The 72,089-nt window shown below is 38.8% G+C and overlaps 1 protein-coding gene across 1 annotated transcript; it reads right to left on the reverse strand.

Annotated features, from left to right (window-relative positions):
• Nucleotides 1-7,964: 7,964 nt before the first annotated feature.
• On the reverse strand, nt 7,965-59,772 carry gal3st3 (galactose-3-O-sulfotransferase 3). Its single transcript, XM_079840580.1, has 3 exons — nt 59,557-59,772; nt 13,056-13,153; nt 7,965-11,933 (listed from the first exon to the last, which is right to left on the reverse strand). Exons 2-3 carry the CDS (start codon nt 13,136-13,138, stop codon nt 10,670-10,672), a joined length of 1,347 nt encoding a protein of 448 aa, XP_079696706.1. The 5' UTR covers nt 13,139-13,153; nt 59,557-59,772; the 3' UTR covers nt 7,965-10,669.
• Nucleotides 59,773-72,089: the final 12,317 nt, after the last annotated feature.

The raw sequence follows: 72,089 nt of genomic DNA on the forward strand, positions 1-72,089 counted from the left end.
ACACACACACACACACATGTTGGGTTTTCATGTTTTATGGGGACTTTCCATAGGCGTAATTTTATACTGTATAAACTGTATATTCTATCCCCCTACACTGCCCCTGCCCCTAAACCTACCCATCACACACACACACACACACACACACACACACACACACACACACACACTGCCCCTGCCCCTAAACCTACCCATCACAGGAGACATTCTGCATTTTTACATTTTCAAAAAACATCACTGAGTCTGATTTATAAGATGTTTTCCTCATTGGGACCTAAAAATGTCCCCACAAGGATGAAGATTTCGGATATTGCCATCTTTGTGGGGACATTTTGTCCACATAACGTAGGGATTACCAGTACACACACACACACACACACACACACACACACACACACACACACACACACACACACACACACACACACACACACACACACACACACACACACACACACACACACACACACACACTTATTATTCCATCACAGTCAGGACTTTCCATTGACTTTTGTCTTTATACTGAGCTTCTTAATGATTTTAAGTCTCTAATCCCACACTTAACATTCACAGTAACATTTCTGCATTTTCAGTAACACATTTACTATTTAAAGTCCTCCTGTAGTCAATAATTTAATCCCTTAAAACTTATATTTTTATCACCAAAAGGACATATTTAAAAGTTTTTTTGATTATAATGATTATATATAGTGGTCCATGCCATCTAAGGGTCCTATCATACACCTTAAATAGTGACGCGCAATGCAACGAAAGTGTTTTTGCTACGTTGTTTAAATAGCAAATGCACTCGTGTTTTCTGTTCGCCCATGGGTGTGCTGGTCTGAAAACCAGGTGTGTTCAGGAGCATTGTTGGTGTGTTGAGGAACTGAAAACTACTGCGCAATTGACCAACACAAACCTGCTCTAAAGTCAATAGTGCAGTATTTTTGTGTTATTTAAAGGGTGTGTTAGTAATATGAGCCTTAAGGAGGGTGCATAACGCGTATAGGCCTACACACACAGGGATGCGCAGCAGCACACACACATGCCAAATATTACAAATAAAAGGATCCGTCATCCGTAGTGAATCCATCATGGCGCGAGCGCAACTGGCTTTTAAAGGGAAAGGGAGAGGAGACTCTGATTGGTTTATTGCACGTTACGCCCAAAACACCCCCATAACTCATTAAGAGACGAGGTACTACCCTTTTGGACCATGCGACCGTTTTTCCCGTCGTTAAACTAGCAAAAGTGGATTCGGACACGCCCTAAGTGCACCTGCGCCATGCGCTTCGGACCATGTGCTCAGATCGTTAAAATAGGGCCTTGAAAGATTGAAAACCGCTGATTTAGTATACGCAGCTTCATGAATATGCAAATGATCCCCACCCCCACTCACTTGCACAAGCTCAGAAATACAGTCGGCCAACTTACTGAGGTAAACGCTGGTATCGCTCTTTACAACGTCGGACACGTAACAGTAATTAAATTATCCTTTAGCTTGACTACAGCTAATATGTTGCTAATGTTACACAAACCATGTTCCCGTTCGCCATCTCAGTCTGCCTTCAGTATCAGTCAGCATCCTTAGAAACGCTTTGAACAGCATAGACCGTCAGTGGAGAAAGGCATATAATTCATCATAACATACATCATATACATAATTCCCCCGCTATATTGGTAAACCTATTTTACATATCAACCTGCTTCCAAGAGAATAGTTAATGATATGCTAAAGCCCGCCCCCCTCATGACGTGATTGGTTTTTAAAGGTAGTTTGTGACGCAAGAAACACCAGCGATTCCAAACCGGTCTTCGGTTCACTGCAGTTTTAAAGAGAAAATACTCAACAGTGGTGTTGACTGATGAATTTGCACATGCTTGTCTTATTAAAAGCCCCACATACAGCATTAAGAACTTGAAGCCGTTTTCCTCAAAGTAGCCGTTTACTGAAGGAAACACACACACACACATTCAGCACATTCCTCTGGCCACTGGTCTCGTTGATTCTCGAGTGATGAGTTGGTCTCTATTGGCTGCAGGGTCTGTAAGAGTCTTAAATTATTCACCTTCCAGCATCATAAATATTTAGTCTGTTGCTGAAAGATCAGCTGTGTGTCGTGGACCGTTCCAGAGACTAAACTGCCAGTGTGTGTGTGTGTGTGTGTGTTTGAGGGGAGGCACTGAAGGGCTTTAAATCTTTACTGCTTAGTGTTAAAATCTCCCATCATCCTTCCTCTGGCTCCCTGTTTTTTATCTACTCATCTGTTTTTTCCTCTGTAGGGTCGTCTGCGCCCACTCTCTCGCTAACTCGCTCGCTCTCTCTCTCCCACTCACACACACACACACATCTCCATCTCCACATTATTCTGCTCTCCGGGTCTGTTTGCTGGAGATTTCCTCTCAACACATCGCTTTTCCCCCCCCTTCATTGGTTAATCTAAGAATCTTGTGCATTGTACAGTTAAATTCAATTTGTTCAAGATTTTAAATATTCTATCAGACAAATAATGTGTTTAAGGGTTAATCATTTGCATAATTTGTCTAATTACACTCTTAAAAATAAAGGTTATTTTGTGTCATTGATGCTTCTTCTATGGCATCTTTCCAAAACTCCCCTTTTGGATCCTTTATTTTTAAGAGTGCATGCATTCAGAAAGTAAAAAACTGTTCAATTTACAGTAAAAGTGGCAATGTCTCTGGTTTTATGGGATGGTATATTGTATATATGGGACTGTATTTACTCCTTATAACCATATATTTAATTAATGATATAATGTTAATAGATCAATAAATGGACAACTAAAATCAGCTTTTTACCTTTAAGAGCACAGGATAACTAAAATAATGCAACAAACATTAAACAACATCAAATGTAACAAAACACCCTCATTTATATAAACAGCGATGTGATGCATATATAGATATACACACATAATAATAATTGACGACGGGCCGTTGAATTATTGAAAAATAATGCACACCTGAGGTGGTAATGCGGTCACGACATGAAGCGGAGTAATGAACACCTCAGGTGTGCATTATTTTTCAATAATTCAACGGCCCGGAGTCAATTAATCCACTTATACTACGGTTACCACACATCATTGTTCAGATGTCGTATTTTAAGACATTTGTCAGGTTTTTGTCCTTAAAACGCTCGTGTGCAGGACTTATTGTGCATCTAAACCCAAGCCTCCATCGCTCATTCCAAAAACATAATTTTAGAGCTAATGCAGTTATTAATGCAGTGAGTTATTAGAGAGAGAGAGAGAGCGTATGTGAATTACCCGAGTCTGTGCGTCTCTCTCAACAGTGTTCGGCAGCGGCGTCTACTAATACACAACTGTAAGAACAGCAGCGTTATTACCTCACTGAGAAATGTCATGTAGCTTTTAAGTTGCTAAACTATTTTACTGATATAATCATCAGAGCAGCGCTGACAACACGTTTCTGTGCGAGTGTGTGTCCGTACCAAGTGTGCCACACACGTCCTGAAAAGTGAAGCCGACACGCGTCTCGATCGCCCCCAGGTGGCTCGTCCCAGTATAGCTCATAAACCCCGCCCTCTCCATGTATTCTAATGGGACGCAACGCAAGACACTTCAAATACATTTTTTCCAAAAATGGATTCTGTCATTTTATGCCGTTTTTAATCACACTGATGTAAGTTCAAGTGTTTGGTTTTTAAATAAGTTTGTTTTTTGTGAGTTATTCAGTGCTATAAAAACAGGGGTGTGAAGTGAAGAAGTAGTCACGGAGGCATCAACTAACTTTTACGGGAGGAGATTGGAGATTTAGCTTTAATTTCTACATCTCCATAAGTGTTTATTTCACACCGACATGAGTTGTTCTGCAGCTAACAGATACTGCCGGACTGAGGGCGGGGTTTCTACTTCCTGCTCAGACTCAGGTCCCAATGTCAGCGCCATATTCAGACATTCGGATATTCTTCACTTTTCTACAACGGAAGATAATGAAGGGGTGTCGTCCATCTTTTTTACAGTCTATGGTCCGTATGGTATGCGTGTGTGTTTGAGTGGGGGAGCAGATCGAGCGAGTGAAAAAGAGTGTGCTTTCTGTACATAATAAAACGTAATTTTGTGTCAAAAAACATGGAAATAATGTGTCGCTTTTTATCGTATTGTTAAGTATATTTTGTTTGGCGTGCTCAGTTGGGGACACTAAATTTTTCAACTAAACATCGAAATAAATCTAATTAATAAACTAAATTAACCATTTAAACTAAATTACTGATCGAATTATTGATCTAAAGCCCACACTGTCACTGTATGATAATTGAAATGAACTGATGACATCAGCGTTTTTTCCAGAATGGCTATACAGCTGAATAAAATTATGCTGCATTATTTTCCTGTTTAACACTGTAAAGCTGCTTTGAAACAATCTACATTGAATAATATAAATAAAGTCGACTTGACTTGACTATATTTATTTGCTAGGTCAGTGTCGCTGTGAGTTTTGGTTCTTTTGCATTTGTCGGCTATAAGGGACTTTTGAAATAACTGAAATCATCTGGTGGAGTGATATGGAACTGTAATGCGGTCAAAACCTGCCTGGAACTACTTTAGCCATGAGTTTCCCTGAAAATAATGGCACACCTACCTTAGAACGTTCATCAGCCAATCAGATTCAAGCATTCAACAGCCCTGTAGGGTATATATATATATATATATAAAATATACACTTGATTTATTATGTCATCAATAATTAAATGTCATTAAATCAACTAAAAGATTTAAATTGACTGACCATCCTAATGTTAACATGGTAAAAGCTCAAATGGACTTTTCATTGTTAAAGCTGTATTTTTTTATACATGTGTTACACGTACATGAGGGACACAACTGGCACCTGTTGTCATCATCCATGGGATTTCGGTCTTATGTGTTTCTCCTTTTGCTCTTGTATGAAGTGATTTGTTTGGATAGAGAAAGGACACACACACACACACATTTACTTCACTCTGTAAAGCCGCAGGGCAGCTGCCTACAGAATGGCAACGAACACACACACATAAACACGGCACTGATGCATCATAACGCTACAGGAGCAGAGCGGTCGGTGTGTGTGGGTGTGTGTGTGTGTGTGTGTGTGTGTGTGTGTGTGTGTGTGTGTGTGTGTGTGTGTCTGCCTGTGCCCATTTGATTTGACCAGGATTCTGCTTGCTTTCAATACAGCGAGCAAGTTACTTACACCCACAGAGAACATGTTTAGCAGGAGACTAGAAGCTTTATGTTACATTTTCTGAAGGGAGATTGGGAAAATAAAAGTTCTTTACAGGCATTGATGGTTCCAGAAAGAACTCCCATGGAATCTTTCCACTGCACAAAACGCTCTCTATAGTGGAAATGGTTCTTTAGAGGAGTAAAATGTTTGTCATATTAAGAATAATGGTTCTTTTAAGAACGGTTTACTGAAAGTGGAACCAAACTTGGTTCTTAATGCATCACTTCAGACCCCCCTTTTTGGATTGTTAATTTTTAAGAGTGTAGGTTGATCTGAGAGGGGTTTAGTGTTGCTATGCGGTTCCCAAGATGTTCTGAGAGGTTTATTACTGCACCAAGTCAACCTTCAATCTGTGTTATTATATGTTTGCTAGATTTGGTATTTCCCATCCTAAATATGAGCCAACCTGCTGGATGAACTACTATGAATAAATGCTGACAAAAGCATAGTCCATGTCTTAAATATCAGGCGCAGAGGTTCTCACAACAGTATTATTCTCCAAGAGCACTTGACATTCTGGTAATTAATCAAAAATGTACTTTTGTGTATAATATAACCAAGACTGTAATTTATCTAACGCTTCAAGTTGAATTATCATCTTCGTCAGCCAAGCTTTTATTATTATATGTATGTGGTTTTATGCGGTTTCAATGGCAACAACATAAACAAACGTTACTGCGCATGCGCGCTTTTGTGGCCCAAACGTAACTTCCGGTAGGCGTCCGCAAAGAATCAATAGACCCTATTGATAGACAATACAAAAGTATTAGTGTTATAAATGTACATAATAAAAAAATAAATAAAATGCACAAAACTTGGCAGGATTTATGATACTGATGACCGTTAAAAGGAGTCATCTCAGTCTGTGAAAAGGGTCAATAACAACAGAGGCTGCGTTATCTTTCTTATGCGTTATCATCTTTCATTTTAATTGTGCAACATTATCTTAAATGTAGGCCAATATATTTTTTATTGTTTCCGCAATTATAAATAATCTCCCATTTCTGTCTACAATATAGGGTAGAGTGGGGGAAAACATGTAATATGTTTTAAAGGTCCCCTTCTTCGCGATTCCATTTTTCAAACTTTAGTTAGTGTGTAATGTTGCTGTTAGAGCATAAATAATACCTGTAAAATTATAAAGCTCAAAGTTCAATGCCAAGCGAGATATTTTATTTAACAGAAGTTCCCTTTCAAAGCCTACAGCGAACGGCTGGCTTGGACTACATCCTGGTACTTCCTGCTTTAATTACGTCAGTAGAGCAGTAGAACAGACTAACCTCCGCCCACAAAGAAACGCGAAAAAGGGGGCGCGGTCTTGTTGCTGTCCCACGTGGAGAAGCGGACGGTCGCGTGGAGAAAAGGAACTGTTGCGTTGAGTGTGTTTATCGCCATGTCATCGAGACGCTGTTATTTTCATCCAGGAGTCAAATCACCTTTGTTTGGCTTTCCCAGGGACGCTGTAGAGATTATTGAACGCATACATCTCTCTGTTAAGAGGCGTGACCTTTCCAATGTGCGCTAAGCTGCTGTCAAATTACAACACAGGAACCGCTTTCACGTGCGATAAGCTGTGGTCGAATCACAGCACAGGAACCGCTTGCACAATCAGAACTCGTCACGTGTTTCTGAAGGAGGGACTTTATAGAACAAGGAAATCACCAGCCGTTTTGAGGACAGTGGAAACAGCAGTATACAGATAAGTAAATAGTGTGAAAAATACTGTGTTTTTTTACACGCGAAACATGAACACGTTATATTGCACACTGTAAACACAATCAAAGCTTCAAAAAAACACGAAGAACGGGACCTTTAATAAAATAACAATCAAATTTCTTTGTTTCATCATAGGAATAATGTTGGGAAACTTAAACTGGTAGATTTAGTAGCTAATATGCAAGTCTTTCTGAGCTAGTTCCTCTGTATGTATAATTGTCTTTGTATGTTATTTTGTTTTGATATTTATATTGTTTACAAAAACTTGTACAGCACAATGGTCAGCGACTGTCGTTTTATTGTACTATAAAAATACTAAACTAAATAGCCTACTTGAGACTGATTGTAGGCTACATGAATATCACAAAAATCCCATGCTCTGGGCATTGCCATTGATAGAGGATAAAGCGAAAGTTGTTTTACGTGATACGGCGATCGCATGTTTATGCCAAGTGTAACAGCCAGAAGTCCCTCTAAAGTAGATTATTTCTGATGACAAGCAAATTACATTAGACATAACGCGGCACTCGTAGTCAGACTGGCAGTTTATGACGCTTTCAAGGCTTTTTGGTGAGTCACACACACTATTTTTGCACTGGTGTCAGTTAATATTTATATCATGTTATCCAAGAATAGTACGTCATAAATGTGTTTCTACGGAGTAGTGCGCCATACTAACCACTAGCCAGACCGATAAACAAGCACAGATCGGAAGTTAACTACGGGCCAGGCACGTAACCGTGGCAACGCTTCCGATGAAACCGTCTATCATACATAAATACATTTTAAATACCCCCTGTAAAATCTGCATGATGATAATTTTATTACACATGAGATGAATTGGAAAATGTATAGCTGATATTTCACAGCACTCCCCTTTCCCTTCCTACTCAATAGTAAGCCCTTTGTAAGTCAAACAATTTGAAATATTAACAGACAGAAAGATAGAAAACTAGACGATTGGAATGAAGCACACGAGTCTGAAGGATGTTTTTTTTCCCAGCTTTAATGGTCAATGTTTTCACATCTTTCATTACACAGCTTCAGAAGCAAACCTCTGATTGTCAGAAGCATCTTATTTAAAGCCCCTAAAAAAGTCCTTGAAAATGTTGCAGTTAAATAAATAGAGTATGAAAGAATGATTTTGACAGAACAGCATCTATTGTCATCTTACCACCAGCACAAAAAAAAAAAAAAAGAAGCATGAAAATGTCTTGACGTCTTCATGAAAAGGTCTTCCGGTTGCAATTGCACAACAGGTTCTTTGTATACAGTACATTGTGATAAAATCACTCCATGCTTTACTTCTAATTTCTCTTACCATACATCAGAGATGACAAAAGACCATTGAAGCGTCTCCAGTGTTATCTACCGAGAGGTTTTCGAACCCAAACAAGAATGACGAATGAGTTGCGCGTTTTGAGAACAAATTGCGTTGTTTGTGTACAACAGAAAGCACATTATATACAAAGAGCACTTTCTACATCTCTAATGTCTTGACAGTCTTTGCGGACTGAGATGCTTCCACTAACAGCAGTATTAATTTATCATCTGAGGTATTTCTAATTTTGAAACAAGAAGAAATGAGACTGTTTGAGATCTACGAATCCCACAGCCAACATTATCTCTATAAGTATCAACTAGGACTCCTAAAAACAGGAGCTGGTTCATGGGGGTAATTGGTTTCAAGACGCTCATTATGTTCTGATCTACATGCCTCCATTTGACGAGTTTACTTAAAGTTATGGCATACATGCCATTGCTATATTGCTCCAAATACAAGTTTCTAAATAAAAAAATACAGTACGTAAAATAAGCGAGATTTCACCAAACGAAAGATGAAAAGTAAATGCAAACCTCAGGAACCAAGGGAATTCTTACTGCGGGAAAGTTTGAGCGAGAGCAGCAAATTTAGCTTAATCAAAAACATGTTTCTACTGAACAAACCTTGCAGCAAAGGCTTTGAACGGCAAATAAACCAATATTAGAAACAACGTTCTGTAAGAGGCAGTTCTTTCAGAGGTATTCAGTTTCTATTTGGTTGCCTAAACCAATATTTCCCTCCCCTGTTCCTGTAGGCACTCCCTTATCTGACCCATCCATTTCAGGGCTTCTGAGTCTCTACTAATTAGTTGATTTACGTGTGCTTGATAAGGAAGAGTTGGAGTGCCTCCAGGAACAGGATTGGGAAACACTGGCCTAAACCAGAGGTTCCCAACTGGTTTGATGCGCCCGGTCCACAGTAATTTGGTGCAAATTTATTTCAAAGTCACTCCAATGTTGCAAAAGCAAACCAGTTGAGAAACACTGGCCTGAATGAAAGTGATGCAGTGTTGTTTTAAGTACAAAGACAGTCAACGGACTATGTTTTTACATTCCACTGGCACCATTCAATCGGTGACCGCCATTTAGTCGATCACCACCGAGTACCTTTACATCACAGTGCCTTTAAGAGAAGAGTTAGGCCAGAAACATACTCAAGTACACTCTACAAAATTCTGGATTAAAAATAACCCAAATTGGGTTGAAAATGGACTAACCCAGCGATTGGGTTGTTTTAAGCAAACATTTAACCCAACCGCTCGGTTAAAACAACCCAATTGCTGGGTTAGTCCATTTTCAACCCAACTTTAACCCAGTATTTTTTAGAGTGTATGTGAACACAGGCAATCTGTTAAAAATCAAACTCACTTAGCTGGAAGTGTTTGAGTTTACTTGCCTGTGTAGAGCATGTCTTAAACTGACAATTTGGAGCTCTATTTCCTACTCTAATTTGATTACATACAAGTTACGCATTTGCAAGTGCACTGCAGTATAAACGTTATCCCAAAAAAACACACAAATGTGGAACTACCACACTGCTCTCTCTGGCTGAGAGCGATTTTTTTCGGTCACTGACCTTGATTGTGTCCATGTAGACGAATTCTAGTCCAGCGTCTAGTCAAGGCTGAACCTTCTCTGGTCTGTTCTGTTGTGGCCTCATAAAAATGGGCTGTGTAACCCAAGCATTGCCCAAAGATTAAATATTTAAATATCCTTTGAGAAGTTTGCATCATCATCGACACATGATGCGACGTTTTTTTGACCACAACTGAAGAGTCGGTTATGGCGATGTGTGGCTCAGGAGCAGCGGTCATTATGTTGAGAAGCATGTGTAAATGTTCATGCTCAACTCAAATGTCTTAACTCCAATACAGTAAAGATATATTCTGAGACCCCTGGAAATTCAAGGTCATGCCAAGCTGGTTTGTTGCAGGTTTTGCTGCGTGTCTATCAAGGTGGTCTACCAGCCCCAACCAACTTTTACCAAGATGAGGTCAACCATCTAGACCAGCTATGACCATAGCTTTAACAAGCTAGAAACCACATGAAACCAAGTTCCATCTGAAGCTGATGGCTTAAATACAAACAGTGAGTGATGGTATATATGGAGAGATCGTCCTTGAGAGATTGAGACATTCCAGATGTCAGGCTTTTAGACTTCAATATATCATTTTCCATCACTTTTTTACATGTAATTTTTTTTTTACAACACAATGGTGTTTCTAACTTACAGAACAAAAGTTGTGAGCATACGTTTGGTTGTGCTCACGTCCAATAAAAAGGAGGTATGACCTCAATTTTTCAAGTAATTCCAACAACTCATGGACATTTAGCTGCAATCCCAATCATGGAGCAGGGAATAAAAGGTTAAGAAGTTTGATCATTGGGAAAGCCGTAGCGCTCCTTTGGTGCTCCGGGCCATAGTTTCTGATGGTCGTGGGATCAAACTCGGAGCTGGGGACTCTCTTTGTGCCCGAACTTGTCCCACGGATCGGGAAGTCTGCTGGGAGCTCCGTAACGGAAACCGCTTCCGATAACGTAGAGACTCGGAGCGCAACAACAGCCGTGTGTACTGCACTTCTGGCATTATCATCTTTAGACACTCGTCTCGCGGAGGGATGTGGCCTTTTTTTGTTACATTAACTGGTAAATCGTACCCAACAATTGCCACTTTGGCACTTGGCTGCCAAGGCCGTAACTCTTTATTTGTGATCTGTGCAGCAGAGCGAAGAGGTGGCAAGTTTCCCCCGAAGCAGCTACGGACAAGTCGGTCACGAGATTGACGCAACAGCTGGACTTCTCGCTCAACACACGCTAGTCCCACTGCCCTCAGCTGCCGCCACAGTGAAGCATTGAAGTAATCGTACAGTACGGCATCTATTGCGTTCCAGGCTCTGATTTTGGCTGTGTTTTCGCTGGAAAGGCGGCTCTTGGAGTCAGGTGTGCGCATGTTGAGACTGACATACAGAACGTCATCCAGATCCCAAGACAACAAACGGCGTAACAGCACCAATGATTCGTCAAAGTATTCCGCGATCATGACCAACGAGAACCCCCGCTCCACCTCTGCAGCGAATCGTTTTGCATACCCCGCCGCTTCCGAAGATGGCCGGTCCTTATCCCCGCCTAGGTCAAAAGTCAGCGTATTTCTCGCATACATCGAATCCTTCTCTTCTGGACGATAGTAGCTCCATGGGTGGTCCAGAAAAGTCTCTAAAGAGCCATTTGGGACACGTTTAAAGCTAAGACAGTACTGATTGAAGTAGGTAAAAAGAGACTCAAACATGGCTCCAGGTTCACGCAGTATAGTGATGTACATCGTGTTGTTGGGCATGAGGCGTCGCAGCTCAGCCCGACTGAAGCGTAAGTGGTTGGTGATTATGTCCGGTGGCGTGGTGTGCGGGTGAACAAAATGGGCACTGAACGGCCGAGGGTAGCAGAACTGGTGGTCACAGGTGGTAATGGGCAGCGCCACAGTGAGGTTGTTGCGTTCTGCAAAGCGGAAGAGGATGTTCTGCACAGTGGAGCTGGCGGTTTTATGAGTCTTCAAGAAGGCTACACTGGTGTGTTTAGCAGGTCCACTGCTGCCCTGGGAGGAGGAGACCGCGGAGGATGGACAGCCCAACCAGAATGCCTCCAACGTCCTGCAATAAGAAAGGGAGAATCAATGCACTCAGCTTCGAAAATCAGTGTGGAAAGATGGTAAATGCAAAAAAAAAAAAACATGATTTTAAAACACAAAAATGATTTTAAGCCACTACTAAGCTTAAGGTATATACTGGTTTTAGCTGGCCACCAGGTTGGTTTCTTTCGAGTCAGGTTTGCTTGTTTTAAAAAGGTATTTTGGGCATTTCTCAACTGGTCAAGTTGGGAGACCAGTTGGCCAAGAAGCTAAACCAGCAAGGTAAAGCAGGAAGCAAATGAATAGACCAAAAACAAATGGCAGAAGAGAGGAATGAGTAGTGATGCGCTGAAATTTTGGCAACCGAAAAAATTTGGCTGAAACAACAATAAAAAATTCTGATTCGGTTGAAATAGTTTTGAAGGGCCAAAATCATTGACCGAAACGGTCACTTTTAATTAGATAAACAAGAAGAAGTAAACATGTCATGTGTGTGCACACTAAACTGTGGCCTACAATTTAGTAATGTGTAAAATTGGCTAAACTTTACAAAAACTGTTTACACCAGGTATTAAGATGCGTTTTGTATCACGAGTGGACAACGCTAAATACAAGTGTAAACGGGGTCTAAAACGCTTTGAGCTTGTCCAATTTCGATCACTTCCAGAGGTAGTCGAAAACACGTTCGACCAGATTGCTTTAATAGTGTATTTTATTATGGGAAGCGCGCTAGCCAGACGGGATTCAAACTCTGTCGGCTAGAGACTCAAGTTTGGTGAAAAACGTCCCAAGCTCAATGTTCTCTTATCATTCCGGATTCCTAACACACACTCACAGCGTTCGGCTGGTCTGTGTTTTTCTGTCGTCTCCGGTTGCGTTCATATGTAAATTGTGCAAGTTTATTTTGTCCATTCGATTGAAAGATCTTAAAAAGCCCATACATTTACCTGCCCGTAGACCCTCCCCTCGAAGAAATCAGGACCGAAGTGTTTGAAAGTAGACAAAAGAGACGGATTAAAACACCAGGTGTAAATGGGAATGCGTCTCCCTCGTCTACTTGTGATCCAATCGACCAAAATGCATCTTAATACCAGCTGTAAACAGGGACTAGGAATGCAGTAAGGACAAACGGAAGTGCTCTTACAAGTTCAAGTGACCCCCATGGTGCAGAAGCAAGCTGAAAGTACTGAGTGCAATCAACACTAGGAATATCTTCTTCTGAGACATCTCCAGGTTCTTTCACTGCAAAAGAGAAGAATGGGAAAATTACAAGCGTGTACATTACTCTTACGTTTAACACGCATCCAGAGCACCAAGCATTCCCTCTTCAGCAATATAAATTCCTCAGCGCACAAATCGGTTGATCGTGCGAAAGATTGGTTTGGTTGACAGGGTCTCAATTGCAAAGCTTGTAATGGTTTGGGTCCTGAAAACACGTGTACAGAGACAAAGAAAACGAGCAAACCTTGAACAAGAACAGGACAGGTGTCACGTATTAGCATTCTAACATTGTTGCCTGTCTAGTGCTAACAAAGTCTTGGATATCGTCCATACGAGTCAGGGCCACCTCTTCCTTCGGCTTCTAATTACAGTTATCTCATCTCGCTTTCCCTTTCTCTCTCACCATATCGAATGGCACTTCTACACAACCTGCCTTTATTTCCACTGATCAAGCCGTGATACTACTGTCGTTTAATTAGCATTAGCATTACAAAAGGGATTTCGCTCCTGATGCCAATCGACAATAAAATAAGCCAAGACAATTGAATGACATGACTTCCATTTTAAGCATATCGCACAAGTAAAGCTAGTCCAAGGTTAGCAACACAAAACATTGATTAATATTAATGAAAAAACTGCTACCACCTGCTTCTAGTTTTATGATTGTATTGCAGTTGGGACATTTTGCAGAATTTGCAGCCCTTCAATGGACAATTAAATGGTTGCTACACACGAAAATCACAGTTTGGATGAAGTGGGGCACATCTTTCGCACTATTAATAAGCACAAGAAAGTAAATGCTGTTTTTAATGACCAATGTGAGTTTTACTGAACGCAACATCAGGATTAAAATGTATATGCAAACAAATATCGCAGGTCAGAGTTCAACAGCGACTGGCTGTCTGGGCTTCTTTTTCCAATGGTAATATACACCATCACCTACGACAGGAGTGCAATGTTCCTTAGAGGTCCTGTAACATAGTACAAGCGCATTAGAAAAAAGGTGCAGCAAGTCATTTTTAGTGTGGTTTGCCAAGGCATCATTATCATTCCTCATACTTGAAGTTAGGGATTTGTAGCAAACCTTTAAACCTGTTCAATTTTGGTGCCGTGGACCATGCCACTCGAGGAGAGACATGCTATTAAAACTGAAATTACTTGAAGAAGCTCTTCTTTGGCTAGTGCGAGTCTCAGTTAGATGCCGCTCTTTAACTGTGCTGACTAATAATCCAGAAAGTTATGGCAGAACATGAGACCCCCTCAGAGACATCATGGTTAAGGAAAGTTTGGTCGAGTCAGTGTGTGTGTTTTCTGTGCTGTAAGCGAAGACACGGAGGAAAATTAGAGGCAGAGGAAGACACGAATCACCCACGCAACCATCCACCTACCTACAGCACATGCACTCAAGTATGAACACCGCAGTGTGAGATAAAACACATAAAAAAATGCCCAGATGTGCTTTCAGATTTAGTCATGAACATTAAAAACATGTTCTGTGCATCCGCACCAGACTAGGGAACAAAACACATTGCTGATGAGATCAAAGGAGAATTCTGATGCATTACCAACAACAAAAACAAAACCACCACAATTCTGCCACATCTCACTCTTTAGCTGGTATCATTATAGCCCCTGTATGTGTATTGAATTTGTACTTTATATAGCAGTACTAGTCAATGAATATGGGTTGCCGCTAGGGGTGTGCGATATTGACAAAAAAAAAATCTCAACATTTTCTGGGATTTTCTCGATAACGATAAGTAGACGGCATTTTACTGCGGTGTGTGTTTGTGCTGCACCTTGGCACGTTTAGGACTGCCGTGGTCAGCTGACTCCTAAAGTGTTTGATATTTTTCAACACGTAACGTTAGTGTGTGCATGCACTCCAGTGTTTCCCACACATATACTAATTTGTGGCGGTGCGCCACAGAATCAACAGCGGCCGCCACATAGACATCATATAGGTATCTTATATGATGTCTATGGGCCGCTACATATTGCGCGTCGTTATTCTTTTCTCTCTCTTTTTTTAACGCTATTTAAAACACTGTATTCGTATATATGCAGCTGTATTCGTTCAGCTGTACTTCCTTTCCCTGCTCTCCCTCCATCTCTCTAACACTCACGCGCGTCTCTCGCTCTCAAATTGCCAAACATGCTTTTGATTTGAAACAAAGTCTAAGCTTTTAAAATTGTTAAAGTTTTAATACTAAATTCAAACAATAAATAGCGTTTTGGCACTAATGTGTAACAGTTAAGCCAGAGGCCTTGAAAAACAGAGTTGCGACAGGCTTTCATCTCGCGGCGGCGCGCGGTCACGTGGTTCATCGAGCTCTCAATAGTTCCACACAAACCCGCGCTGTCAATGCATTTGAATGGATGCGTCAACCATATTAACTGTATCATGCTATTATGGAGAGTGATGGAGATGCAACATTGTTAACATTAATGTTTTTCTTGTATTTAGCCCTCAGGTATTCCTTACTAATTGGTCACACTCACTCATTGGTGGTCAAATGTGACCATACACCTTAACAATTTTTGAATTAAATAAATGTTCTACAGTTTAGTTTAATAACATTTATTTTTATTTTGAGGAGATCTTTTGGTACTAAATAGGCCTACTATTTGTACTATAATTATGGTCCATTAATGACCATTTAATGAATTAAAATATTTCTCTTCTAATATTTTTCTTATTTATATTACAATTTGTGTAGTAATTAAGGTTAAAATAGAGAATTCCAATTCAAATAGTCAAATTAGAGTCATTATATGGCTGGAAAAATAATACATTTCATTTGTAATGCCATTACCTACTATAGGTGCCTATATGGCTCTTTAATAAATATACATGTATCTGGTCTAGTTGCTCAAAAAAGTATTGCAGATCATAACTGCTTACTTATTTTTAGGTTTTGCATTTGAATAAATATTTAGACATGATCAAACACTAGATTTCTTTAAATGTGAAATTTTAAAACGTTAAAGCTACACTGTGTAACTTTTTTAGTCTATTCTTAGCTAAAAACACTTAGTTCTTTCAAAAATATATGTGCTCATTAATGTATATTTACTTCTTTCAAGTAATAAAGTATTCTCGTAAGTTTATAATATGCCATTGAAAATACATTAGGTAATGGGATCTAACGGTGGTCGCCATGTTGCCCCTCCATCTTGAAAGTACATTAGCCAAAGAGGGACATACCCGTAAATTCAAAAAAATTCTCTGCCTCGCGCATGTGCGCGTCAACTTGTTCAGACTTGTCTGGTGCATGCGCAGAGAGTTTTCATCTCAGCAGCGTCAGTAACAGAGTTATAAGGAGTTTTCCTGGCTTGTTTATTCCTCAAAAGTCTGTTTTTCCTTGTGTGGTATTTCTGTGCGTTAATAACTCCGTAAGTAATAATAGTTATTGTCATTGTAGATGTGTTTCAGAGTGTGTCATCGCGTAAATCAGTTGATGTCACCTCAGAAGTATTTTTGTGTCAACGTAGGCTACAATAGCGTAATGCTCACCTATTTGAATAATCATTCAGTTATTTTGTTATCAACAATGTTTATTCGTTTATAGAAAATATTTGCTTGTAATGTATGTTGATGGAAATATGTATCAGGTCTGATCGGCATATTAACAATTGTTATACAGAGCGCACTGCAGTGCTAACGTTAAAGTGGCGCACACACTTTTGTAACCGGACACCGCTTGTTAGCAGCAGCAGCGGCAGCTCCTTTTAATGCAGCTGCCTTTAGCGCCTATATATGGTACAATAAGCTCTGGTTTACGGTTACATTATACAAATGTATAAGTATAGTTATACAGTTCTTAACTGTGTATGTATATTTACCATCCTTATTTGTTCTCTCACAGAAACCACATTTATGTACATATCCACGCAAACCTGTTTATGCCTTGCAATTGGATGAAAATGCATTCCAAATAATATAATACCAATACAAAAATACATATAAACAAGAAACACTATAGGCATTACATCTAAACTAAACTAAAAATAAATGAGTCATTGAGGTATTCTTAAAGCTACACTGTGTGATATTTTCCCCCATCTAGCGGTGAAAAGGTATATGACCATCCAGTGAATTTTAGTTTCTGTTCCTCTCAATTCCGATTTCGTTTCAACTCCTACGGTGGCCGATTTAGTCCAAGATTAACATGGCTTCCAGTTCGACCTCGTCCACATTCGACACGGTGCCTGTGGGATATTCTGTGCGCAGTGGGATGGTTGGAACTCAACTGGCCTAATTATTCGGCTAGAAAGAACTGCAGCTAATCCAGAGTGAACTTTGATGATAGTAATGTTTATTCAGTCATCCAATTGCAAGGCATAAACAGGTTTGTGTGGATATGTACATAAATGTGGTTTCTGTGAGAGAACAAATAAGGATGGTAAATATACATACACAGTTAAGAACTATATAACTATACTTATACATTTGTATAATGTAACCGTAAACCAGAGCTTATTGTACCATATATAGGCGCTAAAGGCAGCTGCATTAAAAGGAGCTGCCGCTGCTGCTGCTAACAAGCGGTGTCCGGTTACAAAAGTGTGTGCGCCACTTTAACGTTAGCACTGCAGTGCGCTCTGTATAACAATTGTTAATATGCCGATCAGACCTGATACATATTTCCATCAACATACATTACAAGCAAATATTTTCTATAAACGAATAAACATTGTTGATAACAAAATAACTGAATGATTATTCAAATAGGTGAGCATTACGCTATTGTAGCCTACGTTGACACAAAAATACTTCTGAGGTGACATCAACTGATTTACGCGATGACACACTCTGAAACACATCTACAATGACAATAACTATTATTACTTACGGAGTTATTAACGCACAGAAATACCACACAAGGAAAAACAGACTTTTGAGGAATAAACAAGCCAGGAAAACTCCTTATAACTCTGTTACTGACGCTGCTGAGATGAAAACTCTCTGCGCATGCACCAGACAAGTCTGAACAAGTTGACGCGCACATGCGCGAGGCAGAGAATTTTTTTGAATTTACGGGTATGTCCCTCTTTGGCTAATGTACTTTCAAGATGGAGGGGCAACATGGCGACCACCGTTAGATCCCATTACCTAATGTATTTTCAATGGCATATTATAAACTTACGAGAATACTTTATTACTTGAAAGAAGTAAATATACATTAATGAGCACATATATTTTTGAAAGAACTAAGTGTTTTTAGCTAAGAATAGACTAAAAAAGTTACACAGTGTAGCTTTAATAACTTGCATCCTAATATTTTTAATGATACTTATACAAGCACACACAAGTGAATAATATTAATGAATGCGAGCAAATATAATTTAACCCAAGAAACGTTTAAAATAGTGCTAAAAAAGGCACACTTATTTTTCCTTATGTACAGTAGGCTATAATATGAACGGATACTGAATCAAGATCGAAATCAATATTTGTGCCAATCACCGCCAATCCCAAATACCCCACCCAAATCTCACCCAACAATATATTTATATATTTTATATTTAGTTCTTGCTTTCCCTGGGAATTGAACCCATGCCCTCGGCGTTACTAGCACCACGCTCTATTGTTTGAGCTACAGGAAAGCTGCGATTTGTCTGGAAGCATATAAAAAACACCACATAGACATATAAACAACATTAAAAACTTGATTTTCACCACAGGGGGACAATAAAAGGCATGCATTGCTTAAAAAGAAGCTCTTAAAAATCCTGACATTTTAATTTTACAGAATCTTAAAACAAAAAGTCATAAAGTTTAAGAACCTCATATTTTTGTATGGCAAAACCAAGAAACAAATTCACATTTTAGCACTTCCGGTTACATTGTCATGAAGACAATGTGTTTTTTAAAATGTGTTTTTACTTAACTTACTTATTTCAGGCATTTATGTGGTTAACACAAGCTCAAGATATTTAAAAGAACACTTTTGTTGGACAGAGCTTATTTTCTTTGATCAAAAAGCCATTGTGTTTTTGTCAACGGAACCAGAGTGAACTTCCGGGTTGACATTGCAGCACTATTTAGAGAGCAGGCAGGCTGATATTTTATACACAAAACAGTTTCGTTTTGTCAAACAAAACCCGCTGAAGCCCAATGAACTAAAACAGCCACCCAAACATCAGTGCCTGACCTCATTGACAATCAAAAACAGCGGAGGCTGTTCAAGAAGCAAAGATCCATGGTTTTGAAATGAAAAGTTCAATTTGTGTGTGCGTGCCGTCACGCTTTTGGCCATGGATTGCATATTAAAAATCTGCATTGAAAGTAACAAATAATCCCTCTGCTGTGCACTATAAGACCAGTAATACCGCAACAGATTCACAATCATTCCCTGTCATTCAAGCCACACAAAGCCAGAGTCGAGGAGAAGGCAAGGAGATTAGAATCCGATCTGTGCTTTTTTGTTGGAATCAAAATGTGGCTTTTGGGGGAAATCACCAAGAGTCAAGCTGTGATCCTGCGGTGCTGAGTGGTTCTATTGAGGAACTGTGGAAAGACACTCTCTGGAGAACGTGTCGAGTTACGGTGATATAGCCAAGCTTGTGTGACCAATCCAGCAGTGACGTGAGGAGAGTCCAGACAGGCATGCATCGTTATAGATGTCTGGGACAGATGGTGGTTAAGAGGACGCTTCAGGCCAGACACACACTCCGAAACTAATGTTTTGGCTCAAGAATTATTCTTTTTGAATTATCTTCAAAACCAACAAACTACACCAAGAGGAACTTAATTTGTAGCATAAAAGCGTAATTCAGAGGTGACCCTGGAACCAATGCATCTTATCTACTTCAGTTCAAATTAACAGCTAGCATATCATACATTTAACTTGTGTAACATGTACATTTACTGAACAAGATGACACTTGTTACTGGCATTAGCGCAGTCATTGTTCAAATTGTCGCTGTTGGGCCGAAACTATCTCCATATTTTTTTTTTTTTTTCATAAATCATTACTATTGGTCACCTTTTACATCTGTCTGTGGGTTTTGCAAATATTTAACCAATGAAAAGTATTAAAAAGTGGCTAAACCTCGTAACTCCATTGGATACGCAAACAAAAAATGCTAGGTTGTTTCAACCCATGTTTGGGTCAAATATGGACAAACCCAACTGTTGGTTAAAAATGTTTAATTACATTTTTAAACCCAATTTTTGGGTTTGTCCATATTTGACCCAGAAATGGGTAGTCTGCATATTTTAGATTGTAAAACCTCATAACTAACAGAAATGGTCTTATTATTATTATTGGGAGATACGAGGGCCCATGGCCATTGGAAAAAGCATAAAGGCTAACTTCAACTGATAACCCATCACATTACAGCCTTGACCTTATTGAATTTCGATAATTTCGTCAATCCCTGTTTGCAGATACCATAGACATGAATGAGAAGTGCCGTAAACTCAATAATACCTGTTGTACAATTGTCCGTGACTTCACTTATAAAACAGCATTTTTACCAGTGTAAACTCTAAAAATAGATCAATCCAAAATGAATTTTTAAGAGCGAACGTGATGAAGATTAGCCGATGGGCTGACGATTCATTAAAGTGCCCCTATTATGGCGTTTCGACTATTCCCTTTCATGCAGTGTGTAATATCGCTGTTTGTGAATGTACACGTTCTGCAAAGTTGTCAAGTCAAAAGTGCAAGATAAAGTTATTCTCTCCCAAAAGAAAGAATCGACTCTACAAGTCATTTGTAATTAAATCGAGGTGATTGTTACTGTCTTTACAGTGTGTACAATCGCTGAGCTTTAGGAAGCCTCTGGACAGAGCTGAAGTTATGTAATGGACGTTTAGCTTCCGAAACACCAATGCGTAGACCAATCACAACAGACTGGGCCATTTGGCCAATCAGAGTAGAGTCGGCTCCCAGACAGGAGGGATTTAGAGAGACTGATCATCCGTCGAGTCGTTTGAGAATCACTGAACAAATTGGTGAGGTGCGATTAATTTTATGAGGAACTTGATGAATCACAGTTTTGCCCTTGGGGTTGATTACAGAATAGTGAATAGTGAAGTGACGTGTGACCAATACTTGGAGTTTTTGGAACTTTCTTGTCATTTAGCTGACAAAACATCTTTCCAAAAACTCCATAAACAGTTTTGAAAGTTGCCAGTTGTGAAAATGATGTGATCTAGGACCTTTATACAGTATGCTACAAATTACAGTCAGAACAAACAAATCATAACAGCAGGCCCACCCAACAGGGAAACGTAAAGAGGGATGAGAGTAGCAGGTCTTTCCCACCTAGTGCAAGAAAAACAGGAAAATACACTTGCTTTCTGTTCAACTAATTTAATGATTCCCGGGTGATCTTATACTCGTGATTGAACTTGTTAACTTTGTCCTAGAATTCCATATTTTTAAAAGGAATATTAGGTGTTAAACGTACAACTTAAGCTCAACTGAAAATATTCAATATATAAATTATACAGTATTATGACAACTGCAAAACATGCACTGTAAAAATGATAATTTAAACTGTAAAATACTGTACAAATGCTAGAGTGTAGGGTTGTGTTACAGCTTATGTTGTTAAGTTGACTGCATTATATTAGTGTGTTATTATGATGGTGTTTCGTCTGCTATACATTGTAAAAAATATTTGTGATTTTATCAGTAAAAGACTGTAAAAATTTGACGGTGAAAAACAGGTCACCGGTTAACAGAAGTTTTCTGTACTATATACGGTGAATAACTGCAATAGATCTAACCTTACCTTGCATTTACATACTGTAAATAGGGGCACTTTACATAAGCATTTACATTACCTCAGAAAAGCGGTTTATTCAGCGTGGTGAAGCCTCTCCTCCATCGACATCCGTTCAATAAAATGGCCACTTGTCTCCTTCCCCTATATTTTCTTTACAAATGTTGAGAACTAGACTAGAACTAGAACTGGTCACTGGTCTGACTTTTCTCTTTCTACTTGTCTTAAAATGTTCTGCATGTGATGATTTCTGGATGGCAGAAGGAACTTGATGACCCACATATTTGTAATGCTCATCATCCGTTTTGCCCTTGGGGTTGATCACAGAAGCAATGTGATTATACAGTTAAAACTATAGCGCCATTAATTCATTTGTGTTGACAGGGAGGAGGCTGTGAGGTGGAAGTACAGAGTGTTCAGTTCAGTAGCCTCAACAACATTCTAGTCGTTTAGCTGACAAAACATCTTTCCAAAAACTTTTGAAAGTTGCCAGTTGTGAAAATGACATGATCTAGGACCTTTAAACAGTACATATCACTGTAAAGACTGCGCGTCTATTCCTCAATCCTCACAGCCTCATTTTCACCACTGTAAAATTCAATATGGCATCAATGTGAGACACAGGACCAGAAGTCATCTCTAATTGGTCAGATACAATGGGTATAAATGATAATTCTCTTGCTCGTTCAATACACTTTCATAGCATTTCCTCAACACATACTTTTTCAAAGATGCTTGCAGAGGATAGTGCTCTACAAAACCCCAGTTAGAGTGAAAAAAAGAAAGCATTTTTTTTCATTTTCAATTCAAAGTATTGCTAAAGTGATTCAATAGATATTGCTAGGGCAGTTTTCGCTGATAAGAGCTATAACACAAAAGGAGTCTCTGTCCTGCTATAGCCAAAAACTAAATATTGCGAATGTCTCATGCAAAACAGACAATTGTTTCTTAGCAAAACAACCACACATAGTAACCTAGAACACTCTCTAACACGTGATCAAGTCCTCGTAATCAGTGAGGAACCTGGGTGTGCGCTTTCATTTGAAAGCCACATTTATATTTATAACATCTTTAAAACCACACCCAGACATATTTTTCCGACATTTGCTCTCAAGGACAAATGCTGAACAGTTTGTGCGTTCATGACCTCAAGGTTAGATTATTGTAATGCTCTACTGGGTGGTTGCCCTGCTCGCTTAATAAATAAACTCCAGCTGGTCCAAAACGCAGTAGCTCGAGTTCTTACTAGAACCAGGAAGTATGACCACATTAGCCCAGTTCTGTCAACACTGCACTGGCTGCCTATTAAACAATCGCATACATTTCTACATCTTGCTTATTACTTACAAAGCACTAAATGGTTTAGCTCCCCAGTACTTGAACAAGCTCTTAACACATTAGTCCTTTTTGTCTATTGCCATCTCACAATTCTGGCCAGTTGAGAATACCTAGAATATCAAAATTCTGGCTGTAGATCCTTTTCCTAGCACCTAAAATTTGGAATAGTCTTCCTAGCCATCTCTTTAACCTGGCATACACAGCACATGAACAATTTCTATTATTCAAATCAGTTAAATGATTGTTAGGCTGCATTAAAGGAACACTCCACTTTTTTTGAAAATAGGCTCATTTTACAAGTCCCCTAGATTTAAATAGTTGAGTTTTACCGTTTTTGAATCCATTCAGCCGATCTTTGTATCTGGCGGTAGTTTTTTTTGCATAGCTTAGCATACATCATTGATTCTGATCAGTCCATTAGCATCTCATTCAAAAAATGACCAAAGACACTTTCAATATTTTTCCTATTTAAAACTTGACTCTTCTACAGTTACATCGTGTGCTAAGACCAACTGAAAATTAAAAGTTGCGATTTTCTACACCTATATGGCTAGGAACTACTTTCTCATTCCTGCGTAATAGTGGCAGATCTTCACGGGCGTATCATGGCTGCAGCGGCGCAATGATATTACGCAGCGCCTGAAAGTAGCTCAGCTAGGTAACTTACGGCACTAAGTTCGTGTAGTTGCAGAGAAAGTTTCAGGCTTGCAGCCGACAAATTGTGTTGTGGATTTACCTGTGTGATTAGTCATGGTTCTGTGTGTTGTAAAGGGCTGTGATAGTAAGTCGAAGGTGTAAACTACCACCATGTTTCACAGAATACCAGCGAATCATTGCGCCGCTGCAGCCATGGTACGGCCGCGAAGATCCGCGACTATTACGCAGGAATGAGAACGTAGTTCCTAGCCATATAGGTGTAGAAAATCGCAACTTTTCATTTTCAGTTTGTCTTAGCACACGATGTAACTGTAGAAGAGTCAAGTTTTAAATAGGAAACATATTGAAAGTGTCTTTGGTCATTTTTTGAATGAGATGCTAATGGACTGATCAGAATCAATGATGTATGCTAAGCTATGCTAAAAGTGCTACCGCCAGATACAGAGATCGGCTGAATGGATTCAAAAGCAGTAAAACTCAACTATTTAACTCTAGGGGACTTGTAAAATGAGCCTATTTTCAAAAAAGTGGAGTGTTCCTTTAACTAGGTCAGCCGGAACCGGGAACACTTCCCATAACACCTGATGTACTTGTTACAATGTGAGAAGAATGGCATCTACGCTAATACAGTATAAGCATCTCTGTTTATCCTGAGGGTACCGTTGTCAGCCGGATCCAAGCCGGATGCAGAACAGATGATGGACCTGCGCCCAGACATGACCAAAACGCAGCCCTGAATCATATCAGTTGAGGCCGGGTCTACCACACAATCTCCTGTGAAAGCCTCATTGACATGACAGCCATCGGCTCAGATCCTCAGCAGAGACCACAAGAACCAGACAGTTCCTCCACACAGACCCTATGCCCAGCTTCAGCTCCATCCCGGCGTGATGAAGCTGATCTTCAAGCAAAAGGTAGCATGAAATATTTGAATGCTACCGATCCACAGTGTGATTTCTGACTTGTGATGCAGCCTGAATCATAATCAAACAGGGTTTTTTCGACTTGACAATTAACCTTGAACTTCCTCCCCTCAAATTTATCCAGCATGTCTCGTGTGACTAATACTTTCTAGCTTACAAAATACTGCAACGAAGACAAAAACACTCAGGTTTTTGAATCTGCAGATTAAATTTAAACATGGTAAAAAAAATAAAAAAAAAGTGTTAAACACAGCTGAGAGTACATAAAATTTGCCCAAATATTTATTGTATTAATAACTAGTATTTAAATGCATCTACATCCAAGTCCGATCACCGATGTTACTAGATATTTGCCATTTGTAAAATGTGCCACGGCATTTGTTTGGATTCCAAATGCCAGCAGTCGAGTCAACATCATAAACCGGAATACAAATCACATACTGCAGAATAGATCCTGCTTCCATTCACCACATGCCACAAATTACAGTCAGAACAAACAAATCATAACAGCAGGCCCACCCAACAGGTAAACGTAAAGAGTGATGCCAGTAGCAGGTCTTTCCCACTTAGTGCAATACAAACGGGAAAATACACTTGCCTTCTGTTCAACTGTGTGTTCCTGTGGCTCATAACTTGTAGGAACGTTCCAGGATTATGTTTACACTAATTTAACAATTCCCGCATGATCTTATACTCGTGATTGAACTTTAACTTTGATTTTAACTTTGTCCTAGAGTTCCATATTTTTAAAAGGAATATTAGGTGTTAAACATACAACTTAAGCTCAACTGAAAATATTCAATATATAAATTATACAGTATTATGACAACTGCAAAACATGCACTGTTAAAAATGATCATTTAAACTGTAAAAATACTGTACAAATGCTAGAGTGTAGGATTGTGTTACAGCTTATGTTGTTAAGTTGACTGCATTATATTAGTGTGTTATTATGATGGTGTTTCGTCTGCTATACACTGTAAAAAATTATCGTGATTTTAACGGTAAAAGACTGTAAAAATGCTACGGTGAAAAACAGGTCACCGGTTAACAGAAGGTTTCTGTAATGTATACGGTGAATAACTAACAGATCCAACCTTACCTTACATTTACAGTAAAATCCTGTTAAATTTACAGTTTTTGGAGGTGAAAAAGAACAAGTCATTGTGTAATTTACAGTGAAAAACCGTAAGTTGACATTCCCAGAATTCCCTGCGTGACACTTCACATTTGATCATTGAAATAACTGTTTCTTCTTAGCTTTTTCTAATCAGTTCTGTACATTAGGCTTTTATGTTGTCAAATTAATGTTTATTGCATTTTTTAAATGTGTGTGTTACCACGATGGTGTTTAGTGTTTGTGTGAATGAGACCTATCTATTAGTGTTGTCCTATGCTTTGATTCATCATGTGACTCATCACCACTGTGATTGTCAGTATAAATCAAAAGGTACATAACCGACATTTCAATAGGTTGGTAATTTAACATCATTTCAATTCATGAAATATGTTTTTTTTACTGTATATTTTTACAGTGTACACTTAATTATTACAATATAAACCTTCAAATCATACGGTTTTGAACTGGAAAATAGATAGTAAACTAAGTGTTGTCCCGTAAAACCTAAAATGTTGCTACCGTATTTTTTACGGTAAAGTTCTGGAAACTGCAGCAGCATGTTTTTTACCGTAAATTTTACGGGGATTTATTTTACAGTGCATTTACCTCAAATTTTGGAAAAGCTGCTTGAGAGAGACAAAACGTTGATTCTACATGCGGCGGCTCTCTCATTAACACGTGTTATTATTATGGTTGTCAGTATATTATAAAGGTTAAAAAAATATTCAGGTAATACATATTTTTTTAAATATTTTATAGCAGTTTTAGTCTGCAATGTCACAAATATTTTTTACAGAGTAAAATGAATGGTGAAGCCATATACATATAATGAAAAATACATAACATACAAATTCTATATGTGTCATTTAAAATACTGATTATTAAAATCATCTAAAGTCCCTGAATTGGATTTTAAAAGCCATTGACGATACACTTATGAATGAGGCTAAACTTGGCTGTCTATAGAGCGTATAGTTTATTAAACCCAGAATAGTGCTTCAATGGGAGGCATTAGGCACTTGTTTGAGCTCCGTTATCCACAAACACAAGGCTCGGTTCGTTTACATTTAGATTTACTTTTGTTTTCCAGGGAGGTTTTCAAAGGTCTGAGCTAATCCGGTAACCCATAAAACTGCACGGAAAACATCCGCATTTGAGTGGTCGTCTGTGGGACCTGCGACAGAAGCCATTATTTAATCTAACAGTGCGGCTCTAGACTCAAATATTATATTTATTTTTTCATATATCATACAACAAAGCATGTCTAGAATATTTCATTGCACTCACAGTTACAAAGCTCTCTCTCTCTCTCTCTCTCTCTCTCTCCTCATGCAGACTGCACATGTGGCATTATTGTCCAACCCCCCCCCCCCCCAAAAAAAATCAATCTGGGAAATGAGGCTTGAAAATGAGCATCAGCAAACGCCCAACCGTCCACATCCTCTCACACACACCCAACCTAGAAGTTAATGTTTTTTTTAATAACATTAGATATGAGCAGATATTTTACTTGCCTTGCACTATGTACATAAAAGTACATAACATGTCCTTTTCGGATTATTAAAAACACAAATAATCTTTTTATATGAAATGGATCAACTCAAACCTAAAGATCAGATTATTTATACCAAATGTCTGACGTCAGCAATTAATAAAATCATAAAACAGTTCCCACTCTGAATTCTGATTGGATGAGCCACAGCCAAAGCAGATAAATTCTATTTTAAAGGCAAGTAGCAATGTTGCTTGGCAATTTTTATCCACAACAGCCCACATGGCACTCCTGCATTTCCCATTTTATGCTCCACATTTCTCTCATGCGTATACGATATAGAAATGCTGCGAATGATAATGTAAATATATGCAATGACACATTAATCAAGAGACAGTAAAGACATTTACAATGTTACAAACGATTCGGTTTCACATCAATATCTTTCCCAGCCTTTATTAGGTACACCTTGCTAGTGCTGGGTTGGACACACTTTTGCCTTCAGAACTGTACCGGTACTTTATCAGTATTTGGGATTTGGGAAAGTGTTATTATGCACAATAAGTGATTAAAAAGAACTCAAATGCGGTGCTCGTGCTGACTGACTGAGCTGAAGCGCGGGCACAGAAAGCCGCCTCTCAGCATGCGATCGTGAATTTAGCTCTCTTTCATGTCTTGGGGCCTGTTTACACCTGCTCACTTCATGCGTTTTCTCTGATCAGATAGCTGTCAGATCGTGAAAAGACCAGGTGTAAATGCCCTCCGAAACGGATTTAAATCCAATCGCTCAAACCACTTCAGGAGGTGGTCTGGGCCACATTCAAAACTGAACAAGTCTAAATGCATCTGGCTGTTGAAACCACATATGTAATTTTTACTCCTCCCAACAATTCTAAAAAAATAAACGTGTGAGAGCGTGTTATAGGCTATAGCCAGATATGACCGCGCTACTGCAGCATGTATCGCCGCAGACCAGCAGCTGAGTATCTCTTCATCAATTATCTTAGCAGGGCTGTTGCCGCCATATATATACATAATAAAGGCTAGATGTCTTACGGCGGAGTCTCTAACGTCATCACCGGCGGCCATCTTGTCACAGGCAGGGCTCAGTGGTGCCTGATGAAAGGCGAGTGATCCGCATGAACACAAATACTCTTATCTCGCTCAAATCTTGACGGATTTACAAATGGTTTGGTTTCTTACAAACGTTATTAACGTGGCTATAATTCTGGATGCTTGAACAAATTACGAATAATTATTCATAAGTATGCAGTGTCATAGCTACATCTCTGACGTTTATAACAAACCAAACAGTTTGAAAATTGGTAGAAAATTTAGCAAGTTATGGTTATTTAAAAAGTGCATTCACCATTAAAACAATGTTACGAGTGAGCGAGCCGACTGTGACAAGATGGCCGCCAGGTGCGGACGTCGACCTCCATTGGCCAGAAACGCGGACGAGACATCTAGCTTTTATTATGTATATCTATGGTTCCCGCGCTTGCTTCTATTGCGGTCTTTGCTTGTGAAATGAGCTGATGATCAATAAAATGCAGCTCATATCTGTTGTTTTCGTTGGCGTGTACTCCATACAATCTGCATATAGTGCGGGAATTGAAGATTGGATAGACACATTTATGTGACCAAGTGTAAATGGAATCGTTTTGATAAATCAGATCTGATCGGTAAAAACGCATGAAGTGACCAGGTGTTAACAGGCCCTTATTACACTTGAATCCTTGAATACACACGCAATTATGTCAAAATGCCCATTGTGTGGAGTATTCATGTGTGAACAGCCGGTTTGTCTCAGGTGAAAGTAAACAGTTGGGTGTAAACTGGATGTGTAACAGTGCATTTGCTCTTAAAGTGACAGCAGCCTAATAAACCTACTCAATGTCATTAAAGGGATAGTTCACCCAAAAATGAAAATTCTGTTGTTTACACTAGTGCGTTTTCCTTTTAAAACACATAACTTTTGTTGCAGTTACGCCTGTCGTCTACATTACCCCGGTCTTTTCAAACCTCGAAAACGCTGCAGACCCCGCTTTAGTTTCAGTGTAAACGGACCAAAACGGACATTTTTGAAAATGCCCATATCATGCTACCTGAACACGACAATACCAGACCAGGGCTGTGTTTCCCAAAAGCATTGTACGCCTCTGTTGATCGTAGAGACCGTTGGTGGCTATTGTTACAAGGCTTTTGGGAAGCGCAGCCCAGAGTATTGTATTAAACGCGGTATTGTATAATACTGCAGCTCTCTACATGCGCAGGAGGCAACGCTTTACACTTGTACACGTATGCCCAGTGTGCATGAACGGTCATGTGACGTGTGTCGTGCAGTGTAGACGAGTATCGTTTTCATTTTAAAACAGCAGAAGTGTAAACGGGACCTCACCCTTAAGTTGCTCCAAACTTGAATTTCTGAGTTTCTTCTGCTGAACACAAAAGATGATATTTTGAAGATTATGGGGAACTAAACAGTTGGACCCCACTGACTTCCATAGAAGGGTTGGGGGGGGGGGGGGTACTATCAACTTTTCGGTTACAACATTCTTCAAAATATCTTTTGTGTTCAACAGAAGAAAGAATTTCATACAAGTTTGGAACAACTTGAGGGTGAGTAAATTAATTTGGGTGAACTGAATCAAACAGAGAAAACTGAATTACTGCTCTTGACTGAATAGCTTTAATAAGAATACATTTATATATCATTCATACAGTGAAGACTATGATTTTTTTGGATTATTAAATGTCTGTACTAATTCTAACTTCACTTTAACACTAAACAATTTTATTATTTGCCCTATTTTTTTGTAATTAGCCTTTTTTCTTATTTTATAAACACACAAAATAACTATATTGTGATGTATATTGTTATCGTGAATTATATAAGTCATATCGCCCACCCCTACCCGAGTGCCTAACTTAACCATTCTGATCTGTGAAATCAGCGAAGACCGCTTTTGACCCAGGAAAAAAAAACATTGAGTTTTTGTTTTATAGAGAGCTACACTCCATCTCTGGAATATCAAACAGACAAACTCATCTTAAGAACGACAAACTCAAAACACTTGTGCAATGTTCTAGAGAAGCAATCAGATAAGAGCTCATTTGAAAGCAAATATGCAGTATACCCCATGAACAGTCCTCAGGCGTGCCATCTGAGATGGAGACAAATGTTGCTGTGACACTTAGCTGGAAACGTATAACTATACGTACTGATTCGCTGAAACACAAACCTTAAAAGGTGCAGTGTGTACATTTTAGCAGCATCAACAGCCCAACGCTCACCTCTCCCTTTCAGAGAACATAGAGAAACTACGGTGGTCGACACAGGACAAAGATGTCGTCGTCAGAGAGAGCAGAGAGTAGCTAGTGCTCTGTAGAGAAGTTTGTCAGTTTAGGGCCACCGTAGAAACATGGCGGCACAAAATGGCGGCCCACGGTGTGTGGAGATAGAAATGGCTCATTCTAAGGTAATAAAAACATAACTCTTCATTATGTAAGGTCTTTATACTCCACTGAAAATACACAGTTATGTATATTATATTGCATTTCTGTCAAAAGACAGAATGTTACACACTGCACCTTCAAGAAGAAAAGCAAAAACAATGCACTTCGGTTATTTGTTTCCACAGCACTTGAAGACCATTAGCCCTGCTAGTGTCATCTTTCATATGAAAGCTTTGTACATCATCCCAGCATGTGGCCGAACTTGTTGTGATGCCTCATGAACAGGCCATGTCCACCCCCAATCCTGACCTCCAGAGAAAACGCCAGTTGCCCCAAATATCCCTCAGAGAAGAGCAGATTAGACGCGCAGACGTCTCTTCACCAACTACACTAATTCCCCCCTTAAGCTGGACGGTTACTGGTGTTCTTGACTTGTAGGATTTCTGTTTAAAAGGTTGCGCAAGAGTCACAGTTTGGTCCGTCTATGCAAGTCGTTTTTCAACTAATCAGCTATGCTAGATAATTGCATTGAATTTGTTTGTTGCGGCTTTATTCATGACCGGAAACAAGTGAAAAATAGAGTAAATTAATAAATAACTAAACTATTAATAAACAACAAATAAAAACAGTATTTATATATGGTTATAATAAATGTATCTTTGATAAAATATCTAAAACTAAATCTGGTCTTATGTCTTTAAAATAATCAATCAAAAAGTAAAGAGTCATACACAGTTACAATTATTTTTGAGTATTCCATAATAATATTCATATGTTTTAATGTTTTATTTAAATGGCGCCTTTTAAGAAGCCAAGGACACTTTACATAACATTGACAAATAACACAAATAATACAGATATTCAATAATGATACAACAACAACATAACAGGCAGTTCTACGGTGATCATAACATACAAGACAATAATGAAAATGAAAGTAGACCATCACTTAAGACGTATTGTAAATAAATGAGCTTGGAGTTCAGGTTTAAAGATCTGGAGTGAGGAGACGAGACCACCAACAGTAGAAAGCCTGAACTTGAGTAATACAAGCAAATCCTCAGGAACATACGGGTGTATTCATTCTGTAAGATATGGAGGTGCTAAGACATGGCAGTCCTTAAAAACTAGGACAAGTATTTTAAACTGAATGCGACAGACAATAGGGAGCCAGTGCAGTTGCTGAAGGATGGGCGTGATGTGAGCGGATTTCCTGTTGGGATGTGTTTTGAACTAGTTGCAAGCAATTAAGGGCTTTAGTGGATAGGCCACAAAACAGTTTCAATAGTCTAGACGTGACGTTATAAAAGCATGGACAACGAAGATGGATAAAACAGGATGTAACGAGCTGGCTAATATGGGGTTCAAAGCATAATTTTGAAATAAAAAGTTTGGGATGCACCGATACAGAGGTTGGAAGTAGCAAAAAAGGAAGGGATGATTGTGTTCATTCGCGCTCCGCTTGACCTGAGGCGTTACATGATCTCTCACGCCACATTAAAGAGCACCAAAATGGTAATTATTGTTTGAATTTTGCGATAAAACGGACAGATTTTTTTTTTTCAAACAACAGTAACAAAACATTGCGATTTATTGGACAAACATTCATGATGAAACCTGAAAAGTGATCCTCAGTCTCTGTTCGACTTTCTCTTCATTAGTAAATACATGCATAATCTAGCCTATATGCTTGTCCTGTAAGTTTGTCAATAAAAATGAAAATAAAAAAACAAAAACAGAGCCTTTACATCATGAAAATGTGAAAATTAAAATGACGGTAATAATAGATTATGACGGTATTTTTACCACCCTGTCTAACACGACCTCTGCGCCGATATGAACATTTTTGATACCAATAATTCTTTATATTTGAAAGCCAATAACTGATATATTGGCCAATAAATCGAAATCCAAATTTGTATTAATATTTAAGCCTGATAAAAAAAACTATTAAACTATTAAGTCTCACCATTAAAATCCATGTCCCAAACACACAATTATAAATTATCTCATTATAATTTTATGAAGCCTATAATGACAGGCTTGCGCTGCACGTGTTGCATTAACTGTATTTTCCTTTTTGAAGTGAATTCAATCATATTTCAAGCAATTCAAAACCATCATGGACGAACAGTGCACATCTGAAGTGTCTCAGCTGAAGGAAATAATACATTATTTATCAGCTTTAACATATCGGCAAACCGATACCGATATATTGTACATCCCTACAATTAGTTCCTCAAGATTGCATATAGTGGGTGAAAAACAGAATTGGGCTGAGCAGAAAGATAGATGTGAAATGAAGAGCATGAGGATGGATGATCTGACCAAGAGGAAGCAAGCAGATTAGAAACAGAAGTGGACCAAGAACGGATCCTTGAGGTACACCACAGGGAACAGTGATAGAGCAAGATGTGTGTTTGTTAAAGGATTAGTTCATGTCAAATTTCCTGATAATTTACTCCATGCCATCCAAGGTGTTTGTGTCTTTCTTTCTTCAGTGGAAAAGAAATTCAGTTCCATAAGTTTTTCTTCATATAATGGACTTCAATGTCAACCAACCGTTGAAGGTCCAAATCAATGCAGTTTCAAAGGAAGGGCTTCAGAGGCTCTGACCGATCCCAGACGAGGAATAAGGTCTTATCTAGACAAACCATCTGCCATTTTATAAAAGTACTTTTCAACCTAAATAGCTCATCTTGCGCTGCTCTGCGACACCATGGATTGTGTAATCATGTGAGAAAGGTCACGCCAGATATAGGCGGAAGTATCGCCCCCGTGTTTACAAAGCGCTTGTGTGAAGACCAATACAAACGTCCTTTTAGCAAAAAAAGGTTCAACAACGATGTCTGACGATTTTGAAGTTGAAGATGGAGTTTTTTTGGTATTAGTCTTCACACGTTTGCTTGGGGCGGTACTTCCGCCTACGTCTAGCGTGACCTTTCCAATGTGATTACGCAATCCGTGGCACGTCGCAGAGCAGCGCAAGAGGAGCAATTTAGGTTAAAAAGTATATACATATATGTTTATTACTGAATCGTGGACACAGGTAGGAGATTACATTTTTTTGAACTGGTCCCAAACAGTGTTGCCACAGTTACTTTGAAAAAGTAATCTGATTACTCCTTTAAAAAGTAACTTAGTTACTTTTAAAATCAAGTAATCTGTAAAGTAACTAAGTCAAGATTACAAGTTACTTTATTAGTATATTTTTACTAAGGAAAATGACTAAAATAGTTACTCACAGTGACTTGGATAAATTACTTTAATCTGATTACTGGTTTAGAAAAGTAACGCGTTAGATTACTCGTTACTGGAAAAAAAGTAGTCAGATTAGAGTAACACGTTACTGGCATCACTGGTCCCAAATGACTGCTCGTTTTTTAACTCTCCCAGGCACAACGGTTGAGTGGGCGGTTTTTATTAGATGGTTTCTGGAATGGTTTTTACTAGCTTTGAAGTCCAGTTACTAAAACTTGAGTGGAATGGCCCCATTTTGTTAGTTGTGTTGTATCGCCCTCCACACATAGTTAAAGATTATTACCGAATTTACTGATCTAATGGTACATCACCACAATTATGATCGCTTTATTAGTTGGGGATTTTAATATCCATGTCTGCTGTCCATCTAACTCCCTTTTAAAAGGAGTTTCTAAGTCTCACTGAGTCTTTTAACTTCTTGAAATGAGTATATATACGCATGGTCACATCTAGTGCTAACACATGGGTTTTTAATTTCTGATCTTGAAATGTCTGATACAAATGATCTCCAAGCCAGTTTTATTCTCATTGTCACTTCCAAATATTTTCTTTGATGCTGATAGGCTCTCTGGCTTATTCTTCTCTGTTCCAATTGGATTTTAATGAGCTTTTTAATTAACTGAGCTCACAGCTGTCACTCACTGGACTCGCCACTTTCTGACCGGAATGTCGACCAACATTTTGAGCTTCTAAATAATGCTTGGTTGGACATTTTAAATGTGGCCGCTCCTTTGAAAGCTTTTAAACCGTAACCAGAACTGATCGGTGGCTTCCTGCTGATATTCGCTCACTAAGACGAACGAAAGCGAACAGACTTCAAACTTCTCTTGAGCTGCTTAAGTCGTGTCTTCAGGCTAACCAGACAGCTGCAAAGTCCGCAAAGACTGCTTATTTTTCCGGAAAAATTTCAAGTAACAAACATAAGCCTTATGCTGCGTTCACACCGAACGCGACTAGAGCGTCTTGAGTGAGCGATTTCCATGTTAGGTCACTGTTGAGATGTGTTGACGCGCGTCTAGCGCGGCGCAATGGACGCGATTTTGCCTCATTCGGGCATCCAGTTCGCGCAAAAGAGGCGAATTGAGTGTTTTGCGGGAGTTATTTTATTTGGTATTTGTGCATTCGCACGTTTGAAGCGAATACGCGTCTGATGCCCAAGTTGAAAATTTGACTGTTAAAACTGTTAACCAATCAGGAGCCTGCTTGCTGTGGTCACGCAGTGAAGTGACGTGATAAACGGGGGCAGGCCCGCCCAGAGTCACTCATTCAACATGGAGGAACGACTGATATTGGCAGTGAGCAGTCACAATTCGCTTTGGATGCGCGAGTGGATTCAAAATGTTCAAGCGTCCAACTAGACGCGATAGAAGCAGCTTTGACGCACGCGAAAATCGTCCCGGTGTGAACAGGCCTTTATGCTGTGTTCACACCGGGATGATTTTTGCGTGCGTTTATCACCTACGTTTAACGCCTCGTGACTAAACAAAGGGCGCCAATGTGAGTGTGCACACCAACGCGCAAAATGGCAGGCGTAAAAATGTATTTAAAAAAAAAAACAAACACCTTGGGTTAATTTTTTGTTTTGACAGTGCACGTTAAAAACTGGCCGACCAATGAGATCTGCGTCTTTGTTCAGGTTCAGTTATTAATTCTGTTTTAAATCCATCTGTTAACAGTATACCAAATCCTTCCAATGCGCTATGTGAAAGCTTCTTGAGCTGTTTTATTGATAAAATCTCTAATCTTAGGCGTTAGGAAATAACCACTTATAATGGCCCTTCCGCTGTTATCTGTTCGTCAGCCTCTTGGGAAGCTTTCGATCCTATTCATTTATTTTTTTAATAGGATCTGAAATGATGGTCTCTCTCAACCCTTTCTGTTTTTATGATGCAATACATCCTCTGTATTTCAAACTGGTAATCGAGTCTGTAGGCCCTGCTCTGTTACCTTTATTGAACAAATCTCTATTAACTGGCTGTGTTCCAGTATCCCTGAAACTGGCCTCTGTTACTCCTTTGCTCACGAAGCCTCGGTTTTAAATAACCACGACCTATCTCAGTGGTTCCTTTTATTTCTAAGGCATTAGAAAACGTGTGCTCTGTCAACTGCAGTCTTTTCTAAACACAAACCATATTTCTGAAACTTTCCAGTCAGGTTTTAAATCTTGTCATAGCACGGAGTCTGCACTGCTGAGAGTGTTAAATGATATTTGAGTTGCTACCGACGCAGGCGACCCTGTGATTTTAGTGCTCTTGGATTCTGTGATTCAATCTTTATTTGCATGTCTTGATGAAAGCTTTGGCTGGCTAGTTACTTTTTAACCCCAAGTGAGTCAAAGACTGAGGTTATAGTCTTTGGCCCATCTGACACTTTTAAGTTTAATAACTCTATTTTAGAAAGTCTGTTACCTTTTACTTCAGGGTCTGTACGGCAGTGTTGCCAAATCCCCTGTTTTCCCACGGAAAATGTTGCCCTGTTGCCGCAGGCTGTTTTTCATGTCTGCGGGTTGAAGCAACCCAAATTATGTTATATTTAGCCCCGGGATTGCGAATTTTAGCAGGGAACCCTGCCAAAAACAACTCATATTTTACCCCCCAACCCCCCTCCTGAAACGCGATTAGGCTTGTTTTGGGCTAGTTTTGAGTAGCAATTTGGCTGTTTTTTTTTAGTGAAAACCTGGCAACCCTGCTGTACAGAACCTTGGTGTCCTTCTTGACAGTCGGCTAACTCTAGATAAACATATGTCCTCTGTTGTTACCTCTAGCTTCTTCAAGCTCCGTCTCCTTTATAAAATTAAAAATTTTCTGCCTGGAAAGACCCTTGAGATAGCAATACACGCTATAGTTACATGTCGTTTGGATTATTGCATTTCTCAAAGTCCCAGGTTACTCGGCTAGAATTGGTTCAAAATACGGCAGCCAAATTTCTTAAGAATTGTCGAAAGTACGATCACGCCACTCCTATTTTACGAGCTCTATGTTGGCTTCCGGCTCAAATTAGGACTGATTAAAAAAATGATCCTATTTGTGTACAAATGTCTACACAACCTTGCACCAAGCTACCTATCTGAACTGCTGCATCCTAATAGTCCTTCCAGAGGCTTACAATTGGGTAACCAAAACTTACTCAAGGTTCAACTGTAGAGGAGATCGAGCCTTTTCAGTGGTGGGACCTAGGTTGTGAAAGCCTGCCAGCACAACTTAGGGCTGCTCCCGTCCTATCACTTTTTAAATCTCTCTTGAAAACCTATTTGTTTTCTTCAGCATTTAAATGATGTTGATGGTCTGATTATGTGTTACACAGCTTTCTGTGGTGTTTATCTGACTTGTACAGCACTTTGGTCAGTCCTCAGACTGTTTCAAATGTGCTTGATAAATAAAAGAACTAGAACATAAATGTTTGTTTTTCCTTGAAAATGGCCTATGGTTTGTCTAGATCAGACCCTATTCCTGCAGAGTCTCTGAAGCCCTTCCTTTGAAACTGCATTGATTTTGGACCTTCAACATGTTGGTTGCCATTGAAGTCCATTATATGGAGAAAAATCCTCAAAATGTAATTTATTTTCAACTGAAGAAAGAAAGACATGAACATCTTGAATGAGATGGGGGTGAGTAAATTATCAGGAAATTTCATTTTGAAGTGAACTAAATCCTAATAAAACTAATAAAATCTTGCCTGTCTGCAGAGATATGATCATAGCCACTGAAAAACAGTACCAGTGATAGCAATATCAGTTAGACGAGTATCTAAAGCTGCACTCAGATCCAAGAGGACCAGGAGGTTGACGACACCAGAGTCAGTTTGTTTGGGTAAAAAAATTTCTACATCACTGTTTTTCAGTGTAGAAGAGATAAAACCACCACAGTGGAAATACTGCATAAAATCTAAAATGTGCATTTAAAAAAACGTATGCGCTCAATTGAGGCACATAAACTACGATGGAAACACATTTACCAAATAAATCCCTCGACGCACAACAAAAAAACTCACGCGACTTTGCTTCAACAGTGGATGTGATTGGATAGCTGGACTAACCAGAGGACCAATCGCATCACAGCATCTCACATGTTTGTTTGGTCATTCTGAAACGCTCAAGTCAACGTCTGTCATCAAAATCTTTGGGTATATCACCTGCCAGAAGCGTCTCACATGACTGCGTTCCCAAACACAAGCGTACAGAAAACGGTCCTCTTGCACTGCCTGATGCCTGACTCGACTTACTTTAACTTTCACTCAATGATAAACTTTGCAATTAATCCACGAGTCACATGCGTTCTGAACCGGGGAGCAACTGCCCATACGGATCACGGATCAACTACAGTCCCTATACTTGACATCGCACATCATGTCGATATCGATAAACGATATATCGTGCAGCCCTAATATGCACTCTTTATTGCGTAAACATTAAAATAATTGACATTAACACCGATGGATTTTAAATGAACTACAAACTTACACCATGACGCGTTATGTTGACTACTGGCATGTTCAAATAAAGCAGACCAAAACGTTTTATAAAATGATAAACCTCACATTTCAGCCTTTATATCATTTTTATGAAAATAATGATAACTTATAGGCATGTTATCTGCTCCATAATTATACATGTGAATTGTTTAGATTTGCATATCAGCTTATTTTCCATCTACCGGTTAATTTACACAAAAAAATAATTAAAAAAACAAACAAAATCGGTCCGATTTTCACATTGATCTGAACAAAAATGGCTGAATGAAAATGTAAATCCAATTCCTGTCAGTAGGTGGCGCTTATGGAACAGCAGAAATAGAGCCGTTTCCCTGGTAACCCCGTAAACAAAGCGGCTGCGCTAAAAGCTACTTTATTAGCCATTAGCGAAGAGGAAATGAAAATGCCATCGAAGCGTTACTGAAGACAGTCCGTTCTCCCGTATACATTCATTGAATTTATTCATTAATTCTTTTAATTTCTCTCAGCACTTCGCAGGGCTCCAGACAAAATAATTTATTAAGGAGCCATTGGCTCCTATAAGGGAAAAAGTTAGGCGCCACATGATTTTGCATGAAAGTGCCACAAAAGCATTTTTCACATGCAACTATATGGGCGGTGTTGAATTTAATTTTTGCACCTTCCATTCTTTCTCATGAAGACAACAGTTTAAGTAAAAAATATAAGGATTATGTGATATAGTGCATATATTTAGCAAAATGCCCTTTCTAAAGTTATTTTTCTAGCTGACTAACAAGTTTATGAGCATTGAATGGCTTTTCTGAGGTAAATTTGACGTTACGTGACATGATTGTTATTAAGCCGTTTTATACAAGCTCTTTCTAAGGTTGACATTCTGATTAATCTGTCAGGAAACATTAAAGAGCGCCAAAGTCATGTGATCATGGATGGCTGTGCTACAAACAACGTGAAGTTCAGGCAGTAACAGAAAACAGCAAAGATTAAAATATATTGAGAATAAGAATCCATATCAATTAAAAACGAGAAACAGCGTTGTTGCTCGATAGAGGCGAGGGCTTTGAGAAAGCCTGATATTTTCCGTTTTGACATCGGTTTCTGAGGCGTATTTTGGCGCTTGAACTCAGTGAGGGTTTTTTCCACTGCAACTTTCCTGCGCGTCGTCTCGTTTTATTACGTCAACACCACAAAAGATGTGATGGGCTACTCATCACAGAACATGCCGGTAAAAAGGCACAGAATTTTTAATCATAACATGAAAATTGATATGGTCGCCAGCGCCGATCTCAGCAAAAATATCACTCAACCATTTTAGTCGCAGTCTGGAGCCCAGTTGCTTATTTCTGAACTGAAGTTGATTGAATGCGATGATTAAATATGGACGTTTTAATGATAATTAATGCTAACCAACAGGAATTTTTAATTGTGGTTTATCGTCAAACTTGTAAGCGTTTCATCCCTATTTGACATATACATAAATCACCTCATTCTGAACTATTAATTCATGCACCTTCTGATAGGTGCAGACCTGAAACTGAATATTACTATGACAACAAAGCGCATTATAGGTCACGCTCATAATTATGCAGCATAAACAGTGAAAAATTTTCCTCTGGTTAACAAGGGAACAGTTTGTTTTCTTGCATCAGTGAGAACAGAACAAGGCGTAATTATTCATGAAGGTTTAATGATGGAAACGGATGATGAACTAGTCCTTTAATCTGCACTCTAGAAACATTTAAAATAGATAAGCCTTTCCAAATCAATTAAATTTTTGCTAAAGGATTTGACAAGTCCAGCAAATAAGGGCCGAGGTGGCAAGCGCAACCCAAAAGGTCATGGGTTCAAATCCCCTGGCGCTCGTCTAACTAATCCCCCATGGTCCAACACATCCCGGGAGCCAGACAGCTCTGCTCCGCGTGCAGCAGACGAGCCAAGCGCGAGATTGAATTATTGTGCGAGATGTAACAATCAGCACAGAGCTGTTTGGCCTTACTAGCGCCTGCTGCGTGTATGGGCTCGGGCAGATGGCACAACCTCTGGTGTAATGCTGAAGGGAGATAGATGAAAGCGATCAAGAGGTGTGTGTGTGTGTGTGTGGATCAAAGAATAAAGGATGGGAACATTACGTCCAGAAACATGCACAATGTGTTGTGAAGACGGAGCTGCTTCACAACACATCATAAGCTTATTTATACGTTACAGGGCTTGACATTAACTTTTTTGGTCGCTAGTGGTCTTCCAGAGTTACTAGCATTTTCACTGGCCATCATTTTTTACATCAATACAATACATCAACTGGGAAAAACTGCCATATAAAATATCTTTAATATTATCTCTTAATATTATAGGCAGCTGTCACTTTAAGAGATGACACACGGGTCCATTACACTGTTGTACATGCGTTTTCTTCCTCAACTGTTTGTTCACTTAAAACACAACTGACTGTTTATGTGAATACACGCCAAGACTGGCATTTTGACATTATTTGGTGTGTATTTGACTGTTTAAGCACAATAAGCAGCTAAAAATAACTAGTTGTGAGAGGCGGCAGTTTATGTGAAAAAAAAAAAAAAAAAATCACACTTTGGGTGTGAGCAAAATTATGCGCAATACACAGCGAAATCCAAGCTCCGTAATACCAACAATATTGATCCGGAGCAAATGAAGCGAGTGAGTGGGTGGAGGTGGGTTTGTGTGTCACTCGCTGTCGGAGAGATAGAGATAGAGATAGAAAGAGCAGTTTTTTTTTTGAGTGAAAAATTATGTAATAAACTTCATAAACCATCAGTAAAGTTTGGCCATCATTCGGACGGGATGTACGCTACATTCTGTGTCCAAAAACATCTTGGGATAAAGTTTTCACACTGACAGCTGTCATTGTAAGATATAGCAACTCCATTTGTTTGTCCGAGTTAGCAACAGTAACTAAGGGGGGGGGCGGGGCTTACCGATAGGTCAATTATATAGAATGTAAAATGACAATAAGCTGCAATATAGCTTAGTGCGATAATCAAGTCAAAGGCTGCAATTTAATTAAATAACTATATAGTGTGTTGCTCTGCGAGTTTCTGAGAGAAGCGCCGCTCATGATCTGCGACCTCATTTATAACGCTTTCCGCACAAAACGCAGAACCTGCGCAAAATTCCCCTTATAAAACCCAGTCAGCAGAAGATTGTGCGTACATGCATCTCCACCCACTCTCCTCCCAGAAATCACCATATATGGAGCTTACAACGTTTCGTTTTACTATGCATATCCTCATCTGCATATCATTTGCATATGCATATTCCCATCCACGTGACATGTTTAACGGTACAAGACATGAGGGAAATATGAGATACGGATGTGCCTTTACATTGTATTGCTAAAAATAATTCAGTAGCCTATCCTTGCCTTGCTTTTGAATAAATTAAAATAGTATAAAATACATTTCAGAGAAAATGTTCCACTGGCCAAATCGTATTTTTAATTGCTTTATATTTGGAATGGAAACAGATAGACCTTATTGCACATTATTGATCATTATTCGCGTGAAAATATTTTGACCAGGAGTTCTGCTATTTAGCAATCCTCGCTGTAGTTAAAACATTTAAACACAGCATGCCACAGGAACAGCGTTCTAAAGCATTGCATCAACCACAAATATTACTATTTATTAGAGTATTCATATTTTTGCAACTTCTGGATAATGATTTCATGTTATTTAAGCGCTTAAAGGATTAGTTCACTTTTAAATTAACTTTTGCTGATAGTTTACTCACCCCCATCCAAGATGTCCATGTCTTTCTTTCTGCAGTCGAAAAGAAATTAAGGTTTTTGATGAAAACATTCCAGGATTTTTCTCCATATAATGGACTTCAATGCAACAAGCTTAAATGGGATTCATGGACTGATTTTTTGCACACTAAGACACAGCAAAGAATGTACTTTTTAAAGAAACTGCTTGTTTTTAATGTTAATAACAGAATGCTTCAGATGTTTTATACTGCTTTTATTGAAAGTGTTTTAACTTGCTGCATCATTTGTTGGTCCGGAAATGCCACTGAATCACAGAAAAGGGTCATTAGAAAAACAGTCACAACTGCCAGCAAATTACTTGGGATAACACTACCAAGTATTGAACACATTTACAAAGACAGAATGATGAGAAAGGCAAATGATTTCTTATGTGATTATACACACCCGCTGGCATCACATTTTAAATTATTGCTATCTAGGCGTCGCTTCTGCCCAAAAACAGATCAAAATTTTCTTTTGTACCACAAGCCATAAAAGCCTTAAATCAGTCTAAATAAGCTAGATGTCCAGCTGGCCTGGTCAGATGCAGGAGTGTATAGTGCATTGAATTGAATTGTATTGTTGTATTATATGTTTGCTGTCCTGTTATGTTGTGCCTTGCGACTGTGCCGAAAACCCAATTGCCCCATGACGGGGACAATAAAGTTTTCTACTACTACTACAATGGGCTCCAAACGGTTCAAGGTCCAAATGACCGTTTCAGTGCAGCTTCAAAGGGCTTTAAACGATACCAGACGATGAATAAGGGTCTTAGCGAGAAATGAATAGAGAGATGAATAAGCGAGAAACCGAGCAGTATTTATGCTATTATTTGACCTCTTAACAGACGAGTGTGATCATCTCTGAGCTCCGCCATAACTTCCGCCAAGTGAGGTCAAAATACGAGATGTATATCGATCATAGATGCCTCATTCTACTGATCCGTGCATGCACTAATGAGGCATCTATGTATACATCTATGACCACGCTCGTATTTTGACCTCACTTAGCGGAAGTTATGGCTGAGCTCAGAGATGATCACGCTCGTCTGATAAGAGGTAAAATAACAGCATAAATACTGCTCGGTTTCTCGCAGTAACGGATCGTTTCGCTAGATAAGACCCTTATTCATCGTCTGGTATCGTTTAAAGCCCTTTGAAGCTGCACTGAAACGGTCATTTGGACCTTGAACCGTTTGGAGCCCATTGAAGTCCATTCCTGGAATGTTTTCATCAAAAAGCTTAATTTCTTTTCGACTGCAGAAAGAAAGACATGGACATCTTGGATGACATGGGGGTGAGTAAACTATCAGCAAAAGTTTATTTAAAAGTGAACTTATCCTTTAACTCCATTAATTAGAATGGCATATTTAATCTAAATGTGTATATCAGATGTAAACCACTTCAAATTGTTCTTTTATTTCTTTAAACTGTTGTGAACATTCACTGCATTGATTAGGACTCGTAATGAGGATTTAAAGTGGTTTTCCTTCATCTGCGTCAGTCCCTCTGCTCACCATCGGTGTCAATAAACTGCCCGGTCTCCAAAATGTTCGTACGCATGAGTCAGAGTTTGCATACAGATAGAGGAATACAAATAGTTATTATTATTTTAATAATAATCATTTATCGGTGCTCGAGCCCTAAAATAGGTTTGAGTCCGCTTTAATATTAGTAAAAATAAAATTTGCTGCATATTGTCTTATTTGTTTTGTGTCATTTTTCATTATTTTTTATTTATTTGTATTTATTTTGTTGTAGTTGTTTTGATTTCCACTTACTGTTGCATGGCTGATTGTACGTCATTGTTAAAAAGATGAGAAAATGAATTTTTTTTTAAATATTAAAAAGTCAAAATAAAACACTTTGGGTGTAGATATTTTACGTCTAAGGCAAAACATGTTGGGGAACTCCTGCTAATGCTCGCATTTTGGATTGCAACTTAAGCTTGCCTGGTGTGAAGCATTTATAGAGCGCTATATAAATACAGAGATGAAGAGAAAAAAGGGAGAGAAATAAACCTGACGGCAGCATCACTGATGAAAGAGAGGCATCAGCGGGTTTAACGCGAGCCGTCGCTGCACCGTTACTGATATCCACTTACACTCCTGCTGTCTGAGCACCAAGAGACGCCCTCCAGTCACCCGCGGGGGGTTAAACCGCGAGGCTTTGTGTCTGCATGTGCATGTTTATGTGGTTATTGGATCTGTTGCTGGAAAGGAGCATCTGTAATAGACCGACAGTCAAGCCCCTTTCTGAAGAGCTTTTAATTAATCCTTCAGCGGCCCAGGGACAACCCGGACATCCACCGCAAGTCTGGGAAGAAAAATTAAACAACAACAACAAGTGTTTGATGGTATGCTCGCAATGACATGATGCTACACACTATTTTTGCACAGTACTACACCGTTTCATATGCATCTGAATGAGGAACTACAATATTATAAAATAATAAATAAAACAGCATTATACTGATATTTAGAGTGAAATCCCTTAAAGTGCTCAACTTGACCTTTCAGTGTTAAAAAGACCCTAAAAATAGATCTGCAAATGTCACCGTCTTTGGCTCATTATGTAATCGGACCACCAAAAGTAAGGACATTTTTACACATTATTGGACATTATTATTAATAATTATTATTATTATGACATGTGTATGCATGTGTGTATGTGTATACTGTATATATACACACGCTGACCTAAAGGATTATTAGGAACACACACTAATACTGTGTTTGACCCCCTTCCGCCTTCAGAACTGCCTTAATTCTACGTGGCATTGATTCATCAAGGTGCTGAAAGCATTCTTTAGAAATGTTGGCCCATATTGATAGGAGAGCATCTTGCAGTTGATGGAGATTTGTGGGATGCACATCCAGGGCACGAAGCTCCCGTTCCACCACATCCCAAATATGCTCTATTGGGTTGAGATCTGGTGACTGTGGGGGCCATTTTAGTTCAGTGAACTCATTGTCACGTTCAAGAAACCAATTTGAAATGATTGGAGCTTTGTGACGGTGCATTATCCTGCTGGAAGTAGCCATCAGAGGATGGGGATATGGTGGTCATAAAGGGATGGACATGGTCAGAAACAATGCTCAGGTCGGCCGTGGCATTTAAACGATGCCCAATTGGCACTAAGGGGCCTAAAGTGTGCCAAGAAAACATCCCCCACACCATTACACCACCACCACCAGCCTGCACAGTGGTAACAAGGCATGATGGATCCATGTTCTTATTCTGTTTACGCCAAATTCTGACTCTACCATCTGAATGTCTCAACAGAAATCGAGACTCAGACCAGGCAACATTTTTCCAGTCTTCATCTGTCCAATTTTGGTGAGCTCGTGCAAATTGTCGCCTCTTTTTCCTATTTGTAGTGGAGATGAGTGGTACCCGGTGGGGTCTTCTGCTGTTGTAGCCCATCCGCCTCAAGGTTGTGTGTGTTGTGGCTTCACAAATGCTTTGCTGCAGACCTCGGTTGTAACGAGTGGTTTTCAGTCAAAGTTGCTCTTCTATCAGCTTGAATCAGTCGGCCCATTCTCCTCTGACCTCTAGCATCAACAAGGCATTTTCACCACAGGACTGCCGCATACTGGATGTTTTTCCCTTTTCACACCATTCTTTGTAAACCCTAGAAATGGTTGTGTGTGAAAATCCCAGTAACTGAGCAGATTGTGAAATACTCAGACCGGCCCGTCTGGCACCAACAACCATGCCACGCTCAAAATTGCTTAAATCAAACTGAATGTCAGAATGGGAAAGAAAGGTGGAGTTCAGGAGATTGTCTTGACCAGGACCACACCCCTAAATGCATTGAAGCAACTGCCATGTGATTGGTTGATTAGATAATTGCATTAATGAGAAATTGAACAGGTGTTCTAATAATCCTTTAGGTGAGTGTGTATATAATATATATATATATATATAAATTATTATTACTATATTAGTACACATACTGACTCAAACTGAGTCATTTTCGAGCTGTTCATAGCTGAATTTCATAATTGGTAAACTTCACATTTATTGAACTGAATCAACACTGAACGGACTCAAGCTGAATAAAATGACACTATTGTCTTTTTAGAGCTGCTTTACAGCAGAATTTATCTCTGTTTGCGTAATTCACCCTTCGCTGGGAGTTTGACTGACCGGCGTTCTGACCAATCATAACGCAGAATCCACCATTTTGTCTGACAAAGCAGTCAGGAGAGTTATGTCGGTGGATTTGAACTTGAAAAATGGTGTCAACTAACGTCTTTGCGCGGTTGAAACAACATTCCTTCTGATGTTCATTTATGTTTATTTGGTGCTATAAATTAACTAAGGAAGAGAGGATTGGTTCACGAGCTGCTTGTCACCACACAATAATAAGTCACAAAAATGGTATTTATTGTTTGAATTTCTTAAAGGGGTCCTATAATGCCCCTTTTTACAGAGTGTGTATGTAAAGGTTTAGCTCCAAATACCCCACAGATCATTTTTTTATAGCATGTTAAAATGGTCACTTTTTGGGGGTGAGCAAAAACAAGCCATTTTTGTGGGTCCCTTTAAATGCAAATGAGCTGCTGCTCCCGGCCCCGTTTCAAGAAAAGGGCGGAGCTTCAAGAGCTCGTGTTAACAGCTGTTTTTCAAGTCAATGTAAAAATGTAAGAAAGTGTGTTTGAAACTTGTGTGCATCAGTGTATAATGGTTCTGTGCAGCTCCTAAAGGGACAGCAGCCTAATAAACCTGCTACAGTCATTAATGTTAATCATTAGGGGAGAAACAATATATCGTTAAGCAAAATATCGCGATATAAAAATGCGACGATATGTATCGTTGATGTAAACAATATGATTCGCAATATAGAGTTGTTTTATCCAAGGCTCAACTTGCTGTATTTATAAAGGTGTAATTCACCCAAAAATGTAAATTCTGTCATCATGTCCTCACCAAATAACTCAGAGTGTCTAATGCAAGTCTTCTGAAAAGACAAGACGGCTTGATATGATGAACAGATTTACAACGACGCACACAGGCCGACTGTAAACACGGACGTTCAAATGATTGCGTGACGTGCAAAAACAAAACGAGAGTGAGCAGATGCACAATTAAAATTTTTGGATGAGCCAAACAGTTACAGTTTGAGAATGGTATTGTGACACGGTATTCTTGCGATTAAAACTGTGACGGATTGCATTGATCATCTGAAGCACACGCTGGAACGGCACTGCTCAAAGTCAAAGCGCAAACATCATTTAAATCACCAGATCACATTTAGTTTTAGTAGTATGATTATTCAAATAATTTTAGATGGTTTATTCTTATATAGTGCATTAATAGCGGGAGAGGTGGGACATAGCGAGCACCGGCAGAGAGCGCCACCTGCATTGAAAGCGCGAGTAATGCGAGAGGGGGAAAAATGTAAGTTTACTAAGGCCCCATTTACACTGCATGGTTCAAGTGACCCAATTCCGATATTTCCCCTCTCATGTGGCACAGATCGGATATGACATGTGAACGTGTAAGCAGGAAAAAAAACGCATGAATTCTGATATCCTCAGATCGGATTCATATGTGGTAATAAATACGTGCATTTGCGTCTGCGATGCAAGCGGTCAAATCGGATATTCCACATTTAATGCGAGTCGTATGTCTTTGAAAAAGGGACGGATGCGAATGACGTCAACTCGACACGAATTGCGATCAAGGGCTCTCCTTTTTTTCTCCACCTTACGAGAGCAATGTTTTGCTGACCTTTAAAGATAAAGAAAAACCAAAAGCAACACATTGAATAATCATTTCATCTGCGTCCAATGGGCTCCATTCATGAAACTTTCATAAATATGAGCAAATTCAGAGTAATTCGCATGTAAAATGGACCTTTACGAAAACTCTCCTCCAGACTCAAACGCGTCGTATACCACAGATTCGGTAGTTAAACGTGTGTATATCAATGAATTCCAAACATTCATAAATAGGACGCGTGTGCACGCTCATTCATAATTAGCATAATCCCTGCCCATGATAAATATGAAATAATTTTTGAATTTGGTGCCTTCTAGACTGAGAAAAGACAGAAAATATATTTTTGTCTCATGTGGATGAAAGACAACAACTCCCAGAATGCACTTGCTTCGCTGCCGTACGAGGCCACTCCCTATACCGCCCCCAGCGTCGTTTTGATCTTCATAATACTACAATAATTTCGTTCAGTAAGAGAATAAACACTACAATTAAAAACTGAACGTGTCTTTTCAATAAAGTGTGAGTGAGCCGAACGAAAGTCACAGGACAAACGCAGCAGGAGTCAGATTTCATTCAGCACGAGAGGAAGTAAGAGCTGAGCAGAGCTGAGGTAAGCACAGCAGTCATTCTCAGTGCGTGTTCAGTCTGGCGCGTTTTCTGATCGCATATGAAAGCTAAACTTTCATAGGAATTAATTGAAAAGTTGAAACACTCACTTTGCTCTACACCGCTCCGTTATGAATGCCCGATCCGAGCGGCAGTGGCTGTGCACATTTACACTCTTCGCGTGAGATCTCTCCCCTGTGGGCCGGTTGAAAACATGCGGAACAGCTCCTTCTACTGGCTGTAGTCTCTAGCCTCTGGCCAAAAAAATCCTGCGATGACGCAAAATGACGATATTTGCGTAATTGGAGGATTTTTTTCCAGAAATAAAATGCATAATTCTCGTCTCAGGGGGATATGAGGGGGGAAAGTACCATAATTCAAATATACTACGGGGTTTCTACTGATACAAAGCTTGATGCTAAATCACTGAAGTTACCCTTTAAATATTATTATGTAACACACTAGAGCAGTGGTTCCCAACCACGTTCCTGGAGGACCCCCAACAGTGCACATTTTGCATGTCTCCTCAATCAAACACACCTGATTCAGGTCATCAGCTCATTAGTAGCTACTCCAAGACCTGATGTGGGTGTGTCAGACAAAGGACACATCCAAAATGTGCACTGTTGGGGGTCCTCCAGGAACGTGGTTGGGAACCACTGCACTAGAGGATGGATACCGATGGGACCCGTCGGTAACCACTAATCGGGCCGGGTTTGGACAGATATTTAGAAATAATGTTCGGGTTCGGTTCGGGCTCGGTCATGTCAGCGCAATAAGGCATTGAAAATTTGAAATTTAAAACAGCTTATTATGTAGGTAGCCGATGGGCCTGTTTAACTTGATGGAAAGGTTTGTTTTTGTGATTAAAATACATTTTTAAATATTACCCTAACTTCCGTCTTCCTGTGTAAGGAAATTTGTTTATGTAGCTGTGACAACGCGCAACGCGTGCGTGTATATTAGGCTACATGTGGCTGGCAGCGCAACTTCAGCGCTGCTGGCAGGACCATCGAGCAGAGGACAGCCTTGAAGCCATCCACAGTTGATGCAATCCTTTTTCTGCATAACCTGGATTAGCCTAAACTTTGATGGATGGATTATGTAAATAATTCCCATGTTGCAGTTTAGTAGCCATATAGTTTTCGAGAAAAATGGTAAGAGTGATCTTCATTTCAATAAACTGAATTTGTGTTACGTTAAAGTTGTGTTCTGTTAGCTTGGGCCATTTTTGGTAGACCTTTGTTAATTTAATTTCAATTGGCTATTTGATTTGGCCCGTGTTAACGTGTGCATTTGTTGCCCTATCTGCGCGCTGACACGCTTATCTGTAATCATTTCAGAATGCCTTCCTACAGTTGCTTGATAAAAGCGGGCTTTCCACACGAACAAATGTACATGAGTCATTAGTATGAGAAAAAAAATTTATTCGGGTTCGGGTCAGGCTCGGACATAACTATCTTAATGCCTGTCGGACGCGGGCCGGGCTCAAACAGAAAAATGCGGCCCGATCCGCACTCTAGTACACAGTGCATCAAAATGCAATATCACCAGTTTGCCTAAATTAGGACACAGAACATTCAAATGTTTTACGCACTTTCGTATCAACTAACATTTTGAAAAGACGAACAATTTACGTCAGAGCGGCTTTACGAACGGTTTACACACACATTCGTTCTGCTCGTGTTTCATGAATGAGGCCCATTGCGTCCATTGCATATCGCGCCATTTTACTTACTTTTCCAGGTCAGAACGTCTTGGGCTGTTTCGCCAGTGTAAAGTGTAAATACAAATATCGGATACAGGTCGTTTTTAAAAGATGATGGAAGCGGGTCGTCAAAAATGTTTTCACCAAATCGGAATTGTGCATCAAGACCTGCAGTGTCAATTCAGTCTAAGTTTCAGTGATATTACTACATTAAACGACTATATATAATGTTGAATAATGCAATGGGGGAATATTTGTGGGTCCTGATAATGATATAATATTTTAATAATAAAAAATATTTTGGCTTAAAATTTCGCGATACATATCGTATCGTGAGTTCAGAATTCCGATTTATATAGAATTGTGACACTCCTAATAATCACACAAGAAAATCCCTCACTGCTCTTGAATGAATTACATTTGTAGTTTTAAATAAGGATTAGTCTATATTTAATGTATACAGCAGTGTTGTTTGACATTTGATTACTTTATTCAATTTTTAGAGCCCTGAATCATTGATTATCCCGTTTATCCCTGTAAAGCTGCTTTGAAACTCTCTGTACTGTATAAAGCCCTATAGAAATAAAGCGGACTTGAATATTACAAATCTACATTTCTGATTACATAATAAATCTGACTCACTAAACAGCAACATAGTATTGTCATGTAATAAAACCAATGCATGATAGCGGGAAAACCCAAAGATCCACTTTTCCACTATGGCAATAGTGTTTTCACGGAAGCCCATCTGAAGTCTCTGAGAAAGCAAGCCGTGACTGTACGGATTCCCTTCTCCATTCACAGAGATGACAGGATGAAAAACGCTGCTTTGAAATGCAATATCACAGAGACCGCAACAGTGGCTAATTTCACTCTGATGTAACACTGAGGTCAAAGTGGAGCCGTTTGATACCACAACACAAGTTTTTCAACGACAAAAGAGGGAAATATTAAACCTTCAAAAGGCCGTCTGTCAGGAACCACCGAGGCCTTAATCTGCATATCAAAACATGCTTCACCAAAGAACCAGAAAGAGTTTAAAAGGTTCATGGGAAAGTCGATTTGACTTTCAAACCTCAATATATTATGCAAGCTAATTAATTAATGCTGTTTGCTAAGGTATGTGTATGATGTGCACAACAGGGTGATCGCTAGCTTAGCTAATGTCAAGCTCTGTTGGGATCAATTGTGAGTGGATTTACCCGTGAAAGGCACTGTTTGGGTTTCTGCTAACATTAATCGCTTCAAATCACTCACTAATAACAGACCGTTGACACTGTATTTACATTGCTAACAGTGACTAACGATTAAATATTTACACACATATGCATATAGCCAGGTTAAATATACACCACCGTATACACAAAATTTGGGGTAGGTGAGATTTTTTTTTTTTTTTTAAAGGGTCGTGAACCTTAAACCAAATTTTCTGAGATTTTAACAGAGTTAGGAGTGTTGAGCATCATAGATGGCAATGTTACCATCCAGTCATTTTGATTGTTGGAGTAAACTTGTTAATTTTAAACATTTTTGCGCTATATTCAACTTCCGGGTTTAAACTCATCTTTGTATCAATGTCACTGAATGTGATGTTTTCTTGTACTATAGTACGGCGATGACTCAGTGTCTCATTAATTATTCATGAGACTGCGTGTCCTTATCCTATGAGAAGATGCCTCGCTTAATTATTCATGAGTCTGCGTGTCCTTATCCTATGAGAAGATGCCTCGCTTAATTATTCATGAGTCTGCGTGTCCTTATCCTATGAGAAGATGCCTTGCTTGACACCGCAGCACGTATTGATTGACAGGCGCTTCAAACAGTGAGATCGCATTCAGTGAGAGATGCATTAATGGATCAAAAACGAGTGTTTGTTTTTGCTTTGTAAGAGTTTCTGCGTCGCATAAGTTCTCTTCAGAAGTTCCGGAGTCTTCGAAACAAACACCTCATGAAGCTTCGAAGCGTTATGAATCAGTGAGTCGAATCATGATTCGGATCGCGTGTCAAACCGCCAAACTGCTGAAATTTGGCGATCCAAACCGCTGACTCACTGATTCATAACGCTTTGAAGCTTGAGGCCGTGTTTTGAAATCGTCATCACTATGCAAGTCGTTATTTAGGGTTTTTTTGCGCACAAAAACTATTCTCGTCGCTTCATAAAGTTATTGTAGAACCACTGTAGTGAGATGGACTTTGTAACGACGTCTTTAGTGCCTTTTAAGGGTCTTGAGAGTGAACCGTGCCATTGTGCCAATGGAGGCCTTTCAGAGCCATCAGATTTACAGTAAAATATCTTCATTTGTGTTCTGAAGATGAACGGAGGTCTGACGGGTGTCGAACGAAATGAGGGGAAGTAAATAATGACAGAATTTTCATTTTTGGGTAAACTAACCCTTTCATGGTAATGCCACAGAGAGAGAGAGTGTGTGAATGAGACATTAATGCGCACTTATGCTTTGTTTGTTTGTTCAGCTCTTACGATTATTTTTTTTGAGTGAAAAACGATGTAATAAACTTCATAAACCATCAGTAAAGTTTGGCCATCATTCAGACAGGGTATACGCTACATTCTGTGTCCAAAAACATCTTGGGATAAGGTTTTCACACTGACAGCTGTACATTGTAAGATATAGCAACTCCGTTTGTTTGTCCGAGTTAGCAACAAAGGGGGGGCGGGGCTTACCGATAGGTCAATTTGAGACCTGCGTGCATCTATACAGACAGACGCCGATTTTACTTTGACTTTAGACATAACCGACTGTGTTTATGTTAACCTTGTGTGTATTTGACAGTATTAGCGCAGTAAGACGCAGTTAGTCCAGTAATCACGTGTTTGACAGGCGTCTAGTGCGCGCGCTCGGAAAAGCGCATATTAAAACCAAGCATAAGCACGCAAATTAAATGTTAAACCTGCAAGAATTTAAAACACATGCAAATAATGAACTTTGGTGATTGTGAATAACTATAGTTCTCCGTGAGTATAACTCTACCACTAATGTGTGATGTGAATGTATGTCGCGTTGTTCAGTATATTGGGATGGAGGCAAATGATAGAATTTGTAGAAAAATTATTAATTAAATGCAAAACCGAGCTCGTATTGAACCGTGAATGCCGTTCCGAACGGTTCAATATTATATTGAGAATTGTGGCATCTCTAGTCGTGACGTGTATTATCAAGTAAAACCACAGAACTCTTAAATCTCTCAGTCTTGGAAAAACATCTTTTGTTATTGTCCAGTTTTGAATTCATATCTTTCCCCCCTTCAGTTTTAACAGCAAACAGACGAGTAACCTTTAGTTGAGAGAACACGAGTAAAGCTGTAGGAGGACAAGATTCTTATTATTATACATGCAGCACCATGATAAAGCAAAAATAGACATTAATAGCCAAGTGGAAGAAAAGGAGACCCAGAAATGCAGAATTCCCAAAAAGGGAAATTAACGCAAGGGTCACGGAAAAGGTTGCGATCAGGGAAACCAAAGGAGATGCAGAGAGAAGATGGCGGGTTTAATGAGTGCAGTAAATTAGCCAGACAAACAGCCAGGCTCGTGTATGCGAGCACACACTTTTCCCGCTTTCCCTTTTCTCTGGAGCAGCAAAAAAAAAAACACCAGTAAATATTTAATCACAGGCGATCTAATCAGATTCCCACTTTAAATGCCAACACATACCAGCACAGTAGAAACAGAAGAGCGGACGAGCAACCAGACGCCACGCAGACCCGTCTCCGCATCTCACTTTACCTTCTCAAGTGCCCAGAATACACACGAGAATAAATGAGCGACGCAGCCTCGATATCACTTTGATCGCAACACCATCACAATTCACACAATGCTTATGATCGACCTGATGTTTATCAAATGCATCGAGACCACAATCCACCCCGTAAACGTTGTTTTAGAGAGTCGTTGTGCTTTGCCCCATCCGACTAGATTAGCACCAATTGAAGGGTCTATTAATAATGGAAGAGAATCATGTAATTGATCGCAGCTGAACACACGTTCTCCTATTGACTTTCAGGGAGAGTGGCGATCAGACGCAGCGACTGCTCTCACAACAAAGCTGCTTCAAGATATATTACTGCAGTAATGGGATATTCAAGCACCAAGATTGTAATTATACTTGGTCTAACCAAGTCAACCAGTCAAGTAAAAGCAACTAAGCAAACTTAAAATATGAATAAACCAGTAACCATTAACAAAACTGTTCATTTTACTGGTAATGTACCCGTTCCGTCATGGGTCACCAAGTTTGAAGGCATTAAACGTCACAACGCATTTGAAAGTATTAAAGTCAGCATGAAACTCCAAAGAGAGCTATTTTCTGTCAATGTGCGAGACTTACAATGCATTAGCCGCTAAAGGTAAATAACTAAACGGATAACAGTGCAGTAAATTCAAAACTGTGTGTTTATGATCATGGTAAACACCAGTTTGCATAACTGACAGAAAAGAACTGGAAGTGAATGACACTGGAAGGCTTGCATATTACAAAGCAATGAACAAACGGTCGCATCCGCTCTGATGTTAAAATCAAGTTGGATTGTGAGGTATATCAGGTTTTCTTGATCAAGAAAGAAAAAAAAAAAAGCAGGGTGGGACTTGATTTTGTCCATTGGGGAAATGATTGGATTGTTGTCATTTGCTCCGATCGTATTATTGCCCAGCCCTCAAGCCAAACTACATGTCATCAGAGCCTATGTTTGTGTCTGAAATCACCCCCTATACCCTTAAATAGGGCATTATTTGAGGGGGCAGCCATTTGTAGTGTTGTCCGAAACCATAGTGGATGTTATTGAGTGCCCTCATTCAATCCCATGATGCACCACAATAACAAGTGTACAGCTGATGTACGCTCAACGGCTAGAGAATACCCATAATGCACTGTGAGAGTCACGCGTTTGACCAGAAGAAGATGCCGCCGCAGTTGAATCATCCATCCATTTTCCAAACTGCTGGTCCAATGTGGCTACAGCGCAATATCATACATTAATTTAAGGTTTATACATGCTAATTTCTATGACGGAGTTCAAGGGAAATCTTTTCGTCACTACTGGAGCTGCCTAGCCTAGAAAGCTAGACGCACCCTAGCGGCAGCAAATGTAATTTGCAGTCTGGGTCGTGTCTCAACTCTCCGTTGGCTTGCGAGCTGGAAAAACCCAACTCTGGTCAGGCCAATCACATCGTGTATAGAGTCGGTGGGCGGGCTTAACATAATGAGTTGCGTTGGTTCTGCGTGCTACTCGTAAACACAGAAGCTGGCGAACAGCGGCCTTTCGAATCGGCTTTGGCCACAACTCTGGAAGACAAAGTTTTTCTTTGAGAAAAGAACAAAGAACGGCACTGAAGTCATTCTGAAGAAAGGAAGATGTGTTCGGAGTTTTGCCGACCGGATACGGCGAAAGTTTAATCGATCAACTAGCTCCGCTTCACCTTCTTCGTTGCTCTCTGGTTGGTTGTATCGCTATCCTATTGCGTGCAGAGGGAATTTGAAAGACAACCGTTTATCCCGCCTCTCGGATTGAGCCCTGCCAATGGTGTGTTCCCAGACCCAACATCTTGATGTGGGTCTGGCTTGTCAGGCTAGGAGCTGCCAGTTTGCCAAGTTTCAATTAGTTATTAAAAAAAGCAAGCACAAACTATGCAAAAGCGGCAGCCCTTGCGGTGCATGACAATTTTCAAATAGAAACAGAAAACGTATGAGTTTTGGCCAGTCATTTACACAACAACAGCTTTTGAAAATGGATTCAAAGTCTCTGTGTAAACTACAAAAACGCCAATTTGTGAAAACGGTGCACGTGTGTATTACATGTTCAGTCTATATGCGCATGTTTTTTTGTGTTTTTTTTATAAAGTGATCGCCATCTACTGGCCTGGCAGAAATAAGTGTGTTTTTAGTAGTTTTCGCAGATCTGTGTGAACGTGGATCATTTTGACAATGTCGTCACCTGCACATAAACAAGCCCAAAATGAAAAACGTTTCCATTCTAAGTACATATTGTTGTCATGTAAACGTACCCCAAGTGTCCGAATTCACTCGTCTTCATTCAGTCCTTCAAGTGGACTATAGTGACTGAGGTGATTTTGAACACAGACGACATCTACACTAATCCAGATACATTTGAAAACGCATATTTTGGTCTACATTTTGGCCGTCCCTCAACGCTGAGTTTTGAAAGACGCCCCCCAAAGTTTATGAATTTGAAAACGCTGTTTTTGCGTTGTAGTATGGACTATGAAAACGATGATGCATGTTAAGTCATGTGACTTAATTTCCATGATCTAAAGAATTAAAAGGTTGTCATTTGAAAGTGAGTAGGTCTACTTGCATTATTATGCTGTTATATTAGGATTATATATTCAGTGGCATAAAATGGTCTTAAAATGACAATAATATTGTTTATCGCAATTATTTTTGGGACGATACACTAAAAAAAAAAAAGGTTCTATGGCACCAAAAATGGTTCTTGGCTCGTAATCATAGGGGAACCTTTTTTAGTGCTATATAGCACCAATTTTGGTGCTTCATTGGTTCTTCAGCGGTGCTATATAGCACCTTAGTCAAATAACCGGTGAAGAACCTCTGAAGAACCGCGGAAGAACCACTGAAGCACCAAAATTGGTGCTATATAGCACTAAAAAAGGTTCCCCTATGATTACGAGCCAAGAAACATTTTTGGTGCCATATAGAACCTTTTTTTTTAGAGTGTATATCGCGAAACAAAAAGTAGTTATCGTGGCCTAGCGCTGATTTGCAACAAAAAGGAGAAAACTAATAAGATTAGGAGGAATTTAAAGATTATGGAGGAGGAAATGGTTGGGGAGACGCAGGGATCAAGTGGTGCGTTCAAGTCCTTCTGGGATGTTCGTATTTACGAGGTGAGAAGCCTTGTTTAGGACATCATGTGTTCAAGTCTCTTTGGTAGGAGCAAGATGGCGGAGTACCTTCTTTTAAAGAATTTCACGAAAATACAGCAAGGTTTGTTAACTCTGCTAATAGAAAATGAAGAACAAAGAATGCGCATCAGGTGAGTTTGAATATTTTACGTGTTTAATCTATCTATGAATCCACTGTAAACTGTATCATTATATATTAGGCTAATTGTTATATTACAATGCTAGCTTACATTGTTGTAAATGACAAAGCCTGACAGTGTCACAGCTAAATACCCGTTATATTCAACTACAGACGTTGCATCCATTGATTCCGCCATGTTTCTCAGTGACACGCCCAACTCGTACAGAATTAAAGAAAATTGAAAAACTTCCCACTGGTATTTACGACTTCGTTGTGGCGTTCATGTGCGTTCAGCTCGTAAATACACACCAAAGGATTGTGTTCTGCAAAGAGAGTTGGAGGTAAATAAATTAAATTTTGCACCGTGCTGCTGTTGCGGCCAGTCAAGACAATATTTGTGCTTTGTTTCTGTTTGATAAAATTGTAAATATATCTATTAAAATACTGATATTGTGGTCTATAACTCCTCCCCGAACTTCCCGCTGCCCTGTATCTTGCTCTCTCATTGGCTGAAGGTCATCGCCATTGTAATTTTCAGTCAGAACCAAGCGGCACCCTCCCGCAGTTTCTCTTGAAGCCGATACGGAAGTGACTTAAACTGCAGTTCATGGACTGGCCACTAGAGACAGACTCCAGAAGGAGCAGAATCTCATTGAGCTCATGTTAAAATGCCCAACTTTACAGCAGAAGAACACATGTTTACAGTCTGGGACAAATTGTGGTTTTGGTCTATACGGCTAATTTTGCCCTTCATGACGACTGAGGGGGGTGAATTTTTTCATAACTCATTCATTTACATTATATAAAGCATTAAAGTTCTGCATAATTAAGTGAGTTGCACAAGCACCGATTGGCCTATGATTTCGGCCATTTGTCGGCGACTCAAAAGAGGGGCTAAAATCATGCAGTCTGAACTCGGCTGTGTCACCAGATCTGTGCAATAAAAGTAGTCCAATGCAATTTTCTCCACCAGGCAGCCATATTCTCCGGTGAATTTGTACATCTGGAGGGGATGCAAATCAATCGGCGGAAATAATTAACCAGTGGAAACAACTTAAAAAGTAGCCCAATTGCGTGTCCCCGTCCCTGAATGTGCATTCAAATCATACATTAAATATCAATTCTTTCTTTCCTGGTTAGATTCGATTCTCATGAGCTCTGAAACGATATAAATCTTGAATTTGAGAGCATCTTAATTGCAATAAAAAGTAATACATTTTGAAATCTGATTAAAATATTATTGTCCTCTTTATTACGTCTGCAATTAAGAGCTTCCCAAATGCATGCTCTTGCAAACTGCCTCCTCTTAATTTCAGGGAACAGATTATATAATTCTATTAATGCACCTTTATATTTCCTACATTTGTTGCAGCAGATGACGTTAAGCCTCATTATGTGCCGTGCTAGAAACGATGAATCATTTTCTGAAGGGGGGAAACCAGGAACAGCAGGACAAACAGAAAAGGATAATTAATGTGAAGCTGACTAGATCATCTCATACCACACACGCCTGATGTGCTAAAGGTTGGTGTGATTATAATGTCATTTGAATTGCAAATCACACAGTGACAGGTCCGTTCCACACTTGACATGTTTGTTAATATGTTAACTGATGTTGCCTATCCTCCAGCATCTACAACTGGAGCACAACTTCCCATTTCTCCTTTTCAACTAAATTGAATGCATGTAAAGCATTTCACAGCATGTCCATTAAATCATAACACCTACTTATAAACTTTAAGCTTTCACAACACACTGCATGAGCCCTTTTGGTCTCGTTAAGATATTTCAATGCAAACATTAATTCACGTTAAAACTGGAACTGATCATGAATGAATCTAATCCTGTAGATCCTCACAGGTGAATCTGTCACTTAAAACCTGATTTATAGCATGCAGTCCTGAAATCAATATCCATAAATCAGCTGATGAGCATTAGGAACCATAAAGGTGAAAGAGGGGACGCTTGCGTTTGATTTCAGCTGCAAACGCACCACCGGCACGAGACCAGAACAACGTAAAAGCATCGCAAACATCCCGTGTTCGCATTCGGATGAGATGCGAGACAGGTGTGCTCTGCTGTCAATCCAGGCCACTGACTGCCATCAAGCAATACGGTAGCAGGTTGTGTGCTCACCCACCTTTGTCATCTCACGCTCCCGCGACTGATGGATAGATGCCGTGTTTGCTCCGCGCAGTCAAACAATGGGTCCGAGCCGCTTTAAATGCACGCGTCCGCTGTTATTTAAGCGCAGAATGAACGGACGCGAACCGCGGGAGACGCTGAGGTGTTCGGTAGGTCATCTCAGCGTTTATAGCGGCGCGTCGGTTGCCGCTGTCTGTCATCACGCGCCCGCGTATTCACGACGCACGCGCGTGGAAGGTGCACGAATCAAGGGGCGGAGAGGTTCCACAATTAACTTTCTGGCTGATGAATTGAGAACATAAATGGGATTTGTACCGACCACGAAGATATTTTTTGCATTATTTCAGTAAAACCCTTTTTCCTCAATGACAAATTAATCATTAAGACGTTTTCCCTTCCATGTTTCTGGTCATTTGTACTTCTGAGGGGAATTTACCATCAGTCCATGCGGCGACATATTACCGGTGTTAAAGGAATAGTCCACCCGAAAACGAACATTTTATCATCTTTTACTCGCGCTCGATGTTATTTTCTTTTGTTTGTGAACACTAACGGAAATGTTTGACTGTTTGCAAATGTGACCCTCGAACACAAAGCCATTCATAACCTCCTGGGACCCAGAAAAAAAAAGTGTTTTGAATTTAGTATTTTTTCTCATGTCATTACATTATTTAGAGCATAAGAAACAAATGGGAAAAAAATGAATATGTTATGATGTGGACACCAGGACTCAGTTGTTTAAAAAATAAAATGACAAATAAATTGCACGTATAGGCAAAAACAATGGGATTTATTTTTAATTCACCAATACATTTTTAGGTTTCAGGATTTTTTTAAAACAAACTTTGTTTAAAGATGATTCTGAACTATGTTATGAAAGACATAATGAAATGCATTGATATATCATTTTACTTTATGCAATATGTGGGTAAAATGACCATACTTTGATTTTCCCATTCAATACAATGTATCTATACACTGCATCTAATTTGCATATTAATGTGCTCTTGGTGCAACATGTAATGAAAATAAAAGTGTAGTAATGGGAGGAATAATTGGCAATATTTTCATAATAATATCTAATATTTCATAGGAATATTGATATGTAATTTCTTTCCCTATTCACTTGTTATGTCTCCAATGCCTGATAAACATGATTTAAGTCCTGGCGTCCACTACAGTGGACATTTATGAAATCAATGCCCTGTTTTGTAACAGAAAGTCATATTTTGATCAGAAACCCCATAACATTTTCCTGAGATGTTGATTTATAACAAACAATTTGAAAATTAATCCGATTTAAATTATAATTAAAAAATATTATCATATTTTCCATAAGAGTGCTAAACATTAATGTCAGCCATTTTTAAAGACCAAGAAGTTGTTGTTGTCCTGGTGAAACCTCCAAACATGTGGTATCTCTGCAAAGCCCCGAATGTGCTCTTTAAAGGACATCCAGACTGTGACATGTGACAAGAGAAATTCCCTAAAATATAACGTCCACTGCAGTGGACAAAAGTCTATTCGTGGGTCCCAGGAGGATAAGGGTCCATTTAAAAAAGAAAATTGAGATTTATACATGGGTCTATACGAAAACGTGCCATTTCCCACTTTTAATGTTTGATTTTCAAAGTACTGTTTTGAAAATCTTTAAGACCCTTATGTTTTTCCGGTCATCTTCTTAAAAAGTGTCCTTATTTTATAATTCTTTCTTTATTCATTTCTATAAAAATGTAATATTTAAATAGCTTTTAAATTTGAAGCAGTTTTGTAAATACTGATATAAAAAGTTTTTCTGACATGTAAAAATTGTACAGTAACCTTAGATGTCAATTGTTTCCATACACACAAAATATAACATTTAACTTTTTATGACAGATGTTGCAATTTCAATGTGTAAAATTAATTTTTTTTGCAAATGAAAATGTGAAAAAAAAAAAAAAGAAATAGAGCAGTGCTGCGGTAATGACATCTTGTGTCGGTAAGGACACAATGTTAAAGTGCCACAAAATCAAAAACAGGCTACTTTAGAGAACAACAGTAAAAGTAAAAAATACTTCAGTACTAATAATATACTGAATTTTTATCATTTCATATACAGTAAACCTTGAATTTGTCTTTACCGCAACACCTAAATCTGTTGCAGTAAAGACATGTTGCTGTAATTACATTTTTGCTAATATTTTAGCTAATTGGCAGCTAGCAATGCCTACTATATTAGTTTTGACTCTTAGCATCTTACATTAATTCAACAGTAATATACATTCATTTGACGCACAATACATTTTATTATTTTTTTGGTATCTTGTGAGTGAGGTAGTGTGTTGGCCCAGTCTGTCAGCAATGTGCTCATGTGATAATTTCTGTTTCCATAGAAACTAGACTTGTTTGTGTTTGATAAAATTTCATAATAAAAGCTTTTTTTCGTTGTTGTGGTAAGGACTCAAAAGGTTAAAAAAAATCATAAAAATAATCAGTTAATAATACAAAGAATTTTAAGGTGCTGTAAATGAATCTGTATATTAAACAATTCCATTTGAAATAATGTCAAATTGTAATTAAATGTGCTTATTTTATGCATCTCAACATTGAGACCACAGGTGTGGGACATTAACAAAAATAGTGTTTTGAGCTATAAATGCTTCATAATATTATATTAAATCACATTAATCAGTATTATATTTTTTGTCAAGGTGTGTAATGGCACTGTGCATATTTACAACAAATTTTAACATAATTTTAACATAAATCTGAAATTTCACTGCTGGGACTTAAAAGTGCCCAAGGTTTTAAATACATAGAACAAATCTGATATACTGTGAAAGATAAACCCCCTTAGTACAGTAAGAGTGTTTGTGAATTGAGAATATTAAAAGCTTTACATTTATTTCCAAATGACACTCTCCCAGCATCTTCGGTTTTAAGAAAACTGTATGGAAACAAAAATAAAACACCTCAATTCAACTTTAAGTGGATTATGAGCCTCTCTTACTAAACATTTACAATTAGTTGATTACATTTTTATTTTCATTTTTTAAATGAAATTAGAACATTATACAAGTAACAGGGTTGACCGTTTTAGTTATACTGCTTGTTTGAGTTACAGTAATGGGTGTAATGAAGTCTTAATTGGACATTCATAAACCTATAATTCAACATGACTAATCAGCATATTTTGGAGACAGCTCTATTGAGATATTTTAGCATAAAAATTATGAAAAATGATGATGATTCTGCGGATGTAAATGTAAACCAATTGTTTTATTAAAACATTAACATTACATTGCAATGAAATTACCAATTGAACATGTTTGGCCTCAACAGAATAAGCAAAAACCACTAACGATCATTTACTAAAGGCCACTAAAAAGTATAAAAAACAAAAATGCAGATCATATAATGATTATGAAGGCATTTGGTGAGTGTGTTGTAACATGGAGGAAGTACACTGGTGAAAAATCTTATGTCTAGAGAAATTGGGTTTAAAGATTAGACACATATCAACATTTCAGAGTGGCCATTTCCTGGAAGGTGAATGGTGATGCAGCGATTACTTTTGTTAACCATTCCCTCCCAGCAGACAATTGTTAGTCCTCAACTATATGTCCACAACACACACACACACACACCTTAAATCGAAATGTACAAAATTGAAACATTGAACAAAAGCCATAACTTCTATTTACTCTAACTCTAACCTTGGCTCTACACCTGGTTCTGGACTTAGAGGTGGCGTCATGCACTGATCTATGCTTGCTGCACTTGCTGCTTTTTCCCTGTGTCTCTGTCCTCTCTCCGTTCTTGCCCTCTCTTTTCCTAAATATGCTTCTCGTCAGCATCGTCAGGATCAGCATCTCTACGATTTGTCTGTATCTGCGCTGTTTCTCAGCTGCAGAAAGAGGCATCCTAACAAAATCAAATCAAATAAAAATACATAAAACACGTTAACAGCAACCTTGTTCATTTATTGACTTCTCATAATAAAAACAATAATGACTTTTGGTTTATAAAGCACATTTATAAAACCCAATGCACTTAAATAAAATAAATAAATATAAATAAATAAAAAACGTGATTTTTAGGGAAGAAAACTGTAAAAACAAGTATATTATGTCAATACTATTAAGAAAAGTACGTCTGTGAAAATTCTCATCCTCATCCAGGTCATAGTTCTCCAAGAAGGGCTGGCTCAGGGGTGACAACCCCACAGAGGTTAAATACCTGGCACTCCCCATACGTCATTCAGAACTGAAGAAACCCCTTGGATGAGAGGCAAAATATCTTTAAATAAGTCCAGTTGCCCTTGATTTAACCCTTCTTGGGTATACAACATGAGCAAGACGCACAAAAGCATACTTTCGTCAACCCTGTTACCCTGGAATGGTAAAAATGTTACTGGCGGCCATTACTAGCCATGAGGTAATGACACCACATTATATGCCTTAATGAGAGGCTTAAATGTTGTTATATATGTACATTTTTAAATATGTACAAATAACTTTTTAACATAATGCTTTTCTGGTAATGAGCGTCTGACACAATGTCCCTGTCTTTCAGACATTGCATAAACTCAAAGAAAATTCATTAAAAGAAGAGAACACTTACTTGTCTTCTACCATCAACTTCGTGAAAGGCAGATGATGTCCCTTCCTGGAACTGATGAAACTTTTGGAACAGTCCATTTTCTTTAAAGAGTGTTTTCATAAAAAGTAACAGGGTTGACGAGAACCTAGGGACCCGACTAAATTGTGTGTTTTTTTTCCAAATTTGACACATGTTAAGAATAAAATCCATTCATGACTAACGAACTGACACTTAAGGCTTTATACAAGTATATGTTTTTTTTATGATAGTTTGACTTTTTTGCCCTCGATAGTAAGTAGAAGTTGAACAATCAGACTGAGGGACAGGCCATTTTCAACATTTCTGCAAGATGCTTTGCACAAAAATGTGATTAAAATCCTTTAAAAACAAAAGAACCAGAAATTAATGTATTCTTATATTATGAGACATTATGGAAACTAAATTGTTTTGTGGTTTATTAAGATTTACAGAGCTTTTTTTTTCTGAGGGAAACAAAATGGCACGTTTTCGTATAATGACCCACATCATCTGAAAGTTGAATAAATTAGCTTTCCATTGATGTATGGTTTAGCCGAGATACAACTATTAGAAAATCTGGAATCTGAGGGTGCAAAAAAATCTAAATATTGAGAAAATCGCCTTCATAGTTGTCCATATCTTAGCAATGCATATTACTGATATATATATATATATATTTTTTTTTTTTTACGGTAGGAAATTTACAAAATATCTTCATGATCTTTACTTAATATCATAATGGTTTTTGGCATAAAAGAAAAAACGATTATTTTGACCCATATAGCCTATATTGTTATTGCTACAAATATAACTTATGACTGTTTTGTGGTCCAGGGTCACATATTTCAAGCCGTCTGAATCATATATAGTATGGTGAGCAATAAAGTGAAAATGAAATCTCATTTTTGACAACCTCATGTCATTTCAAATTACAAAATGATGTATGTTTCACTAACCTGCCATGCAGGGAAATAGCTTCTCAAACAGCACCTGCCATGAAAGCATTTAAAAATTGTCGTTGTTCCTCATATTTTTATTTTAACAGGAATATCATTATAGTTATGCAAGTAAAAGATAGGAACAGTTGAAACACTCATCAAAATCACATTCATACTGCGGGGGGAAATGTGTAATATCAGCCTGTGGTGGTTAAATTTTCTCTCTCTTGAACACTTTAGGACAGTTTGTTTCTATTAGCTTTTTGGAACAATGGTAGCCACCAAGTCACGGTGGTTTACAACCAGCCAACTAACTACACGGACCTCAACCCAACCAGCTGGAGATCCATCTAGACCAGAGGTGTCCAATCCTGCTCCTGGAAGGCCACTGTCCTGCAAAGTTTAGCTCCAACCTCAGTTGAACACACCTGAACCAGCTAATCACGCATCACGTTTGAGCTTCAGCAAGAACCAATGAGATTCATTCTCGTGTTACGCATCACGTTTGAGCTTCAGCGAGAACCAATGAGGTTCATTCTCGTGTTACGTGTTACGCATCAAGTTTGAGCTTCAGCGAGAACCAATGAGGTTCATTCTCGTGTTACGCATCACGTTTGAGCTTCAGCGAGAACCAATGAGGTTTATTTCCTAAAAATGCCAACTGCTGAAGTCATTAATTTTGAGTAAGTTAATTAGTGGATTAATTTTGGATGCTGCTTATTTTATTTATTATTTCATGTATTAATATGACAAAGAACCTTGAGCAATGATTCCTAGTCGTTTTCAAATAGCAGTTTAATCTGGTTAATCTTTGTGAATACATGTGTGTTTACATGCCCTACTATAGTTACTTTTAGTTTAGTTGGTTAAGATTCTGGATGTTGTTCATTTAGGAGCATCCTAAGGCCATTCATCTGTTCCATGGTCTATTATTGCGAATGTGAATTTTAACTTTTACATTGACAATGCTGAATCCAGTACAACAAAAGATCTCATGACTGTTCTTAACACTTTTGATTTGACACAGCATGTACATGGACCCACACACAATCGTGGACACACTCTAGATTTACTTATCAGTAAGGGGCTAAACATTTCACCGATAGTTATTAAGGATGTGGCACTGTCTGATCATTTCTGTATTTTCTTTGATATATCAATCTCTCCTGCCATTGAAGCTAGATCTGTCTCTGTCAAAAAGAGATGCTTAAATGAGAACACTAGTGTGCTGTTTATGAAGGCTATATCTCTAACACCAAGCATATCTGCAGACTCTGTTGATTTTCTCCTTGACTCCTTTAACTCAAAAGTTAAGAGTGTAATTGATGATATTGCTCCAGTGAAAGTCAGGAAAAAGAGTGGCAGACAAAAAGCACCCTGGAGAAACTCAACAGCAGTGCAATTAATGAAAAGACAATGCAGGAAATCTGAACGCATGTGGCGAAAGACAAAACTTGTAGTCCATTATAACATCTATAAAGACAGTCTTCGTGCTTTCAATGTGGAACTAGGCAAAGCTAGACAGACCTTCTCAAATATTATTAACAGAAACATAAACAACACGCACACTCTTTTTGCTACTGTAGAGAGACTAACAACCCCCTCGAGTCACATTCCCAATGAAATGCTCTTTTAGACAGTAAATGTAGGGAGTTTGCTTCCTTCTTCTCAGAGAAAATCATTAATATCAGAAATGCGATCAGCACATCCTTGAGTTGCTCTGGGGTGAGTCAGATCAGACCACAACCTCAGAAAGTTATCATGACTTATTTCGAAGCAATTGATGGTCAAATTTTAGAAGAAACGGTACAGCACCTTAAAACATCAACCTGCGCCCTTGACACACTCCCCACTTCTTTTTTCAAAAGTGTGTTTAACTGTTTAGAAGCAGATCTCCTAGAAGTGGTAAACGCCTCACTTCTCTATGGGACTTTTCCAAACTCCCTTAAAACCGCAGTAGTTAAGCCTCTCCTGAAAAAGAGAAATCTGGATAACTCCATACTGAGCAACTACAGACCAATCTCAAATCTCCCCTTCATAGGCAAGATCATTGAAAAAGTTGTTTTCAGTCAGCTGAACAAATTCTTAAACTCAAACGGATACTTTGACAATTTTCAATCTGGTTTCCGACCGCATCACAGCACAGAGACGGCCCTCATTAAGATAATAAATGATATTCGCCTCAATACTGATACAGGCAAAACATCAATTCTGGTACTACTGGACCTCAGTGCTGCATTCAACACTGTTGACCACAACATACTTCTTGACAGGCTAGAAAATTGGGTCGGGCTTTCTGGAATGGTCCTCAAATGGTTCAGGTCATACTTAGAAGGGAGAGGTTATTATGTGAGTATAGGTGACCATAAGTCTGAGTGGACATCCATGACATGCGGAGTCCCACAAGGGTCAATTCTTGCACCACTCCTATTCAACCTGTATATGCTGCCACTCAGCCAAATAATGAGACAGAACAAAATGGCTTACCACAGCTATGCTGACGACACCCAGATCTACTTAGCCCTATCACCTAATGACTACAGCCCCATTGACTCTCTATGTAAATGCATTGATGAAGTTAACAGTTGGATGTGCCAAAACTTTCTTCAGTTAAACAAAGACAAAACTGAAATTACTACATTAGGAAACAAAGATGAAATTCTCAAGGTGAATGCATCTTGAGGCTAAAGTTCTTAATAACAAAAAAATCAAGTCAGGAATCTGGGTGTGATTCTGGAGTCAGACCTGAGTTTCAATAGTCATGTCAAAGCAATAACTAAATCAGCTTACTATCATCTGAAAAATATCGCAAGAATTAGATGCTTTGTTTCCAGGCAAGACTTAGAGAAACTCGTTCATGCTTTTATCACCAGCAGGGTGGACTATTGTAATGGTCTTCTCACCGGCCTTCCCAAAAAGACCATTAGAAAGCTACAGCTCATACAGAACGCTGCTGCCAGGATCCTGACCAGAACCAGAAAATATGACCATATCACACCAGTCCTCAGGTCTTTACACTGGCTTTACATTTAGGATCGATTTTAAAGTACTATTACTGATATATAAATCACTCAATGACCTAGGACCTCAATACATTGCAGATATGCTGATTAAATACAAACCCAACAGATCACTCAGATCATCAGGATCAACACAGTTAGAAATACCAAGGGTTCACTCAAAGCAAGGAGAGTCTGCTTTTAGCCATTATGCCAGCCGTAGCTGAACCAGCTTCCTGAACAGATCAGATGTGCTCCAACAGTAGCCACTTTCAAATCCAGACTCAAAACACTGTATCTGTTCAGCTGTGCATTTACTGAATGAGTAAATCAGTGAATGAGTGTGCCACTGTACGTCCGACTGATTGCACCTTATCTATGCATCATCTTTTTATTCTTTTATTAACTGTTTTAGTTTCCTTTGTTTTATTGTTGTTTTATCTATATATCATCATTTTATTATTTTTAATTCTCTTTACAACTGTATATTTCTATTTCTTATGCATCTGTCACCATTTTATTTAATTATCTTTTAAATTCTCTTTACAACGGTTTTATTTATCCTTGTTTTTATTTTAAATTCTTACACATGGTATTCTTATTTCTTATGTAAAGCACTTTGAATTGCCATTGTGTATGAAGTGTGCTATACAGATAAACTTGCCTTGCCTTATTGACTAATGGAAGCGTTTGTACCACTCTTGAAATGAAGTAATCGCAGCATTGCTATTGTTTTTCAGCAGTTTTTGCAAGTTGCTTTGAATGAAAGCGTCTAAATGTAATGCAAGTCTATGTATGGTCCAACCTAGAAACTGTCAACGGAGAAACATTTTTACAGGCATTTTTAAGCAACATTTTTATATGGTTTCAAGTGACATTTACGGCTCAACATTCAAAAGTCAAGTGATTTCTAGAAAGCATGTGTCACTGCTTTGTAAAGAGAGGGTTATAGTTCCTTATAAGATATGTGTTTACAGAGCAATAAGGAATGATAAAGGACTGCCTTTTTTTGGGAACTCTGAATTATCTTACGTGATCAGACATAATTCTCACATTTCCCGTTTTTCATTTTGTTCACATTTTTTAGGAAATGAATGGCTCTTATTTTCAGCTGCATGCCTCTGCTGCAGGTGATTTACTTCCTTTTTAAAATTACATTATGGATAAACCCAAATTGCATTGAGGGAAAAATAGGAAATGCTAATATCGCAAATTTCTGGTGCTTGTGCAAAGCTGCCATAGATTTAAAAAAAAATCATAAGCTGTTTATCTGTAGCACAAATATTTACGTTGTTTATTTATTCAAGTATGGGTCCTCATGTCTCTTATGGTTTCTTATCCTCCCCCTACTCCTCATTTCCTCTCCCTTTATTTCTGTGCAGTGACTTTGTCCTTGTGGGATCAAGTATCCCAGCACACACAGAGCACTGTTAACAACAATGAGGGCTGGGTGAGACTGTGTGTGTGTGTGTGTGTGTGTGTGTGTGTGTGTTTAAGTGCGGGGTTGTCAGAAGAATAGACCTTGTGTATGAGTGGTGGGTGAGAATGAAGGTGGACAGTGAGACTGTAAACTAGTTAAAGTCGAACAGGAGATATTTCAGACCTACCTTTGCTCACAGATTGCGTGTGAACCTCCATGAAACACTGAGGTGCCGCTCTCACAACAGATCGGACACAGACAGGTGCGTCTCTTGAATGAATCGGAGTCTCTGTCCCGTTTCAGACTCCACCCATCCACATCTGCCACTGCTTCTCACAGGACTTATAAAATAACACAGTAAACCTCACTGGTCGTGGGAAGAGTTGTATAATTCAATACTGCACGGCTCTCTAAGATTGCTTCAGGGGTCTCCAAACTCGGTCCTGGAGGGCCGCTGTCCTGCAGAGTTTAGCTCCAACCCAAATTAAACACAACTGAACCACCTCATCAGTGTCTTACAAGGCTTTAGTTAGACACTGATTAGCTGGTTCAGGTGTGTTTATTTGGGGTTGGAGCTAAACTCTGCTGGACAGCGGCCCTCCAGGGCCGAGTTTGGAGACCCCTGGGCTACTTGATTTTGATTAAGCCCGATTAAATTGAGACAGAGAGAAAAACTTGCAGTTTATGTTGAACTTACATTGAAATAACTTTTGTAAATGCATGTTTAGATCTTATTGCTAATGGTGTGTTTAATTTCTTACTTTTTTTTTAGTTTTGACCTTATAATATTGAATCAAAATGGATCAAACTTTCGATGAAAACGACAGACTTCTCTAGTCAGTGGGCGGGGCTAAAGAGGCAATGATGTAGAAGTAGGCGTTGATCTTCTTCTCCAGAGGCGGACCTTCGTCGCTCTATGAGGGAATAATGTGACAAATCTGAAACGAGTTGTTTTCCGAGCTTGGTTTCAATAAAAGCAGTTTTTATAACAAGGAAGTTGAGTTTTGAGTTCTGAAACTTCAATGACCTCTTGTCAAAAGTTTATGACCCCTTTTAAGTGCTTATTTTATTACACTTTATCTATTTGCGCCAATTACAATACATATCTTAAAATGTCAGTGAGGTTTTTTCCCAGCACTGAGCCGTAAATCTCCACTTCATCAGCACTTTTATTCCTATCAATAGTCTGAAGATATTTAAAGAGCGGCCTGTACATCAAATTTTATTCCTAAAAGCATGAAGAAAAGGTGTTTATCTTCTGGCTGTTAACAATGTCTTCTGATTCATAGAGAGATCCAAAATCCCCAATGCAAAATAAAGTTGACTCTACACACAGAGAAAAGGGTGTCAAAATTGTACCTTTAGGGGTACAACAGCTTGTCACTGGGGAAGTACCCTTAAAATAACATCTTTGTACCTTTTTACCACAATAAGGTTCAGAGTAAGGTACGTATTTGTATTCTAAGGTACTAATATGCACCTTTTAGGAGTAAAAAACATACAAAGATGTTATTTTAAGGGTACTGCCCCAGTACAATTTTGACACCCTTTTCTCTGTGTGTAATATGTCAACAAAACGAGAATTTTAATCCTGGCTTTATCCAATGATCTGATTTCTTTTTTTGTATATTTATGTAAATTAGTGCATATTTAATGCATTATTTGCATATTCAAACATAACATTTCAGAAAACTTTTAATATAAAGCAATTGTCTTAATATACTGTATAATATTTCAAACATTGATGTCCCATGCACTTACTATTGCATGTTTAAAGCTACACTGTGTAACTTTTTTAGTTTATTCTTAGCTAAAAACACTTAGTTCTTTCAAAAATATATGTGCTCATTAATATATATTTACTTCTTTCACTTAATAAAGTATTCTCGTAAGTTTATAATATGCCATTGAAAATGCATACGGGTGAGGGGTTCGAATGCGGGTCGCCATGTTGCCCCTCCATCTTGAAAGTACATTAGCCAAAGAGGGACATACCCGTAAATTCAAGCTTCGCCTTTGGCGTTTTAACACTCGATGGCACCGTGTCGAATGTGGACGAGGTCCAACTGGAAGCCATGTTAATCTTGGACTAAATCGGCCACCGTAGGAGTTTAAACGAAATCGGAATTGAAAGGAAGAGAAACTAATATTCACTGGATGGTCATATTCAAGTTCACCGCTAGATGGGGGAAAATATCACACAGTGTAGCTTTAATTCTTCCATACATTTATTTTTTTTTATCAAATTTTGTGTAAAAAAAAAAATGCTTTGACAATACTAATCAAATAAGTCAAGAAAGATATCTTAAAGGGGTCATAGAATGACATTTTTGTGCAAGTTAATATGATTCTTTAGTGTCTAAATGACAAGTTTGTAATATACTTTAATTAAAAATTCTCATTAGTATTGTAAGAAAACACTCAATTTACCTGGTCAAAACCAACTCAGTTTTCAGCAAGTCATTTCAGTGTATGTGACTTTCAATGATAATGAGCTTTGCTCACCCCGCCCCCTCTGCGCTGTGGGGCGTTCAGTTCGACCCGACACAACACCACAACACACGTGGAG

Source organism: Gobio gobio, assembly GCF_949357685.1.
Source record: "Gobio gobio genome assembly, chromosome: 2".
NCBI classification, from domain to species: Eukaryota; Metazoa; Chordata; class Actinopteri; order Cypriniformes; family Gobionidae; genus Gobio; species Gobio gobio.

Excerpts from the sequence above, each read along its gene's own strand:
- gal3st3 (XM_079840580.1), bottom strand. The coding sequence starts at position 13,138 with ATGTCTCAGAAGAAGATATTCCTAGTGTTGATTGCACTCAGTACTTTC. Across the intron at positions 11,934-13,055 it reads CATGGGGGTCACTTGAACTT|GACGTTGGAGGCATTCTGGT; the intron begins GTAAGAGCACTT and ends TTCTTATTGCAG.